At 35.7% G+C, this 70,918-nt stretch overlaps 6 protein-coding genes across 9 annotated transcripts in view; 5 read left to right on the top strand and 1 right to left on the bottom strand.

Annotated features, from left to right (window-relative positions):
- Positions 1-2,491, bottom strand: part of COP1 (Transducin/WD40 repeat-like superfamily protein) — a 12,712-nt gene extending 10,221 nt beyond the window's left edge. The window contains exons 1-4 of the mRNA XM_059594620.2: positions 2,127-2,491; positions 1,567-1,644; positions 939-1,094; positions 239-595 (exon numbers count right to left, since the gene is read on the bottom strand). Of these exons, the coding sequence (XP_059450603.2) occupies positions 239-595; positions 939-1,094; positions 1,567-1,644; positions 2,127-2,423 (888 nt within the window). The 5' untranslated portion in view covers positions 2,424-2,491. The remainder of the gene's footprint in view (positions 1-238; positions 596-938; positions 1,095-1,566; positions 1,645-2,126) is intronic.
- A 10,138-nt stretch (positions 2,492-12,629) lies between these two features.
- Positions 12,630-21,625, top strand: AGO6 (Argonaute family protein). 3 transcript variants are annotated; one of them, XM_059596479.2, is made up of 23 exons: positions 12,630-12,750; positions 15,043-15,283; positions 15,369-15,574; positions 15,648-15,869; positions 15,989-16,125; positions 16,211-16,308; positions 16,396-16,493; positions 16,593-16,761; positions 16,877-16,993; positions 17,074-17,181; positions 17,331-17,393; positions 17,549-17,662; positions 17,738-17,903; positions 17,994-18,106; positions 18,204-18,341; positions 18,437-18,567; positions 19,061-19,126; positions 19,816-19,879; positions 20,268-20,379; positions 20,481-20,554; positions 20,859-20,953; positions 21,055-21,086; positions 21,184-21,625. In XM_059596479.2, exons 2-23 carry the CDS (start codon positions 15,062-15,064, stop codon positions 21,351-21,353), a joined length of 2,715 nt encoding a protein of 904 aa, XP_059452462.2. In that variant the 5' UTR covers positions 12,630-12,750; positions 15,043-15,061; the 3' UTR covers positions 21,354-21,625. The 3 variants fall into 3 exon arrangements, with proteins under 3 accessions (XP_059452462.2, XP_059452464.2, XP_059452465.2); XM_059596481.2 differs by having other exon boundaries at positions 15,034-15,283; XM_059596482.2 differs by having other exon boundaries at positions 12,630-12,787.
- A 5,376-nt stretch (positions 21,626-27,001) lies between these two features.
- Positions 27,002-33,318, top strand: LOC132180999 (ribosome biogenesis protein BOP1 homolog). Its single transcript, XM_088517027.1, is given in 19 exon segments — positions 27,002-27,191; positions 27,846-27,902; positions 28,025-28,135; positions 28,243-28,397; positions 28,565-28,682; positions 28,799-28,900; positions 29,106-29,262; positions 29,396-29,504; positions 29,596-29,698; positions 29,847-29,997; positions 30,091-30,223; positions 30,322-30,428; positions 30,511-30,581; positions 30,715-30,801; positions 31,252-31,426; positions 31,429-31,464; positions 31,611-31,695; positions 32,022-32,200; positions 32,917-33,318. Coding segments are annotated over 18 exon segments (2,022 nt in total). The 5' UTR covers positions 27,002-27,191; the 3' UTR covers positions 33,003-33,318.
- A 3,464-nt stretch (positions 33,319-36,782) lies between these two features.
- On the top strand, positions 36,783-39,033 carry LOC132180884 (small ribosomal subunit protein mS80 (rPPR6)-like). Its single transcript, XM_059593869.2, has one exon. The coding sequence runs from the start codon at positions 36,956-36,958 to the stop codon at positions 38,681-38,683; it is 1,728 nt and encodes a 575-aa protein (XP_059449852.2). The 5' UTR covers positions 36,783-36,955; the 3' UTR covers positions 38,684-39,033.
- A 2,378-nt stretch (positions 39,034-41,411) lies between these two features.
- On the top strand, positions 41,412-42,420 carry LOC132181539 (uncharacterized). The gene is made up of 3 exons (XM_088516361.1): positions 41,412-41,553; positions 41,641-42,326; positions 42,403-42,420. Exons 1-3 carry the CDS (start codon positions 41,412-41,414, stop codon positions 42,418-42,420), a joined length of 846 nt encoding a protein of 281 aa, XP_088372487.1.
- A 13,548-nt stretch (positions 42,421-55,968) lies between these two features.
- LOC132182298 (Zinc finger C-x8-C-x5-C-x3-H type family protein) lies at positions 55,969-60,783 on the top strand. Of its 2 annotated transcripts, XM_059595500.2 has the most exons (7): positions 55,969-56,389; positions 57,096-57,262; positions 57,456-57,509; positions 58,350-58,466; positions 58,548-58,859; positions 59,591-59,863; positions 60,087-60,783. In XM_059595500.2, exons 1-7 carry the CDS (start codon positions 56,326-56,328, stop codon positions 60,441-60,443), a joined length of 1,344 nt encoding a protein of 447 aa, XP_059451483.1. In that variant the 5' UTR covers positions 55,969-56,325; the 3' UTR covers positions 60,444-60,783. The 2 variants fall into 2 exon arrangements, with proteins under 2 accessions (XP_059451483.1, XP_059451484.1); XM_059595501.2 differs by lacking the exon at positions 57,096-57,262 and having other exon boundaries at positions 55,971-56,389; positions 60,087-60,782.
- Positions 60,784-70,918: the final 10,135 nt, after the last annotated feature.

Raw genomic sequence — 70,918 nt, 5'->3', positions numbered from 1 at the left:
AGGAGAAGAAAATTCATGACATACAAGAGTAAAATCTCAGATAGCATTTACTTTGAAAACCAAAAACACTAGGTGATCTTTAGGGGGATTCTGGCATATTTTTCTCTTTTCAGCATTCACCCACTAACTAACATTGAAGTTCATAGATTACAACTAGTGATTGTCAGGCACATTAACTTTTGCAGATAAAGCAACCGGGATAGTATTTCTATAGATGAAACCATGTAAGATAACAAACCTGGGCATGGACCCGCTTTTTTCTTGCGACAGATAGACCCGATTGATTGATGCACTGCGAGTCTGATCCACGTAAAGAATCCTTTCTCTGCTGTCCAGGAGATATGACTCCATACTTTTCATTTACTTGCTTATTTTGGAGGTTCCCTGCAGCCAACCCTCTGCGGGCATTTAGAGAACTGGAGATAAGGTGACTAGTGTTCTTATCCACTGATGAAGGCCATGATTTTCTTGAACTAGAGTCATCTCCAAGCATGCGCAGTTTCACAGAGTACCTATCCCTTGCCCGATACAACTCCATTCTATGTCTCTCTACAGAAGTTATATCCTCTTTAATAAACTGGAGATCAGATTGTACCTAGCAAAGAAAAATAATTACTATGACTTAAATATCAATCAATCGAATTGTTTCAATGAAGACTGACCAAAAGCTTGTTAACCTAAAGCACAAGAACACAGAGGCAGAAAGTTAGGCATCCAAGTTGATGAGTCCACTTTATATATCTAACAGACATCATTAACCATCGGCTTATGGGAACCAACACCCCCGTTACGGCGTACCATGCAATAGGTCTCACAAGACATAATACATGTTTGAGGAAGACACCGGAGAAATAGAACAGAGACGCGTAGCAAAAGTTACTTGGCAAAATCAAAATGACTAAGCTGTAAATAGAGGGCCCAGACTGAAGGCAACAAACCTCATTCAGCTCATTAACTTTTTGGTCCCTTAAACGATTCAAGAAGGTCAGCAGTATCTGCATATTTCTTTCAGCTTCTTCTTGTTGCATTTTCCTCTTCTTCTCTGCAAGGAGTAACAAGAGGGTGTCCAGCTCCTTAATCGACACTTCACAACCCTGTCACGTTTTCAGAAAATTTTCAAACTAGGCATTGGCAAGTGCACCGACCAGCCATGAATATACAATACTATATGAATCCATTTTTAGGCCCTTACAAACCTATAAGTTTCGCAAATTTAATTTAGATATCTCATAAAGTAGCAAATAGCACTGTGAAAAAGGCCATTATCCACTGTTCTCTAGACTAAACTAAAAATCAATAATTACAATTTCTTGCCTCAAAAGGCATTTTCCGTTAGTTAAATAGAAACGAGAATGAACCATATAGGCTCAAATCAACTGAGAAATACAACCAATTTACCTAATAACATGACACACACACACACACACACACACAAAAAAAAAAGAAGATAGAAGACTTAGGATCACGACATAGAATAAAATTTTTCTGTAAGACAATCTCAACACACAAACTCGAGAAATTAATGCACATAGCAAGCATAACATAACTAGTCCCGTGAAAACTGACCTGTTGCAATGCATGACGAAATTGTTCCACGGGAGAAGCAGTTCTTGATATTTGATTAGCAGAAGCCTTCTTCAGTAGCTACAAATGTCGTACAGAGAAAGCTTCATTTCGAAGTAGATCATTTCAAGATACAAATTGTGCATTGCATTATCCTTATTACATTCAAACTTTCACATTTAATCCAAATCAAACCATGCCGTTGGCGTTAACTATAGTAAGATTACAAAAGCGACTAGACATGTGAAAATAATTTTTCATAATCTACCCAATAAAGTTCAAATTTAGCCAATGATCTAACACTCTCCTTACTATTCTAATCGATTGTTAGCCCAGACTCGATAAGAAATGGCGATTTAATTATTTTAAACAATATTCTAACCCTCTCGTTCACCTGAATCGAGACTCAATAAAAATAAAATAAATCATTGTAATCAATATTCTAATAACATGTGAAATTGTCATCACCGTAAATAAAAATGAGGTTGATACGAGACGGTGAATTTAAGCCAAGTTAATAGAAGAAAAGGAAAGCTGAATTGAAAGTTTCTGAGGAATTGAACCTTATCGAGCAAGAAGTTGGGGAAGAGGTGGTTGAGGGTGAGGTGGTGGGCGCAGCAGGGGCAGTCGCTCTTGTGGCGGAGGTGGGTGTCGATACACATATAGCAGAAGCTGTGTCCGCAAGCGGTCAGGAACGCGTCCTTTATGGTCTGCATGCATATCGGGCAAAGCAAGTCCTTGTCCAGCTCCGCCGAGACCCCCTCGGATTCTTCAGCAAGATGAGCCACGGCGGGGGGCGCCTCTCGCTTGGCCACCGCCGGGACTACAGGCCCTGTGCCCGTTGACACTTCCTCCATCATCCTCTCCGTATCTGTCTGAATTTTTTGTGTCTGAACGGCTTCTTTGTTCTTTAGAGTTGCAGAGAGACACCGAGAGAGAGTGGGACCCAGATTGTAGTTTGTGAGGGTGAGGACGGACCACGTGATCACTTGCCTTACCGGGTCTGGGTCTTGGCATGTTAGCCCAAGTGGGCCCATTTCATTCTTTGTTCTTTTGAAAAATCATTTGATTCCTCGTTAAATTAAGGTGGTAAATTCATGTTCGAATAGGCGTCAGTATAAGACCCATTTAAATAGGCAGTGACATGATTCAACTATTATAACTTATTTAATTAACAAAATTTTCAATTATTGGACATGAAAATGTAATTTAATACAAAAATATTAGTATAATAATTCCTAATTATTGAACATAAAATGGAATTACACCACCCAAGTTATATCTTTATAACTAGAGATGAGGCTGGGGTAATTTTTTTTGTGTTAGACTTTAGTGTTTTAATTTTCTAGTTGTAAAAATAATAATAAAATAAAAACATTTTAATTTATGCAGGTCATATGTGTCATTTGTGAGTTAAGTGGTTTTGACTCGAAATTGACTAGTTTACGTCTAATCGCATTAACTCAAATTGACCCAAGTTCTATTTTACTAAATCTTAATACGCTAATTTTATATTTAATTCAAGGGTCAAATAAAAAGTTGTTAGCCCTACCCTTAATTGAATCTTGACGAGTATCAAATTGTTTCTCGATTTTAAATTTTATCTGAGAAATTATTTAGCATATTTGTTAATGTGTTTTGAGGGTATTTTTTATTTTGTATTTGAAAAAAGATTTTTGTTAATGATATAAAGGTAACAACCATTTTATATTTTACAAGTATCATCTTCAACACGGGCTACTTGTGTCGAATAAAGGGGAATGCTCACGTAGTGGGGACAACAAAGTGTACTGTGGGAGCAAATTTGGCATATGAACACTCATAATGTCATGAAGGTGTTTATGTGGAGAGCATATCACAATGATCTAGCCACCAAAGCAAATATGTTTCGATGGAACATTACAGAAGATCCTTTATGCCCCATTTGTAGTTTTGAGGTAGAAACCATGGGGCATGTTTTGTGGAGTTGCCTGGTAGTGAAGGCTATATGGAACATGCGTGGCAATAAAGTCCAAAAAAGAGACATTGTTAATGAGGAGTTTGTCTTTATCTTGGAGAAGCTCCTTCAATTTCTAAGCAAGAAGGAGATAGAACTCATGGCGGTGGTTGTAAGAATGTTATGGCTTTGACGGAATGCATTCATTTATGAGAAAAAGGTTAGTCCTTTTACCAAAGAAATCGGGTGTGCCTCAGAATCTCTTGAGGCATTCCAATTAGCAAGGTCCCGAAAAGAGGATGTGTCAAAGAGGGTGAAAACAAATGATCTTCGATGGGAAGCTCCTAAGAACGGCTTTGTTAAAACAAATTGGGATGTGACGGTGGATAAAATTAGCAGGAAGATGGGTGTTGGCGTGGTAGTCCGAGATGGTATAGGAGAGGTGATGGCGACATTGTCAACACCAAAAGAATACATAGTCAAGGTCGAAATTACGAAGGCAGCTATGGCATTAAGGGCCATTAAATTGGGTCGGGAACTGAGTTTTTATAAGGTGGTTCTGAAAGGTGACACATTCCAAGTAGTGTAGACACTTAATAAAGATGGTAAAAATTGGAGCTAATATGAGCATCTTATTGAAGAGGCCCGTGATGTTTTTAATTGTTTGCATAGCTAGAAGGTTGGGTTTTTATAAGGTGGTCCTGAAAGGTGACGCCTTCCAAATAGTGCAGGCACTTAATAAAGATGGTAGAAATTGGAGCTGATATGAGCATCTTATTGAAGAAGCCCGTGATGTTTTACACTGTCTGCATAGCTGGAAGGTTAACAATGTTCAGCAACATCTTAATGGAGAAGTTTATCGTTTAGCGAATGATGTATTATCCCGTAGCATTAAATAGGTCCTTATTAAGGAAATTACCAATTGTATATTAGACATTGTCTCTGTTGAGCGTTGTGCTTAAGTTGTTTGTTATTTATAAATCGCATGATTCCTTTTTAAAAAAAAAAATTACTTGTTAATGTTTTTTAAATTCTATATTTTATATTTTCTTAACAAGAATAGTAAGGTCATGCTCCATAAAATGTTTCTGTGTGACTGTGTATAGACTACTGCCTTAATTTCACAAATTATTTTTTTATCTTATAATTATCACATAATGCTATTATGCTAATGTGAGATTTCAAAACCGATGCTTCTAACTAAATTAGCAGCATCCGTATAATCAACTACTACAATTAGATTAGCGAAGTTTGAATCTGCTTTTTGTTTTTGTTTTTATAATGCTTGTGAGTTGTGAGAATTATGGAATTATTGCTACGGAACGTCGAAAACCGCCAATATAGTTCTGTCCTTTATTCCGAAAAACAAATATATATTTAAATCGATGCGGCGATTATGGGGTGGTGCTCCTTGTTTTGGTACTCTATCAAATAATTGGAATATTATGCTTTCTTTTTTCTTTTCTTTTCTTTTCTTTTCTAATGTTAATCTAATAATTAAGTGATTAAATTTTTTTTTTTTTTTGGCTTAAGTTTTTGAGATAAGTAGTAATTTAACACGATATCAGGTCTTGACAATTCATCTAATGGTCGTACAAGAGGGGGGATAGTGATTCGAACTAGTGACTCCCGTTTCATTAAGCGTGATCCCAGCCAATTGAACTATTTTTTAAGGACAATAATGTATTTTTCTTTTTATAGTTTTAAACAAATATTTTTGATGCGATATAAACATGGTCTAACCATCCCTTAACCATTTGAAATGTGATTTTAGAAGTGGTCACCATTCACCAAACCACCTTCATCACCTTGGGGTGGTTTGGCTAAAGGATGGCTTGGTCCACCTCTTTATTTATTTATTTATTTTTGTTAAAAAAAAAAAAAAAGTTTTAGACTTTAGATTATTAAGGTTATTTTTGTCATTGACAATTTGTCACAATATAAGATTTGAAAATAATATTGTCAAATTCAATAATAATTTAAGGAAGTACGTAAATTTTTTATTAAAAATAATATATTATAGTTTATTTTATTTTATAATTGTCTTAAGTTTTATTTAAAATGAAGATATACTCGTGTCATAATTTCAACCGTTACATCCGTTTTTATAATAATAAATTAATTAGAAGTGACACAACAATAATCTCAATCTCTCTTTTACTTCTTGTTTTTTTTTACCAGATAAGATACGCCATTGACTGCTACGTAGCTCTTTCCTTTATTTGGCCGGACAACCAATTTATGCAGCTCTGGCCGTGGTATTGGTGCCGTGGTGCTCAGTGGACCGTACGATTGCATCGTTTTTCTTTTTTTCTTTTTCTACGAAGGATTGCAATATAGGGCCACTCGTTTCTTTTTTTGTCTCTTCCATTAATCTGCCTTGAAGAACAAGAAACCTACTATCTATATATATATATATATATATATATACAGGGCCGGCTCAACATATTTTGGGGCCTTAGGCAAAACTTTGAAATTAGGCCTAATTTTTTTTTTTAAAAGTAACAATTTTTTTTTTTAATTCAATTTTTTCTTTTTTAAAGTAACATATATATATATATATATATATATATATAGCAATAGATTTAGATACATCATTAACATTTTTATTATCTTCTAATTCTTTTGGATGAGTTTCTTGTTCATTTATGAGTTTTTTACCTAAATTATCCTCAATATTTTGTTTATTGCTAATAACAAATTGGACAAAGTTTTCCTCCAAACTAGGTTGGAGGAAATTCCTCCAACCTTGTCTCTAAAATTGACATGTGTCCTCAAACATGTGCTTCTCACATGTTTTTTTTAATACCCTAATTTCCACAAACTATAGTTAACTCCACCGTCAGTTTCTCTCTCTCACGTTCTCTCTCTCTCTCTCTCACGTCCTCTCTCTCTCCTTCCCCTCCCACACGAGACCAAGCTGTCTTTCCAACCCAAAAAATCTCTTCATTGAAACTTTGCCAAGAGTTTTTTTTTTTTAAAAAAAAAGAAAAGATTTTTAAGAGGGGCGATTGGGTTTTTCTTAAATTTTCAAAACCATCTATTTAACAAATAAAGATTATTCTTCAATCTGAGCATTTTTTGATGTTCCCTTCAATCTGAGCATGGTAAAAAAAATTTATGAAATTTCCAGAAAAGTTTCAATCTTTGATGATCCCTTCAATCTGAGCATTTTTTGTTATCTTTTCCGACTAAAAAAATAGAAAGTACAATTGTTATTTTTTGTTAAATTTTTAAGAAAACCCAATCAACCCTCTTAAAAATCTTTTCTTTTTAAAAAAAAACACTCTTCCGTAAAGACGGAGAGATTTTTTGGGTTGGAAAGACAGCTTGGTCTCGTGTGGGAGGGGAAGGAGAGAGAGAGAGAGAGAGAGAGAGAACGTGAGAGAGAGAGAGAAACTAACGGTGGAATTAACTATAGTTTGTGGAAATTAGGGTATTAAAAAAAACATGTGAGAAGCACATGTTTGAGGACACATGTCAATTTTAGAGACTAAGTTGGAGGAATTCCCTCCAACCTAGTTTGGAGGAAAACTTTGTCCTAACAAATTTATTTAGAGCTCATTTTTGAGATTCAATCAATTTGTCTTTTTTTTTATTATTATTATTTTAAGTTTTTCATATCCAGATGCATATTTTCTAGTAGACATGTTTAATTAAAAATATTAACAAATTAAACAAACACGATTTATCAAAAAAAAATTATGACTATAATAAAATAAATGACAAAAATAGAACAATAAAACCTGATTTGGCAAAGGAATTATGAAGCAGTTCTTGGAGATAGGACAAGAGACTTAGTCACTCGGAGTCGGAGAGGAAGAGAAAATGATGAGATAGGCAGAGAAGAAAAACTCAGAAAATAGCAAGCAAAGAGGAGAGGTAAAGTGGAAAATATAGAGACTGATATTTAAAATGCCCATGGTTGACAGCAGTTTATATTTTTGGCTCTTGACTTTCCCTAGATGGCTAAATAATAAATAGAAAATAAATGGTAATATTTTATTTCTAACGTTTATATTTTCTCATCAAAAACAAAAAATTTCTATAAAGAGGGCAAGAGGATGAATGAATGATGTAGGCGTGTATTGTAGCATCAGGAGCTTTAGGGAATTGGCGTAATGATGTATAAGGCTTTAATGCTTTGTCTTTTTTTTAATTTATTTTTTGAATTATTTTTAAAATTTATAGTGAGCTTATTAATTGGGGTCTTATTAAATTGAGGCATTAAATTTGGATAAAAAAAAATTTTAGGCCCTATTAAATAACATTTGGGCCTTCAAATTTTTTTTTTGGTCAAAAATAAATTTTTTTTAACTCAAATTTTTTTTTTAGGCCTTATTAAATTGGGGCCCTAGGCGAGGGCCTGAGCCGGCTCTGTATATATATATATGTATGTGTTTTTTTTTTTTCTTTTTTTTCATGATTAATAAGTTTCAAAAGTATTTAATTTAAAAAGGGTCTCTTAGCTAATCAAATTCAAATGCCATACTAGCGGCTCTAACAAATTAAAGGAGAATTTTTACGAAATTTTGTCGAGAGTCCTCTTTAAGCCTAGAGAGTGTCGGCTTATACAATAAACCAATGTGAGCTCCAAAGGTATGCAATTTAGCCTTTAGCCTAATTTTGTCCAATTGTCTTTTTACCTTATCTTTACCCTTCCTAACCTAAGTGTCAAAATAGTTTCACCAAAATCACTTATCAATGAACCCTTTTAACCGTCTCCATTTTCAATGGCTTTTAGATGAGATCTGAGGTCACCGTCGTTTTATGATTGCCGACATCAACAAGCACCGAGAGTTTGAGATTTTGTCGATTTTGGGTTTTTCTACCCATAGCGCACCAGAGGGGAAGAGAGAACAAAGTTGAAAAAGAGAAGAGAGAGAGAGGACTTTTGAATGGGAGAGTTAAAGGGCATCCCTTCCGTCAATTTTTTTTTTTAAAAAAAAATGCCTTTCCTACTGCCGCTTTGGGGTTAAAATCCCCTTGGAAGATCTCAGCCTTTCAACCCAAATTACCGCAGATTGCAGTACTTCTAAAGTACCGCATGTAAGCTTCGCCCTTCTTGAAAGACGGTCCTAAGGGCACCAAGTTACCAACAAAGAGAATTTAGAGCATTCAAAAATATTAAGAATAGAATTTATAGAGATTAATTAACAAGAGATATGATTTGTATTTCTGCCAAGCAAAAATTTTCTGTCAATATATTAATGAAGAGAGTTAAAAAATAAAAAAAAATAATTATACACTTTTCTTCAAATAATAGTAGGGTTTGTAATTGTAACGGCGAGTTTTTTGCCATTTTAAATTCAGGCTTCCACGCACTTTGGCAGCTGGTATGAAGGAGCTCACGGTAGTTTTTTTGAAGCTTGTCACAGGGAATAATTTTCATTTCCAGCTCATCATCCCTTACACGATCTGTTATCGGATCAGTCCACCAACAGCATACCCCGTTGGGTGATGCTCGAACAGAAATTTTTGAAAGCGACAGAAGGCTTCGGATTTTTTTATGACCAATACGGCCCTATGTTTTTCACATAATCACGAAAAAGCCGTATGACCAATACTGTTGTGTTTTTTATGGCGATAATGGCGTCGTCCTCCTTTATGTAGCTCTGAGCCTCTAACAATGGTGGCCACTAGCCTGGTATGTCCAACTTTGTCGTTCTTAGTGGTATTGTCTAATGGGCATAGGGCGATTCGATGATTTCAAGCCGACTAAATATAATACAAATGTATAATATTAAGAAGAGTTGTGGATTGAGTTTTTATTTTATTTTATAATGATTTTATTAAGAGATTATTCTCAAATCTCTCCCGCTCTACCCTAAATTCCTCCCAAGCACAATAACAATATATTATGTCATGTTCAAAGAACTTGGTGCACGATTGCCAAATTTCCTTACCAGCAAAAATAAAATTATTGAGTGTCTAAATCACCAAGAATATTATGAATGAATTTATATTTTTCTTTTCAAATTGCATTGTTTGTTTACCTTTAATATGATAGATACCTGGTGTTTTTATCACTTGAAAATCATAAAATAAAATAAATAATCACTTGGAGAGACAACTACCAAATGATTTAAGCAATTATATATATGTTTTTTTTTTTTTTTTTTTTTTTTAATGTATGAATTGGCCTTACAAAACTTATATAAAAAAGAGTGGTAACTTATTATGGAAATGAAATATTAATATATTCATGACCTACTCGCGTTTAAGGCCCAAACCCATTAGGCTAGACACATTCAAATCTCATAGTTACCCGGGTGCGAAGGTGAGAAACATCTACTCCACATGCGCGATTGTAAGAAAAGGGAATAGGATTCTCTTTAGTCCAAAACAGATCGGAGAATATTTAATTGATGGTTATGATTTCTAACTTGTCCAACTAACAAAAAATAATAATAAAATATTATTTAAAATTAAATAAAAATAATAAATTAATAAAAAAAAAATAAGGGGTGACTGGCCATAGGGGGTGGTCGGACCACCCCATTTTAGTTGGGAGTGGCTTGAGAGCCATCTCCAATGGCCAGCCACCCACAAGGGCCAAATAATATTTTTTTAAAAAAAAACTTAAATAGTATTTTATTATTATTTTTTATTAGTGGGACACGTGTCTCATTTGTGATTTTAAAATTTAAAAAAAAAAATTATAGTCATAAACTGAATATTCTTTAGTCCATTTTAGATTGAAAAAAATCATATTCATAAGAAAAGACGTATTCTCTCAATCAAGCATCAAAATGACCTCTCATCGGCACACCCAACAATGTCAATATTTCCTTAATCAGTAGGTTGGACGCGATGAACTGCATCACAATTACAAATGAAAATAACATGAGAATATTATGTTAATATTAAGAATAATATCTTTAAAAATATAATTATAAAATATAAAGTAAATATGAATTATTATGAAACATTTGTCGGTTATTTGTTACGACCATTTTAAGGATTCGTTTGGTTTTATAATTTTAAAAGGTATAATTTAAAAATGTTGATTTTAAAACGTACACAATTAAACATTTAATAAAATTATAATTTAATTTTTACAATCTTGCGATTTTAAAATTGTCCTTAAAAATCAAATCCTTGTAAGGTTGATATAACATAACATTTACATGTTTAGGTACGGCTATAAAAACAGACTGAATCCACTAACTTTGAGAAAGAGTTTTGCCAAGGGAGGAAATTACCTTCCTGGCCTCCTCACAATTTGGCCAGCTCATCATCCCTTGCACCAATCCGTCTGTTATCAGCCCCACCAACAGACTCCATAGGGTGACGCACTGACACTGCAAGAGATGGTTGAAAGCGACAAACGGCTGCAGTAAATTTTTTTAATGACCAATACAGCCCTATATTTTTCTCATAATAACAAAAAAGGTCCTACTCCGCGATGGGGTCGCCTCGTCGCACGAGCAGTTCAGTTTCAGGCGAGAAATGGGATCACAAAGCGTCATGGATGAGTTAGAATATCATACGCCGCGGACCATTGTTGCACAGACACCACTACAAATCTTGACCGTTCACATAAAATAGCATAGATTGGATAATAGCCATGCAAAAATTATTGTATGGCCCACTTATAATTATGTTATTTGTAGATCTCTTAATATACATTTTATTCAAGCCTTATTTTAAATTAAGTTAACAACCGAATAGTATCTTTTCATATAAATAATTTCATAAAAAATATTTACAAGAACATTTGCATATAACATATAAAATTTCAAAGAAAAAAATAGTTTTCTTATGATAAGGAATTTGAATTATTCCCATCGGTTAGAAATTTAAATTTGAATGGACAAAACTAAAAAAATTATCTTTTAGAGAGTAAAAAATTAATTTTATAAGATAAACATTAGAAAAATTTAAAATTGTTAGGAAAATTTCAAAACTTTGGGCAGCTAATGCCCCCACTAATACCAAGTTCCACGAGTAAAACTATAAGTCACTCTTATGTCCCTCAAAAAATAATGTGACTCTTAAAATCGCCATTGAGCTTGTGAATGATCATTATTGGATTTTGATCAAACGGTAATTTTAATAGCCACATCATTCTTGGAGGGACACAATAGAGACTTTTAGAATTGCTTAAAGTTCTACCCCTGATCCTAGGGTCTCCCAAAAAAAAAAAAAAGTTAGCATAAATAAAATTTTGAACTCCTAATCTAGTTCAGGGTGCATTTGGCATTGCAATTTTATAGACAAAAAATGCGATTTTAAACCAAATTGTAAAAAATAAATAGTTTGGAATTGCGATTTTGAAAAATTGCGATTTGAAAAACGTTGAAATCTATGTTTTCAAATCCCAGGTAAGTAGATGTTTTATGAGAAATTATTAGTGTCAATATTTGATTCATATTCCCTATATCATCTTACAAATCAATCATTATATTTATAGACTTATGTAGATTTCATATAATTCAATGGTAAACCTCACAAATTTAATGACTGATTTGTTGAATTTATAGAAGAAGACAAGAAAAATATAACCAAATTATTGGCACAAATCATTTCTCCTATTTTTATTTTTGAAAACGAACAATTTTAAAGGATAAACTGAAATTTAAAGGTCAAACTAAGATTTTGCGAAACGCTTAATTGCGTTTTTAAAAACTACATTTTCAAATCGTACATTTTAAAATTGCCAACTCAAAGGGACCTTATCCTTGGAATTGAACTATTTTTTAGGATTTTAAGGGATCAAAGTTCTTTAAAATTTGTAGGACATATTATCGTATTTATGATGAATAAATTTGTTATTTAAACTCAATTTATTAAATTAATATTGATTAGTTTAAATTACTAATTTAACGATACATGTTAGTTTATATTAAAAGTTATAACATAGATATTTATCAAAAAAGAAAAAAAGAAGAAGTGATAAATACATTAAATTTCCACAATTTAATTTTAAAGAAATATTAATACCTTTAGAATTGTATACGATCAGATCATTTTGTGGATACATCGACGGCCGTGACTGGTGATTCACAAATCAACGGCACCGATTCAATAGAGAAATTAATGCCCATTGATGTAGCGTAGAAAATTAACTCTATTGCCTATATATTTCCGAGACAAGTGGCACTTTCCCTCCACGGTATCTCCTCTTTCTCAATTCAGTCTCTCTTTGGAGCCCAAAGAAGGAAAGAAGTGTAGCGACTCTCGGTCTCCTCTCGCTTCAACGCCTCTCTCAAAACCCTAGAAAAAACACTCCAAAAGCCGCTTCACCGGTACGATTTCTGCTCATATATTCCGATTTCGATTCCGGTCAGTGCTCGTATTTTTTTTTTTTTTTTTTGTCGTTGTTGTTCGGAGCTTTTGGCTTGCTTCTCAAGGGTTCGTTTTGGCTTTTTTGGGTCTTGAAAGAGTGTAAGAATGTGGTTTCTTCTGTGGAATCTCTGTTTTATGCTGCATTGTTCTGTATGGCCCGGCTTTGAATTTCGCACTCTTGTTTGTCAACGCTGATTATCTGAAATCGCTTTCTTTTTTTTTTTTTTTTTTTTTTTTTGAAAAAAAAAATTCTGTAGTGTATTGTTCATGTTTTGTTTGTTTCTGGGCTTTTTTGTTTTGCTTTTTCCTTTATTCTTCTTCTTCATCTTCTTTGTTGGGCCATTATGGTTTCATGTGTGGAATTTAAGTGTATTCCAAAAGCCGCTTTCAGGGTACGATTTCTGCTTATGTATTCGATTTCGAGTCTGTTCGAGTTCTCTCGGTGCTTGTATTTTTTTTTTTTATCAGAGCCTTTGGCTTGCTTCTCAGGGTTCATTTTGGTTTTTTTGGGTCTTGAAAGAGTGTTAGAATGTGGCTTCTTTCGTGGAATCTCTGTTTTATGCTGCATTGTTCTGTAAGGCTCGGCTTCGAATTTCGCACTGATTATTTGAAATCGTTTTCGTTTTTTTTTTTTTCGTACTATGTTGTTCGTCTTTTGTTTGTTTTTGGGCTTTCTTCGGTTTTTCGTCTCTTATTCTTTTTATTTTTTTGTTGTGTTTTGAATGAGTGTTAGATTATGGATTCTTGTGTATTCCAAAAACCGCTTTCACGGTATGATTTCTGCTCATATATTCAGACTTTGATTCCGTTCGAGTTCAAGTTCGCTTTCCTTTTTTTTTTAAAGAAAAAATTCCGTAGTATATTTTGTTTGTTTTTGCGCTTTTTGTTTGGGGTTTTTTCATTTATTATTCTTGTACTTTTTCTTTTTTGTTGGTTCTTGAATGAGTGTTAGATTATGGCTTCTTGTGTATTATGCTGCATTGTTCTGCCTGGCTCGGCTTCGGATTTCGTAGTTTCTTGTATAAAAGGACGCGTTTTTTCTTTTGTCAACGCTGATTATCTGAAATCGCTTTCGTTTTTATTTTATGTATTATATTGTTCATGTTTTGTTTGTTTTTGCGCTTTTTTTGGTTTTTCATTTATTCTTCTTCTTCTTCTTCTTCATAGTTGTTGATGTTATTTGAACCAGTATTTCTTGTCTTTCTGTTTTGTTTTCAAGTTTTTGGGTCTGAACCGCTATGATGTGCGTCTTAGTTTAAAAATATTTGGCTTTCTTTATTACCTTAATCTCTGTGTGTCACCGACTTTCTAGAATATACTTTTATTTTATTTTATTTTATTTTTATTTTGTTTATTATGACTTTGAAAATATGCGTGGTTGTACTAGATATAAGATTCTGTTATTATCTCTCAGAGTTTTTTATGCTTGAGAAAAGTATAGATCCTAACCATCCTATTTAGGAACTTATGTGTATTGGTTTTTTTTTGTGTTCTACAATACCATCAGGTAAATGGGTCTATTGTGAATCATGTATTGCATGCCAATGGACTTTGGGGGCTCGAAACTAGACGTGATTTGTGTGCTGTTGGTTTGTTGCTATACGTTCAAACTGCTTTGAAAAGGAAGAGATATGCTTATTGTTAAGAAGCGTTGTGAAATAAGATTGCAGAAATTTGTTGTCAGGAGAATTTTTGCTGTTTTTTTTTTTTTTTTTTAAAAAAAAATTCCATGGTCTTTGTTCTCCTGGTTATTGTAAGGGCGTTTGTTTGATAGAGAACATGAACTTCCCTAGTTTTGCTGATACTGATGTTTTGATTTTTTTGGTTGATTTTCTCCAATGGGTTGACCTTAATTTTTATATTAAGTTCGTAGCATGACCAACTCTGGTGCTGTTTGGTTTGGATTTCAGAAAGTATTTTCTTGTTTATGAGAGCCGAAAGTGAATTTGGCTTGTTAGCAAGGCAAGAAAAGTACTTGTAAAATCCTAACCAAGTGGTACTTCAATTAACAGCAAACGTCTTTCTTAATTATTCTTCTGAGTAAGTGTAATTTTCTCATTTGCTTTTGTGCTCTACTTTCGAACTGGGGTGGCCGCTTTTGGTGTATATAATTAAGGGTATTGTGATCATTTAACCAATTTCTTAGTATTTGCACAACTTATACTAATGAGTTTCTTTTATGTTTTGAATGAAACTGAGAATTACTTTATCCATTTAATTGATTATTATTGTTTTTCATTAAGTACTTGCAGGTTATTGGTCTAGTGGAAGATGGAGAAAGTAGGTGTTTCTCAGGAAGCTGGTGGCACCCTACCTTTGCCCCCACCACCTCCAACTCTACCACCCAATCTAAAGCCAGAACAACTGGTCACTCCCAAGTATTCAATTACCAGCAGGAGTGGGGTTGGGAGTACTGGACGGAAAATATCTTTGCTAACGAACCACTTTAAAGTTTCTGTCAATTCTCCAGATGCTGTATTTTACCAGTACACTGTATGTTTTCCCTTGTGTGTCTTTTCAGTTTACTTGGAATTCATTACATTTCAGTGTTAAATGTTGCATGCCATACTGTTTGTAGGTTTCTATTACTTCAGAAGATAATAGAGCTGTTGAAGGCAAGGGAATAGGGAGAAAACTAGTTGATAGGCTTCACCAAACTTACTCTTCTGAGCTTTCCGGAAAAATGTTTGCATATGACGGGGAGAAAAGTCTCTACACTGTTGGTCCTCTGCCACAAAACAAGTCTGAGTTCCAAGTGGTGCTTGAGGAGTCATTTGGAAAACGGTATACCTTTTTCCATAATTTCGTCCAATTTTCATTTTGGTGTAAAATTTACATGGCATTTCTTGTTGTGCAGTAGCGAAACTGTGATTCCTGATGACTGTCAGAGCCCCAGTGGGACTGGTAAAAAGTCAAAGCGTTCTTTTCGGTCAAATACCTTTAAGGTGGAGCTTGGTTATGCTGCCAAAATACCCTTGAGGTCCATTGCTCTTGCCCTCAAAGGAGCAGATGCAGATAATAATTCTCAGGATGCTTTGAGAGTCCTCGATATTATACTTAGGCAGCAAGCAGCGAACAGGTACATCTGTTTCTTTGTTGTATTTCTCTTTTACTTGTTATTTTTAATACACCATCTGGAAGCATATTCATACTACTTTTAGAAGTAACTTTCTTGAACTATTGCTGTTGAATGTACAGGGGTTGCCTTTTGGTAAGACAATCGTTTTTTCACGACGACTCAAGGAACTTAACTGATGTTGGAGGAGGAGTAAATGGGCTTCGGGGGTTCCATTCCAGCTTTCGTCCGACTCAAGGGGGTTTGTCTCTTAATATGGGTATGATTCTTTTTTCTTGGTTTTTATAACATTCTTCTGTCAGTTGTCAATACTACTGATGCTTTAATTTTTTTTTTTTGTGCAGATGTGTCAACAACAATGATAATAAAACCTGGTCCTGTGATTGACTTCCTTTTAGCTAACCAAAATGTGCGTGATCCTCGCTATGTGGATTGGTTAAAGGTAAAAAGCTGCTAAAAAACATTGTGTTCAAGATTCAAACTCTCGTGTTAGATTTTCTCTGAATATCCATCTTGTGGTCATTTACAGGCTAAGAGAATGCTTAAAAATCTTAGGGTTAAGGCGAGACACCGAAACATGGAATTTAAAATCATTGGCCTGAGTGAGAAGCCCTGCAATCAGCAATAGTATGTTCTTTCTTCAGGAAATTCTCTTCCACCCCCTCTTATTTCCTTGTTCTTTTACACTTCAATAACTTCCTAACTTTGGTCTTACTTTGGGCCAAGCTTTTCAATGAAAGTGAGAAATGGTGATGGTGGAGATGAAGGGCAAACTAGGGACATTACTGTGTATGATTATTTCACTAGATTCTGTGGCATAGAACTCGAGTATTCTTCATACCTGCCATGCCTTGATGTTGGCAAGCCCAAGCGGCCCAACTATCTACCTCTGGAGGTCTGGAAATCTTTTGCTTGATATGATGTTGGCATTAGCTTATTTTGGTTTTAATCTAATATATTTTTTTCCCTTTTTTATTTATTTATTTATTTTTAATTTGTGGGTGATTTAGCTCTGCTCGCTAATTTCGCTTCAACGGTACACAAAATCATTATCCTCGATGCAGAGGGCATCTTTAGTTGAAAAATCTAGACAGAAGCCTCAGGAAAGAATACGTACTCTGACTGATGTAAGTTTGCCTTGAAACCTCACAGAAATTTTTTTGTTTGTTTTGGATGATGCAATATTTTTGCTCACTTATTCTGGCAGGCTGTGAAAAACTACCGGTATGATGATGACCCTGTGCTTACTGAGTGTCGTATTTCTATTGAGAAACAATTGACACAGGTTGATGGCCGTGTTCTAGAGGCTCCAAAGGTATGAATTTGTTTCTGTGTGTGTGCATGCATGAGAGAGAGAGAGAGAGAGAGAGAGAGAGAGAGAGAGGTGGGAGGGGGAGGGGGGAGAGTCAAGGAGGATATTAGTACCAGTGCACTTTCTGATGGGTTTGTCTTTATGATTCACAGTTGAAGGTTGGCAACAATGAAGATTGCATCCCTCGAAATGGGCGCTGGAATTTCAATAACAAGGTATGGCTTTGTTGTCCTTGACATTTGATATCAATAATAATCAATTCTCTGAGATAGAAATTCTATTTGTTCCTTATCTATATATTTTTTTAAATCGGGTTAGCTGATTTAAGTTATTTAACGAATTACAAGCCTTTTCTTTCACCGCGTTGCAGAAACTTTGGAAACCCACAAAGATTGAACGTTGGGTTCTTGTAAACTTCTCTGCTCGCTGTGATACCAGTTATATTTCACGGGAGCTTATCACCTGTGGAAGGAACAAGGGCATTGTAGGTTACACCACATTAATATTTTTGACTGATTATCACCCTTTCCTTCATTAACTCTCTCTAATCTCTGTGCAGCATATTGAACGCCCTTTTACATTAATTGAAGAAGATGCCCAATCTAGAAATGCAAGCCCTGTTGTAAGGGTAGAAAAGATGTTCGAGCTTATTAAAGCAAAACTTCCTGGTCCACCGGAATTCATCCTTTGTGTTTTGCCAGAGAGGAAAAACTCCGAAATTTATGGTATTTCTTTGTTCTCTTCCCCTCATTCCCTTTGGCAGGATTCAACTTCTGTGATCATATAATCAGTCTGTGTTCTTTTACTATGTCAAGGGCCCTGGAAGAAGAAAAGTCTAAGTGACTTTGGCATAGTCACACAATGCATTTCCCCGGCTAAGGTTAATGATCAGTACCTCACTAATGTGCTTCTTAAAATCAACACCAAGGTAAATGTGGAAATGTGAAAGCTTATATCTGCATATTTTGCGTACACATTATTAATGCACTTTTAACTGGTTTTTTTTTTTCCTTTTTCTTTTGTAGCTTGGCGGAATAAATTCTTTGTTGGCCATAGAGAACTCCTCACGTATTCCTCTGATAACTGATACTCCTACAATGATTTTGGGAATGGATGTTTCACATGGGTCTCCTGGTCGATCAGATATCCCATCTATTGCTGCGGTAATTTCCCATGTATTGTCTTTTAAATATATTTGAGCAATCTGTTTGACCTTTTCTTATCATGTTGCTTTTCTTCAATATGTTGGAACCTTTAGGTTGTTGGCTCTCGATGTTGGCCACTCATTTCAAGGTATAGGGCATCTGTAAGAGCGCAATCGCCTAAAGTGGAGATGGTTGATGCTTTATACAAGCCTTTGGCTGATGGATCTGATGATGGCATCATAAGGTACATCAAGTTACTGATAGAGTTATCTCCTAAGTCTTTGATATCATTGACAAAGTAATTGATATCATCATGATCAATATCAAAATAGTTTCCTTTTCCTGTTATTAGTTGTCTTAGTCTCTTTCATGCAGTCAACAGTAATTTCTTTGATAAATAAACCTCAAGACATTTTCTGTAAATTAGTGTTGCCATTGCACTATTATGTATTGTTGGGTCATATATATTTTCTTTGTTGCATAATGATACTAGATTAATTTTCTACTTATAAATTACTCTGTCCGCCAAACATGAGATACCTACTTTTATGCATTGCATTTTATATACTTTGAATCTTCTAGACGTTCATTTGTCTCTTTTGAAAAGACTGAAACTTACTCTCAAATCTCATGTGTGTTGATGTTATAAAAGATAGTCAACGAACACTGACCCTTAAATATTTGGATATATTAATTCCACTATGCTGCTTCAAACAGAAATTTTCCTTGCTTTGCAGGGAACTGCTTGTGGACTTCTTTCAAACGAGCGGTAAACGCAAACCTAGTCAGATTATTCTATTCAGGTATTACAGCATTTGTTTGTAGATTTCAGTGAGTTTGGTTTGTTAATTATTTGGAAACATTTTGATTGTTTTAAATTAAATCATTAGTACCTAGAAATCATATTACTGGATAGTATTAAAAAATATCAGACATATAGCATATTTGAAAACATATAAGGTCAAGTTCAATGTATTGGAATAAATTTATTTTTTAATTGTAGTGCTCTCCATCTCCCTGGTTGTTTTGTCTAAGCTTGATTAAATTGAACTTCATGGTTTGACGTGGAGGAATTCATCGTAGTCATGTTTTGGTTTGAGGCAAAATTATATCCTTTTTAATGCAAGGAATTCTTTTGGCCAGAATGTAGGAACACAAGGATGTAATTGGCCCTGATTTAGTTCAGTTTGAGAAGAAAATATCTGTGCATCTATGATTTATGTTGTTGTGAATGTTGGGTGTACATAAGTTCTATAGTAAAGATGAAAAATTCTCATTACTTAGCTTTCTAGTATTTGCACCTGATGCAATACAAGTTTAAATTGATTAGGTTCTGGTAAATTGTTGTAATTTTGTTTTGTTGGCATCATTGCATCAAACATTAAGTTGATGCTATTTAAAGAAATATGGATTGGCATTGGGTTTCATTTTTCTTTTCTTATTTGGCACTGCTGAGGATTTCCCTTTTTGCTTTCTTGACAATTCTTGTTAGGGATGGAGTGAGCGAATCACAGTTTAACCAGGTTTTGAACATCGAGCTGGATCAAATCATTAAGGTTCTTCAACAACTGGGAATTTTTATTTGAGTTTTCGTATTTCATATTTCCTAGTGAATATAGCTTTAGTCCTTGTGGATTTTTATTAAGATTACTAGTTTATAGCCCCCCATTCTATACCACATTGCCCTGTGGATTGTTGCAATTTTACTGTAGTGTAATTGATGATGAGCTAATCATTTAATAACAATCCCCTTAAAAAGGGCTCTAAATGATGTTAAGCTGTTGATAAATAATGTTTTTGAAGTTCCTAAGAGCTTGAATGACTTGTGCCTCATTCCTGGATGTGTCCATGAAGTGTAAGATAACCTTAATTTCCTGCCGAAGATGGTGTGCAAGCTTTTGTTTGTAATGATAACATTAAGATTGTTATCTTCTGTAATTACAGGCATACCAGCATCTTGGGGAAGTTGACATTCCCAAGTTCACAGTGATTGTAGCTCAGAAGAATCACCACACAAAGCTTTTTCAAGCTGGTGCCCCCGAAAATGTTCCACCTGGTCTGCCACTTCCAGATATTTTATGTACTTATGACCTGCTTGGATCCATTCTTGACATGCTATTTCTCTCTCTCTCTCTCTCTCCTCCTCTCTTTCTCCAGGGACTGTTGTGGACACAAAAATTGTGCACCCAAGGAACTATGATTTCTACATGTGTGCTCAAGCAGGGATGATTGTAAGTAATTCTTTTCTTTGATTGGAGTTAATTAGTGCATCCCAATTCTGTAAACAAGAATCATAAAAAGTATCATTCAGATCATTATATATTTTTGTGCGTTACCTATACATTCATCAGGATCTTCTTGTTCGCTGATAAATATTTGTAATTTACCAATAAAAAGAGAAACAAAGAGGTGGTTTTATGGAATCCTTACTGTTTTGGGGTTTGAAAGTTCGGATGTTCTCCTTTCTATGTCAGTTGTATAATTCTCATTCAAGCTTCCTATCATTCTTTGTTACCATTTCTTTTATGATACTAGGGAACTTCTAGGCCAGCACACTATCATGTCTTGGTTGATGAGATTGGTTTCTCTCCTGATGAGTTGCAAAATCTGATCCATTCACTATCATATGTGTAAGCTTTCAATTTCAAGCCCCAATGGCTTTTCATTTGAGTTTATTGCAACAACCTTTCAATTGAAGTTATTGTACACTTTTTTTGACTTCTTATTTCAGGTACCAAAGGAGTACTACTGCAATTTCAATTGGTAATTTCATCATCACATTTATGCTTCTCGAATTATTTACTTCAGTGTCTGATTTGCTGTTATTTCTCTCCATCTCACTGTCATTTTCATTCTCCAGTGGCACCGGTGTGTTATGCCCACCTTGCTGCATATCAAATGGGACAGTTTATGAAGTTTGAAGACCTCTCAGAAACCTCTTCAGGAAATGTCACTTCTGTGGGTGGTGCCCCCATTCCAGAGCTCCCTAGGTTGCACGAGAAAGTCCGGAGTTCGATGTTCTTCTGTTGAGTTAGTGCTGACAGATTTTGGTAAATACCGCTAATTTTATACGATTTTTTGTCATCGTAGAAAGGCATAGGTTTATACGCGTAGACAGGCAACCCCAGTTATCTTCAGACGGGGTGGAGATAGGTACACTGATGCAGAAGCAACCTTTTGGTTTAGTTATCGACAAGTTCAGCTATTTAGAACAATGGATTCAATATTTGTAATTAACTAGTTTTTGCGTATTTTGAAGGCATTATCCGGACCATCTTAATTTATGAAAAATATGTTTGTTATTGCTTTGGTTTGCATTTTTTTTTTCCAGTTTTCAAAGGCAAATACATTGACAATTCAAAATATAAAACAATCCTCAAAACACATCACTTAGTTCATGGTCCTCCTTCAGGCTTCTGAATCCTTATAATTGACTCTTTCCTCATCTTTGATGGGTTATGGACTTGTTTCTTATTGCCTTAAGCTTCTATTCAAAAAAATTCACCCTCTTTTTTTTCTTTTAAATTTTTGTAAGATTTTTGCTGTAGTACCTTTTTTTTTTGAAACATACCAACCTTCATATAAACAAAGAGGTTACAGAGAAAACAAGATAGAAAAGAAAAACAAATACAAGCTTACTAGAAAACCCAATCGGACGGATCTCAAAAACAGGAATGAGATCATAAAGGGAAAGGAGAGATGCGAATGCAGCCTGAGAAGACTCTTGTCGTGCCGCATGCTAGTGATGGATACATCCATTAGAGGGACGAATACCTCAAACGAACATCTAAATAGGCTTCTTTAAAAGCCATGGGGATTTAGATGACAGGTAACTGTGGAAAAAAGGTTTCCTAAAAGAAATCAAAAAGAAAAGGAAAAAAGATCGACTCCACAAACAAAGAGTTTGAAGACCGACCGGATCGGGTTAATGAATAAGCAACACAACAACAAAACGTAGCAAAAAGTTACATAAAATAACATAATAAACTCAAAAAACAGTGGCTGCACTGGAGGAAGTCGTCGGTGGTGAGTTGTACGGCGTATGGGATCCACGCGCCGGCTAGTAAGATCCACTCGTTGGCGCGTGGAAGTCTAATTGAGGCACGGAAGATAGTGCCAGGTAGCTGGAGCGTCGGTGATGCTGGAGGGGGGGCGCGTTTCGGCCAAGAGTTGATAGAGAGGAGGAGATTGAGCTTTGAAAAAGTCGATCTTCAAGACTCCATAGATCTGGCTGGTGAAGCGTTGTAGACGATCCACGACGGGGGAGAAGCGGCCGGAAAGGGGTGGAAGATGCATTGTTGTTTTGTGAGGGTCGAGGATAGATCTAGAGCAAGCTTTAGAGAGATAGATGTTCTCTCCTGAAGAGAGAAACACAGTAAAAGGAAAAACATAAAGCTGTAGAAAAGGAGGGGAGGCGGAGGGGAGGGATTCCCCTCCACCTCTAGCACAGGCAGCAGGTTTGTTCTTTCAAGGAGAGAGAACGGAGCTTTTTTCTTTCACTTTTTTGCTTTTTCACTCTTGTTGCTATAGTACTTTAAATGATAGTAAGTATTTGTTTTATGCTCTATAATTTTGAAAATGAAGTATAATTGATGAACAAAATAATCCTAATATTGTGACATGTCAAGCTTACTAAATAATAAGACTGCTTCTCAGCAAAAGAAAAGAATGCTTGTTCAAAATGATTCCTGTGGGGTGTTTTTTGGGTCCTAAATTGAGAGATTTGAGAGATTTGAGAGGAGCTCGGCTTTAAGGGATAGTAATGAATCTACTACAATAGTTTGGCTTTCCTTTTTGGTAAACTTAAGTTGATATTTCATGAATATGGACAGTCAAGATGTCTCCAAATGTTATTTGAGATTGTGATATTAATCTTGACCGTCCATAACGCATCTCATCTTATTTTTAAGAGGAGAAAAGCCTTTAAGAAAATATTAATTAAGATTATTAATATGAGAATATGTAGTCTGGCAAACCGTAAGAATATAACAATCAGAACATAACAAAGAACAACGTTTCTATCCCTTGTGGAGAGTTGATTCCAGCTCAACAGAACAGGCTAATCATTTAGCTTACATTCCTGCATCAAAGCCAAAATTGCCAGGAATAGTTTTCTTTTTCTTTTTTCCTACACAACATTGCCAGGTATAGATGTTGAACCATTGTCAGGATTTTAAAAATTCACATTAGATAATTTTTGTGAAGGATTTGAGCACCAACTTTAATCCATACTTCTTTAATTAATAGGCCATGAAGAGAAGTTCGTCCTAAGTTTATACCTAAAAGGTACAATGTGACACAATTTAATTAATTTCCATTGTAATCATTGTCTATTTGGTTAGGTATACATCTTTGAGAAGTATCCCAGCATATGATAATGTCGTTAAGGACATTTTTGAACGTTGTTTGGATCTATACTTGTGCCCTTGAGTTCGGAAAAAACGTGTAAGTTGTAGACCACAATGTGGAGAAAATATTTATTGGTGCTATACAGTTTGCTTTTGATAGTTTTCTTTGTAAGACCTTAGTTTTGTATGTTCTAATCATATGACGGTGATCAAGTTAATCAAAATTGATCATTTAGATTGAGACTTTATAGAATCCTTTGGATTGAGACTTCGAGAATCATTGCTTTTATCATTCTCCGCCTTGTTATTCGTCTCCACCCTCATTCATTCTTCGTAGAATCCTTTGGATGACCAGTGGTTTAGGGTTTTAGGACTTAGAGGTAGGGGAATGGTGATAAGTGTTGTGGGCTTGGGTCAGGCTAATCCGGCCCGATATTGATCATTAAAACAAGTACAACGGGGCCAATGGGCTAAATTACACATTATTTATTAAATTAAACAAATCATAAAAATATTTTTTTTCATTAAACTTCATAGAAATCTATATATATAGCGGGTTTGATCCCGCAACAAACATATTTCTATAGATATCTAGAAATCTAACGGAGGGGGTCTAAAGTGATAGAAATTGAAAGTATAAGAGTCTAAAGTGGAAGGTTTTAAAGTTTGAGGAGGGCATGTCAAAATAGGTGGTAGTTCATAGGTCCAAAATAAAGTTTCCCCTATAGTATATGTTTTTTCATCTTTTTGGAGTTAGTTGAGTTATGCCAGAAAAGATAAGTGATTGCTTGGAGAGTTGGAGGGGACAGCTGGGCAATAGGCTTGCCTTGCACATGTGGAGGCTAATTCCATTGTCTATGGTGAGAACGGAATGCACTCAACTTTGAGGATCGTGAGAGCAGCATGCTTGAGTTGAGTCCTTAAGCCACTTGTCTTCCTTCTCTTCCTTCTACACCTTCTCTTCCGTAGGTGTAGAGATCGACACAGGCAAAGACAGGGAAGGAATGGGGGCGGAGACGAATAACAAGGGGGAGAATGATAAAAGGAAGGATTCTACGAAGTCTCAATCCAAAGAAGAGCCTTCAGTTAGTGAAAAACCTCAACACAGCAAGTAGCATCTGATTCTATGTATGATTCTGATTACAAGGTACGCGCTCTCTGGAAAAATTTTACTTTCTCGAGAAATTGAAAGAAAATTATGAATATTGAGCAAGGAGTTGGTCTCCTGTCTGTCCTTTACGTGTGAAGTTGAGCTTTGTTTTCTTTATTATCTCATTGGAATATCGCCCGAGAGCTTCCAGAGCTTAGGTTTTGTAAGCTATTATGAGGTTATATAAGAGAAACTGAGATCTCTGACTAATTGAGCTTAGTACAACTATTGAAGGTTGGCTGTGTTTTGACTTGTATAAGTCGGATATGTTTGCCTTGGTTTTCTCTAGAACCAAACGGAGTTCAGCGAGCAGTTGTTCTTAGTTGTTTCTCTGCATCATTTTCTTTAAAAGTGCTATAAAGATAATTCAATTGTGCACCCGCTTTGTTTTCTTCTGGAGATGAGGTACACGGTAATTGCATTCGCTTTGTTTTTCCTTTTGTGCCTAATTGCTGGAGAAGATAAGAAAAACGATTATCACATTCAGTGAATGAAAAGAAAACAACATCTGAATATTGTTGTATCTGTTCTGCATGAACCTGATTTTTCTTATATATCAATCTAATTACTTAATCTTTATTCTTTTTCTACCTTTCCTTCACAATTATAGAAAAAGAAATATATTTTCTCTTCTTCTCTTGATTGATGTCCGAAATGTCATGCTCCTTTGGAGCCTGGAAATATCTTGATTATGTGGCCAACTATTTTCAATATTGTCCACTGTAACTGTGCTAGGGTGTTGTCAACTCAGATGATGGCTCGGACAACGATCACGCGCAAGAAGGTCAAAGTGATAGCTCTGAACTCCATCAAGGAGTTGAAGAGAGTGATTCATCTGAAGACGAGGTTGATTGATTTGTTCTTGCTTTTTTTTTTTTATGGCATCCTCTGATTATCACATACCAGTTTTTTTGGTATGTATATATATTGTAAATAATTTTTTTTTTTCATCCCCCTCTCTCTGTTTCTCGATCTCTCTCGCTGTTTCTGTACCAGTTTTTTTTTTTTAATGGCATCCTCTGATAATCACATACCCCTATGTATATATATTGTAAACAAAATTCATAACAATTGTTGTTGTATATTATATTGTTAGAAGAAAAAAAAAAACTCATGAATGAAATTTGACTCCAGTGTGTGTTCTTTGTGTTCTTATACTTATACCTTATAATATAGACGTACGTATATTGTTTGTTTACAATTATGGCAACAAGGAACATGATAAAGTTCCTTTTTTTATGGTTAAGATATTTGATGATATATTTTTTAATTAAGAATGATTGTTATACCATTTTAATTGAATTCTTACAAAATGATATCAATGATATCATGATGATTGATGTGTTTTTTTATTGTAGTTTTTTTTTAAAAATGGTGACATGATGATTATGTGATTTTTTTATATAAATAATTTTGTAGCATAATTGCAAAAAAAAAAAAAATAAATAAAAGGCAACATAAATGACATAATTTAAAAAAAAAAAAAATTATAGTATAGTTGTTTATGTTTCAAAAAATAAAGAAAGAAAGTCTTTAATAATATAAATTGTATTTATATTATAAATGTATTTTCAGAAGTTTGATTACAATATGATTTCATTTATCAACATATTGCATTGTACCAAACGAAGAAATACATAATCAGTGTTCTATTCTAATGTTACAACCAAATGAAGGAATACATAATCAACAAAGGAATAGGAATAGCTAGTCTATTTAACACTCTTCTATTTTCGGTAATAGTTTCCAATGGACTAGACATTCCGTGGGACGTGTGAATGAGATAATGATTTGTTTATAATTTAATAAAGTATTGAGTATCTACAGTGTTTCTCAATGCATTGAGAAACACCATAAATATCCTTTGGTGTAGGTTAAATATAGGGCTTTTGATATGGGTGTGTTTTTGTGGTTTTTTTGAAATTTTTCTTAAACATAGAGAAAGATTTGAAAAATACTGTAGATACCGGTGTAGGTTAAATATAGGACTTTTAATATGGATATATTTTTGTGATTTTTTTTAATTTTTTCATAAACATTGGGAAGTAACGGCATAAGCGATATCCGTATCACGGCCGTCACTCACTCTGCCTTTCCCCCTCTCTTCTTCTCAAATCCACGGTTCACTGTCTTTCTAATTTTTTTTTTTTGTTTTTTTTTTTTTGTTATGAATAAGCAACTTCATTAACAAAACTGCCTTTCTCAATTTCTCCCTCTTCTTCACACACCACGCCACCACGGCCCACACCTACGCAGTGTCTCTCTGCCTTTCTCCGGTTCTCCCTCTCTTCTTCAGCGCCGCACGATGCTACGCAACTCTCTCTCTCCGCCTCTCTCTCTCTCTCTCGGCTACGGCACTCTCTGTCTCTGGTATATCTCTCTGACTCTCTCGCTCTCTCTCTTGCTCTGATTTTGTTTTCAATTTTCATAGTATTTTTTTCATTTGGGGGCCATTAGTTTATGAGATGTTCAGGCACTATTTCAGTATTTTGCTGTGTTTGGCTGCTGATTTCAGTATTTTGCTGTGTTTGGAATTGGATGTGCTATTGGTGTGTTTGGCTTCTCTCTCGCTCTCTCTCTCTCTTGCTCTGATTTTGTTTTAAATTTTCTGTATTATTATTATTTTTTTTCATTTAGGGGCCATTAGTTTATCATATTTTCAGGCACTATTTCAGTATTTTGCTGTGTTTGGCTGCTGATTTATTGAATGGTTTGCTGTGTTTGGAATTGGCTGTGCTCTTGATGTGTTTGGAAGTAGCCCCCAAAACTTATTGTGTTGCTGCCTTTGTGAGTTATAATACTGAAATAGTGCCTAATCCGAAATAACTACAAGGAAGTTATTGCCTAATCGAAATATAACTCACAAAGGCAGCAACACAATAAGTTACTGCATTTGTGTGTTTTATTTTATACTGAAATAGTGCCTAATCGAACTAAGTTACTGCATTTGTGTGTTTTGTTGTGAATGTTACACCCACTTTGAGGATATCTCTATTATCTAATTTATCTCTATTATGTTTGTAGATGAGTAACGAAGTTCTCGGTAAAGATTCGATTGAAGTTGAATTCAACGACAATGTGGTTGATAATTACTTAATCTTTTTCTACCTTTGATGTGCGAAATGTCACGCTCCTTTGGAGCCTGGAAATATCTTGATTATGTGGCCAGCTGTTTTTAATATTGTCCACTGTAACCGTGCCAGGGTGTTGTCAACTCAGATGATGGCTCAGAGAGTGATCACGCGCAAGAATGTCAAAGTGATAGCTCTGAACTCCATCAAGGAGTTGAAGAGAGTGATTCATCTGAAGACGAGGTTGATTGATTTGTTTATTAGTTTAGCTATGTTTTAGTTTTGTAATGAATGAAATTTTAGTTATCAAGTATAGCCAGTTCAACTATATTTGTTCTTGCTTTTGACAGGTGACTCCTCGAAATACAATTGGAGATGTTCCCTTGAAGTGGTATCAGGATGAGGCACATATTGGCTATGATCTTGCTGGGAAGAAGATAAAGAAGAAAGAAAGACAAGATAAATTAGATTCGTTTCTTGCAACTGCTGATGACTCTAAAAATTGGTGAGTTTATTCCTCATAATTATTTATTATCTAATTTATGCAGTCATTACTTTGATAGAAATAGTGGTGTACCTTATTACCTTGGAGATACTAGTGAAGAGTTTTCAGCAAAGGTCTTTCTGGAGAACATGTATGTTTGATTATGGTGTACTTTTGTTACTTTTCAGGCTCAAGGTCTATGATGATTATAATGATGAGGAAGTAGAGGTAACACGACAAGAGCTCAAACTTGTTTGTAGATTGCTCAAAGGAAAGGCACCACATGCTGACTTTGATCCTTATGCGGTCTGTAGTTTCCATTCATGTCATGCTCCTTCATATATGGATATCAATTTTGAATTCTTACAAATGATATACATCATTTTATGCTTGAAGTTCAATTCTTTTTATTCCAAATGCAGCCTTATGTTGATTGGTTTAAATGGGATGATGCCAAGCATCCACTCTCAAATGCACCAGAGCCGAAGAGGCGGTTCATTCCTTCAAAATGGGAAAGTAAGAAGGTAAGGAATCCTTGAGAGGGTGTGTTGATTCTTTGTAACGTTGGAATGTAGCGAGTGGGCAAAGGTTGGCTGCTTTATTTCTTTTTTAACCTTAGATTTTCTTTCTTTTGATGGTCAATGATCTAAAATAAACAAATGTTTGGGCCTCCTTTCTGGCAAAATAAAGAAATCCATATTTCATGATTTGCACTTCCTCTTATGACAGGTTGTTAAGCTTGTTAGAGCAATACGCATGGGTTTAATAAAGTTTGACAAGCCAAAAGAAGAACAACGTTTCTATCCCTTGTGGAGAGATGATTCCAGCTCAACAGAAAAGGCTAATCATTTAGCTTACATTCCTGCACCAAAGGCAAAATTGCCAGGTATAGTTTTCTTTTTTCCTGCACAAAATTGCCTGGTATAGATGTTGAACTATCGTCTGGATTTTAAAAATTCACATCAGATAATTTCTGTGAAGGATTTGAGCACCAACTTTAATCCATATTTACTTAATAGGCCATGAAGAATCGTACAACCCTTCTTTAGAATACATCCCAACACAAGAAGAGATCAATTCTTATCAGTTGATGTATGAGGAAGATCGTCCTAAGTTTATACCTAAAAGGTACAATGTGACATTGTTTAATTAATTTACATTTGCTTCTCTTGTATAATATTTGAACATCAGACATCTTAATCACTGTCTATTTGGTTAGGTATACATCTTTGAAAAGCATCCCAGCATATGATAATGTCGTTAAGGACATTTTTGAACGTTGTTTGGATCTATATTTGTGCCCTCGAGTTCAGAAAAAACGTGTAAGTTGCAGACCACAACGTGGAGAAAATATTTATTGGTGCTATACAGTTTGATTTTGATGGTTTTCTTTGTAAGACCTTAGTTTTGTATGTTCTAATCATATGACGTTGATCGAGTTAATCAAAATTGATCATTTTCATGTTCCAGATTAATGTTGATCCTGAATCTTTGAAGCCCAAGTTACCTAGTCGAAGGGATCTTAAGCCTTACCCTGCCACATGCTATCTTGAGTACAAAGGTCACAAGGGTGCTGTTATGTCAATTTCTATTGAAGCTTCAGGGCAGTGGATTGCTTCAGGTGTGGATGCTATTCTTTGTTTGTAATTTCATTCGGATACAATAAAAGAGTATAGTTGGATATGAGTCTTATAATCTGTCTTGGTCCACAAAGGTTCACTTGATGGCACTGTGTGTATCTGGGAGGTTGAAACTGGTAGATGTCTTAGAGTCTGGGTTGTTGGTGAAGCAGTTCAGTGTGTAGCATGGAATCCTTTGCGTGAGCTTCCTATCTTAGCTGTCTCTGCGTAAGGTTCATTACATTAATTTTTTTTTTGGTTTCCTCCTATCTTACCTGGGGATTGTGTTGATTGTGAGTTTAATTCAACTGGCGAGAATTTTGCAGGGGACAAGATGTACTTCTTTTGGACACTGGTCTTGGAGATGGTGAAGAACAGAAAATGATCAAGGACCTTCTCCATGTTGGGACAGCTAAAGCACCGGATGATTCAGGTTAGTAAAATATCTATTACTTCCAATATCCTGTATTAAACAAATTGTTTTTGACCCTTGCGCAATATTTTCATGTGCTTAGGCAACAAAGTGTCAACTGTAAGTTGGCTCCAAGATGATAAGCATGAAGGAATCAGGTTAAGGCATTTTAAGGTACTTCAGCTTTAAAACCAACTCCGCTGCTTTATTATCCTAATATAGAATTTTCTTGTGGTGTTAGGCTGAAGTGAAGTTTAAAGGGAATGAAAAATATAATATAATTGCTTGCTTTGTTTGGCTGTTGCAGACTGTGTCTTTGGTAGAATGGCATCGTAAAGGAGACTACCTTTCAACAGTAATGCCAGCTGATATCCTTTTTCCGGTGCTTTTGAATATATCTTTTCATTTATTATTTGACATGCATGAATGACTCCCATTTGTCAATGACAGTCTTCTCATTTGTTCTACCACCTGTGTGTAATAAGCTTTTGAAGAAACCTTATTTTACTCAAGGTAGAACTTCAGTTTACTTAGCAAAGAAAAGAAAAAAATAATCAAAACAATATAATGCGGTCAAGTCCGTGTGAACTGAGATTTGGTGATAATATGATATTAGACCTACCGATATGTGTATGCGACCCACTCTTCCACACATACTGACACCCCCTGGTTGCATACTTGGGTCCATGTAATAAAGAATTGTTTGCTTTAAATTTGACAGATCATCATCTGAGCGTCAGAGTTTGTCTCATTTCCTGCTTTGAGGTGAGTGTGGACTGATATATGGATTTATCATTGAACATCTTACTGGGTTTTCTTGACTTGTTAATCACGTGAATCAAGAGTTGTTCTTATACACCAGCTCTCCAAGAAGCATACCCAAAGAATTCCTTTCAAGTTGCACGGACTTCCAGTTTCAGCAGTGTTCCATCCTACTCGTTCTATATTTTTCATCTCAACAAAGAAAACTGTTCGTGTTTATGATCTGCGGGAGCAGAAACTCATCAAAAAGCTCGAGACTTGCGTGAAGTCTCTTCCATTGCTGTTCATCCTGGGGGTATGTTTTCCATTTTTATTCCTTGATTATATTGCATATTTTATTGTGGGGATGAATGTTAATGTTATTAGATTATTTTTTAGAATACAAACAATTGTTAGTGTCAGTCATCTTCGCAATATATCTGAGGTGTGCTTTCCGTGCAGGTGATAATGTAATTGTGGGGAGCAGAGAGGGAAAATTGTGTTGGTTTGACATGGACCTTTCATCTCAACCTTACAGAATTCTGAAGTACGTCCCAGTACCCTAGCAAAATTATGACGAATAGAAATATATGGATAAAATATCTCTCAATGTGGAAAATGTTGTGCCTTGTCTCAATTGAAAAAACTTTTTTTTTCTTTTTTCTGAAATGATTATGCTAAATATCCTGTTTTTGATTGACTTGATGGTTTAATAAGCAATGATAATCTGATTACAAAAATTTATAAACAAAAAAATATGTAATCTACAACAAATTTACGGATTCCACAAATGGGAGAGGTGAGAGCTTTGAGTATATATATATATTTGTTAGTATGGTGATACATTTTTCTGACATGTTCGGAATTTCTCAGGTGTCATCCAAAAGACATTACCAACGTGGCTTTCCATCGCACATATCCACTATTTGCTTCATGCTCTGATGATTGCACTGCATATGTTTTTCATGGCACGGTTTATTCGGATCTTAACCAGAATCCTTTGGTTGTCCCACTTGATATTCTCCGAGGACATGCAAGCTCAAATGGGAGAGGTGAGAGCTTTGAGTATTTGTTATTGTTATCTGTTGTATTGTTGGGAGGAGATGAGGATTGCAAAGATTAATAGCAATGGTTGGACTGTCTAAAGAAAATATATTATTTTTACCATACAGAACATGATTAAATGAATACAGCCAGTTTTCATAAAAAAAAAAAAATAATAATAATAATAATGAATGCAGCCAGTATTTACCTTTACACAGGCAGACGACGCACACACACATGGTTGTGCTTGTATGTATTTCTGTATTAAAATCTTGGTTGGAAATCGAGTAGGCAGAACTTGACCTTGCACAACAGTATTATGTTTCTCCTGGTTCTGGATTTTGGCAGGCTCTGCGGATGACAGTATTAAGTCAAAGTTAATTAAATGCTTCATTGTATTAGATGTCATAATTCTATTCAACCAGATAACACTTAATTTGTTTAGAAGGCCTGAAAAGGCATATATTGAGATCAATTAGTATTGGAGGGTGGCAGATGCAACTGTCAAGTGCTAAAAGGCAAACGGGGTTGCATGCCAAATTCCTTGTCAAATAAGTATTCAGTCAAGTCGCAATTATGTTGGCATTTGATATCATTTTTATGTTATAGTATTATTTAGCATTGCTTGTATACAGGGGCCTTTGACTAAAACAAACATACATATGATGTGTATCATGTTGATTAGAAACTGATACCATTGCTATTGATTATGGCTGTATTGCAGGAGTAATGGATTGTAAGTTCCATCCCAAGCAACCCTGGTTATTCACCGCTGGTGCTGATTCAGTGATCAAACTTTACTGTCATTAAGAAGGTAAAGCAGGTAAAGCAGACATCTTCTAAAGATACTGCCAAAAAAAAAATGAGCCAAGGAGATGCGTAGCCGGGGAGGGATCGGAAATTTTTGTTGGCGAATATACTATTTTATAGGTGGGGAGAGGAACTAAGTGATGCCCAAATAGTTGGTTTCTAGGTCCAGTTTTGTGTCATATATGTTTTTTGTTGAACTAGGGTCAATTATATATAATCTTGAGAGAGCAGGTAGCTTATTATTCAGGGCTTCTTTTTTGTTTTTGCGTTAAATACTATTCTAGTACATGTGGTTTGCACCAAAATCAAATAGCTACCGAGGTTTTCAAAAATATCGCAAATGGTACCTGTGGTAAGCCAATAAACTCACTTGGTACCTCCGTTAAGATTTTGTTAAGTTTTTTAATGAAACGCCATGTCACCCTTACACATAAGTGACATGTGGTGTGGTACTTGAATTTTTGGATGCCAAGTCTTTTTTTTTTAATTAAAAAAAAAAAAAAAACGAAAATTAAAAAAACCTGCGTACTGCCTAAAGAAAAATACAAAAGAAAAACCAATGTTCTCTCCATTATCCTCTCCCCCAACCCCCTAGGTTTTTGCAGGACCCAAATACCATCTTCGCCATCCCTCCCTCAACGCCGTTGCCGTTGCCGTTGCCATCTCAACGCTGTTGGTCTTCCTTAGTAGCCAGTCTTCCTCAAAGAAAAGATTTTCCCCCATTACCCTTCGTAATTTTCATTTATCATCAATCCTTAGCCTATGTAGCGAATCAGACATTTCATTTCCATTCCCAAACTTGTGAAACTCGGATTCTATAGTTTTTAGCGATTTTCGTTCCTTCTGCAGCAGGTTTAGGCACATCCACATGACAAGAACCCTGTTTTATGGGTTCATCAGGTTCACGCATCAAGGCTTGCTGGGTAACGGGGGAAAATTTTTTCTCTGAGGAAGACCGGCGGCTAAGGAAAACCAACGGTGTTGAGGGATGGCGACGGTGTTGAGAGGGACGGCGACGGCAATGGCAACGGCGTTGAGGAAGGGATGGCAAAGATGGTATTTGGGTCCTGCAAAAACCTAGGGGGTTGGGGGAGAGGAGAATGGAGAGAACACTAGTTTTTCTATTGTTTTTTTCTTTAGGCAGTACGCAGGTTTTTTTTATTTTCGGTTTTTTTTTTTAATTAAAAAAAATGACGTGGCACCCAAAAATTCAGGTACCACACCACGTGGTGCCCACGTGTAAGAGTGACATGGTGTTCTGTTAAAAAACTTAACCGAATTTTAATGAAGGTATCAAGTGGGTTTATTGGCTTACCATAGGTACCATTTACGATATTTTTGAAAACTTAGGTAGCCATTAGATTTTGGTGCAAACCACAAGTACTGGAATAGTATACCCTTTTGTTTTTTAATTTGTTTTGGGAAGAATGTCTCAATCTCTGTTTTTTAACCCTAGATTGACCTTGCAGAGGAAAGAATCACTTTTTTTCTGTGGTAGGAGTCAGCCATTTTGTTTTGGTTGATAATATGACCTATCAAATTATGATCAGTAAGCCCTACATTGTTTCTTGATGTAGTTTTTTAATGGCAAACAAAAATTAATCCATTCGTAATTGCTTCCACCGAGTAGTAGCTGGTTTAAAAGCATGCTTAGACATTCTTATACTTGTAATGATCAAGGATTTTTTTTATGGAAGCCATTTGATCATGTTACACTCTTCATCTACAACCTTTAAAGAAAAGGAACTAATTTGAGCTTTGGCCTTCTACTGTATTTTACATGTTCAAATATGTTTGGATGCAGGGAAATTTTGCTCATTCAAGCACTAATGCAATTTTTTTATGGTGCACTGAATTACTTTAACAATTTTTGCTTGACCGTATTAATAATATATTTTGGTTCTATTTTCTGTTAGAAACCCTAGATTTTTATTTCTTTAATAAATTATAAACCGTATTAGTTCTGATTCTATTTTCCTAATATGCTATTCCATTGAAGTCTAAGCGCCATATTTTCGTATCTAAATTACTCCTGCTTCATTGTATAAATCTAGTGTAGATGCCGTACGTATGGCAATTGAGCGAAGAAAAAACATAATTTTGCTTAAGGTAATTGGAGATTGATTCCATCGAAGCAATCAATTAGAGGTTCGATTCCAACGATGCAATTGATTTATCCCTTTAGTTAATATACTAAGTAGATCTAAGCTCATTAGCTTAAAATTTGGTCTAAAAGTGGCGTAGTATGTTCATCATTTACCCCTCTTTCTTCTCTCTAGCTAGAGAGAATTTTTGATCTCCTTGGTGAGATCTTTTCCATCTCCCTGTGAGACTTTCCCGCCTCCCTAGTGAGCGTTGAAGAGGAGGCATGGAGTCGTTCTCCATCCTCCTCCCCTTCCCCCTTTCTTCCTCCATCTCTCTTTTCCGTTTCTTCCCTTTCGTTTTTATAGTTCTCACATATGAAAGCATTTTAAATTTAGAGCTATCATAATTTTAAGAAGTTTTTGAAAAAGAGAAGTTTCACCATAAAAGTATTTCATAATTTCTTAAGAAATATAAAGATTACGATATTTATTTATTTTTATGTAACTACTTACTGAGTTTCTCCAAATGATACTAATTAGAGTGTACAAAAGTAAGCTGTCAGCGCCAAATTCCTCTTTTTTACATGTATTTTTGGAATTATGATCCCCTACAATTTTTTTAAAATTGTAAAATTTTGAATTATATAATTTAGATTGTTTTTTTTTTGCATCAAAATACTTAAAAAATGTTACCTATTAAAAATGTAACATGTTATCGAGATAATAATAATAAAATAAAAAATCATCTCAAAAGGCTTGATCTTCACTTTTGTAAAAACGTTTTTTTCATCAAATCAAAAAAAAAAAAAAAAAAAAAATTGGCTCAGTTTTTTTACAATATAAAAAAAGGGCTTGCTTTTTGAAGCTCTACCGTTCTTCTGTCTTGTTCTTTATGTTGTAAAAAAGCTTTGAATAAAAAAAATAAAAAAATTCTTTTGATTTGATGAAAATTAGGCACAAAAGGAAAATCCACTTTTTTTCCGGCTTCTGATTCACTCAACGATTTTAAGAGGAGCTCGGCTACAATAGTTTGGCTTTCCTCTTGGTAAAAATAAGAGGATATTTCGTGAATATGGACGGTCAAGATGTCTCCAAATGTTATTTGAAAGGGTTAAATATCTCAAACCCCCCTAGGGTTTAGCAACTTTATTTTTTCTTCCCTGGGGTTTCACTTTTATCACAGGACCCCCTGGAGTTTTCATAAAGACTAATTTAGTCCATCCGTTAGTTGACCGTTAAGACTGACACGTGGACCAATCAGATGTTGACACGTGGCACCTATTTAATTTTTTTTTTAATTAACAAAAAAAAAGTATTTAAAAAAAAAAAAAAGGAAAAAGAAAAGGAAAAAACTGGGGGTGGCCGAGCCACCCCCTTTGGCCATGGCGAGCCACCCCCAGTTTTTTCCTTTTCTTCTTTTTTTTTTTTTTTTTTTTTTTTAAATACATTTTTTTTGTTAATTTTAAAAAAATTAAATAGGTGCCACGTGTTAACATCTAATTGGTCCACGTGTCAGTCTTAACGGTCAACTAACGGATGAACTAAATTGGTCCTTTATCAAAACCTCAGGCGGGTCCTGTGATAAAAGTGAAACCCCAGGGGAGAAAAAATAAAGTTGTTAAACCCTAAGGAGGTCTGAGGTATTTAACCCTATTTAAAATTGTAATATTAATCTTGACCGTCCATAATGCATACCGTAAGAACATAACAATCAAACCACGTGTTCCATCCGCTGTTCCTTCTCCTCCGTAACCCTTAGCCACCATTTTATTTCTTCAAATTCCTTTGTATCATTTCTTCTGTAAATCCAGCTTCTCTACTGTTTCTCTACCCCTTCTTCCTCCTTTAGCTCGTGACAGCGAGGAGAGGATGTGGAGGTCAGTGGTGGCAAGAGCTGCTCTCTCAAGACAGGCAGCAGCACGGAGCTTCTGTGCAACCCAAAACCCCAAGGTACTTTCTTCCTCTAAAACCCTTACACAAGCTGATTTTGACTCACATCTCACTGAAGCGGGGCAGTCTTCGGTGGGTTTTGGCGAAAATGGTGATACCCAGCTGGAGATTTTTTCCGATGGAGTTGAGATTCCTGGGGTTTTAGATAGGGATGCCCAGTTGGATAGTTCTGCCTCTGGGGATGACGTTTTTGGGGACTCAGAGCAATCTGTTCATGCTCAGTGGGATAGTTTTGCCACTGAGGGTGAAAATAGTGATGATCAGATTGAAACTGTTGCCTCTGGGGATGGAGTGGGGGAGGTTTTCGAGATTGATATGGAGCAGTTGGAGAGTTTGTTGTCTCTACTACAAAGTAGTGTTGATGGGTCTTTGGAGTCAAGTCTTGATGTCATGGGTTTGACTCTACATGAGGAGTTTGTGGTGAAAGTGCTTGAAACCCCAGTTGTTTTGGGGGAGAATTTGATTAGATTTTTCAAGTGGGGTATGAAGGAGAAACCCGAGTTTAAGGTAACTACCCGTGTCGTGTATGCCCTTGCTCACGCTGTATGTAGTAATCTTAAGAGGAAAGATGCATATGCTTTGTGGGATTTGATTAAGGAGATAGGTGAGAAGGAGAATGGTTTATTGAATGTGGAGATTCTCAATGAGTTGATAGCTTTGCTTTCGAAGTTGGGTAAAGGGAAGGCAGCATTAGAGGTGTTTAACAAGTTCGGGGATTTTGGGTGTGTCCCAAATGTTGATACATATTATTTCACGATTGAAGCACTGTGTAGACGATCAATTTTTGATTGGGCTTGGTCTGTTTGTGAGAAGATGCTCGGTGCAGGAAGCTTGCCTGAGAATGAGAAAGTTGGTAAGATCATATCTTGGTTTTGTAAGGGGAGAGATGCTAAGGATGCCCATTCGGTTTATTTGTTGGCGAAGGAAAAGAACCAGTACCCTCCTCGCTCTTCTGTTAATTTTTTGATCAGTTCGCTCTGTAGGAAGGATGAAACTGTGAAATTAGCTTTGGAAATTTTGGATGACTTTTCCGGAGAAGCACGGAAATATGCGATTAAGCCATTTTCCACTGTGATTCATGGTTTGTGCAGGATGAGAGATGTCGATGGGGCAAAACAGTTGCTTTCTAAGATGATTGCAGAGGGCCCGCCCCCGGGAAATGCAGTTTTCAATTTGGTTATCAATGGCTATTCCAAGGCTGGAGATTTGGGAGAGGCTATAGAGATTAAGAAGCTGATGGAGAGTAGGGGATTAAAACCAGATGTGTACACTTATACTGTTATATTGAGTGGTTACGCAAATGGTGGTCAGATGGAGGAGGCCTGTGAAGTCCTTTTAGAGGCAAAAAAGAATCATTCTAAGCTGAGCCCTGTGACATACCATACTCTCATTCGTGGGTATTGTAAACTTGAAGAGTTTGACAAGGCTTTGAAGTTGTTGGGTGAGATGAATGATTTCGGGGTTCAACCTAATGTTGATGAATACAATAAGTTGATCCAATCTCTTTGCCTTAAGGCTTTAGATTGGGAAACAGCAGAGAAGCTGCTAGAGGAAATGAAAGAAAAGGGTTTGTATCTCAATGGGATCACAAGGGGTCTTGTAAGAGCAGTCAAGGAGATGGAAGAGGAGGAGCTGGTGCTGGGTTAACAAGTGTAGAGGCCGAAAGTGTTAGCTGGTTGTTGGAACATGATATGAAGATCCTGATAGGCCAGTTTTGTAGGGTTTTTCTTTTTTCACCCTTCTTTTTCCATGACATAAAAGAGTGGAGCTTTGTGCCGACTTCTTTGAAGGCATATATTCTTTTTCATCAATCAAATTGACAAAGAAGCTTCATTTATTTTTCTTTCTCTTTTGTTGAGTCAGTTTTTGTGTCTTTTTGCTTACATTCTCATGGGAAGCCTTCCTATGTACGTGAGGGATATCCCTTCTACAAGTTATAGAAGCAATGGCTGTGGTTGCATTGCACTAATGCAAATTTCAAACTTTTGTTTAATTTATTTCTCTTCATTACAAATAAAGCTGTCTATAATTCCTGTAATCTTGTTTTCTATTACTAGAATTGAAAAATGGATCGAGACCCAGAGGGCACACATGTTGAGCCAATTATTCACACAAATTTAGTCCACTGTGAGAGGTCCACTAAGACGAAAATTAAAGCAAGTGAATGAAACAGTAAAGTAACATCTTAGGCATGTTTGATAAGAGATTTCTAGGGATGCTCCCGAGACAGTAATTTTAGGACACCTAGAATGACAATATCCTCCTCTGGGTTATATATACATGACTTGCTCGTACGTATATTTTATCAGTCCCATGCTTTGTTTCTCATGAATGAACAATCTTAACAAACTCCTTGTATTTTCATCTATTGGAAATATATGCAGCTTCTCATTCTACAAAGATAATCATTTGCTTATACTTCAGAAGTAATGAGGCCGTAATGTACATGTGAATTTTATTGGATTTTCTTGGTTGGCATATATTGTAATCTAAAATCCTTGCCAAATCTATTGTCTTGGATAGCATTTGGTCCCTAACTTAATTCAGAGGGGAGAGATTGACGTGGGTCTAGAGAGGTTTGATTTTTTAATAAAAAATCTGGAGGAAAGGAGTGGGTACACAAGGTCTGGCGGGGCGTGCGTGTGCGGTATGGCAGGAGGGGGCTCTCTCAAGCAAGGGGAGGCCCAGCCCAAGAAGATTAACTTGGAGGTTAGGGAGTTGGAGGGGGTGGATGGGTCTAAGGGGAAAGAACAATGGCCCAAGAGAAAGTTTAAGGGAAAGAAGAAGGTGGTGGCTGTGTATAGGCGTAGGAAGATGGGCCTGGGTCTTGGTCAGTCCAGCCCAAGCACGTCTGGTCCAGAAGGGGCTAGACCTAAGGGAGCGCCGGAGGTGTTTAACACGATCAGCTTGCAGGAGGGATGCCGAAGGTCTCCGGCAGGTGACCCAGGTGCATCGTCGTCGGCGGCAGGAGGGATGCAGTCAGAGGTGAGTCCGCCGGCTACAGTGAACTTTTCTGGTGATGGTCCCGGTGAGCTTCCTGGTGGCAGAGAAGCGGCAAGTCTGGCCGGAATTAGCTGCTGCACGCCGGCGAGAGTTTTTCCGTGCCAGACAATGCCGGAGATGCCGTCGGAGGTTGTCGCCGGCGAGTCAGAGATGGCCGGCGAGTGTCTCAGTGCTCCGACGATCGTGATTTCGGACGAGGGGGAGTTTCGGTCGAGCCAGACAAGGCCGGAGGGGCCATTTTTGGTAGCTGCCGGTGAGGAAATTGAGTGGGCCGAGTCTGGGGAGACATCTGGAGCTGTTGGAGTACCGGGGATGGTGGTTTTGGGCGGTGGGGATACTGTTTGGCACCAGAAGTTGCCGGTGATGATTGGTACAGTAGGTGAGGGCAGTGAGGTGGTTCCTTGGTGTGGCGGTGAAGTGCTCCAGGTTGTCGGTCAAGCTAGTGGGGGAATGGGTCAAGAGCAAGAACTAAGGATTTCTGGTGGGCTACATATTTGGGATGATGATCCTTCAATTATTGGATTCCGGTGTTCAGGCTTGGTTGAGTCTAGAGAGGCTGGGCAGGAGGTGGTAGCTAAGAGTTGTGGGGGTGAAGTCACTGATGATGATAGGAGTAAGGAAGACGGGAGGGCAGAGGAGTGTGGAACAGAGGGGCCTTCGCCGTTGAACAGCTATGGTCCTAATTCAGGGGATGCAGCAGGCTTTTCCGATTGGGTTATTCAGTGTGCCAATGAGATATATCCGATCGTGGGGATTTCGTTTGCCGGTCATAAGCTGCAGTTGTTAGCATTGTTAAATTCTCTAGAAGAGGAGCGCCGAAATAATGGGATGGTATCTACTTCTAGTAGCGGCACTAAGGGTAAAAGGGAGATAAGAAATTTGGAGTGTTCGGTGAATTATGATGCCAGAAGTGGGAGCTCGATTCGGGGAAGCAGGAAAGGGAGGGGGAATGTAGTTGTGTTATGAAGATAAACATTATCTCTTGGAATGTGAGAGGGTTGAATAAGAGGGATAAGCGCTTAAGGGTGAGTAATTTACTTAGGGATTGGAATGCAGATGTTGTGTGTCTTCAAGAAACCAAGATTCAGGGTATGTCTAGAAGCATTGTTCGCAGTTTATGGCGGCGAAATCATGTGGATTGGTGCTGTTTGGATTCTAATGGGGCCTCGGGAGGTATTTTAATCATGTGGGATACTAGGGTGGTGGAGAAGATTGACGTCTGTATAGGGGATTTTACCTTGGCTTTGTCTTTCAGGAACGTGGCAGATCTCTCTGTGTGGGCGTTTGCAGGGATGTATGGTCCGAATATTGATAGGGATAGAAGGCTCCTTTGGGATGAGTTGGCTGGCGTGCTTAGTTGGTAGAACTTGCCATGGTGTATTGGGGAGATTTCAATGTTACTCGATTCCCTAGTGAAAGATCGGGTGGAGCTCGTCTGGATTCTGCTATGATGGGTTTCTCAGATTTTATTTCTGAACAAGGGCTTATGGACCTTCCCCTTGTAGGGGGTGTTTGTACTTGGTCGGTCTCTCAAGACCCTCCGCTATGGTCTAGGATTGATCGGTTTCTTGTTTCTCCATAGTTGGAAGCCTGGTTTCCAGGGGTGAGGCAGAAAAGGCTTCCACGTCTTTGCTCGGATCATTTCCCAATTATGCTTGAGTTGGGGGAGATTTCCCAGGGGAAAAGGCCTTTCAGGTTTGAGAATATGTGGCTTAAAGAGGAAGGGTTTGTTGCCTTAGTGAAACAATGGTGGGATTCTTATGAGTTCCAAGGTACGTCGAGCTTTGTTCTTGTTCGCAAACTCAAGGCCTTGAAGCTGAATTTGAAGACTTGGAATGAGGAGGTGTTTGGTAACATTGAGAGGAATAAGAGGACTCTTCTTGAAGATCTTCGGGTGTTTGATGAGCACGAAGAAAGTAGGGCGTTGAATGTGGAGGAATTAGCGAGGAAGGCCGAGGTTGTTCAAGAATTAGAGAAGTGTACTCTTATGGAGGAGATAAGTTGGAGACAGAAATCGAGGGTGTCTTGGTTAAAGGAAGGGGACAAGTGCACTAAATTCTTTCATTCCATAGCCAACTCTAATAGAAGGTATAATTCGATAGAGAATCTTATGATTGGGGATAATCTTTCTTCAAATCAGGATGAGATTAGAGAGCACATTGTGGATTTCTACCAAAAGCTCTTTGCTGAACAACGCAGTTGGAGGCCTTTGGTAGATGGTATCTCCTTGGATTCCATCTCGGAGGGAGAGGCCAGCTGGTTGGAGAGAGAGTTTGAAGAGGAAGAGGTTAGAAAGGTCGTGTTTAAGATGAATGGCAACAAGGTTTCGGGCCCCGATGGTTTTTCTATGGCATTCTTCCAAGCTTGTTGGGATGTGGTGAGGGAGGACATTATGAGGGTCTTCAGTGCTTTCCATGCTGGCGGGATGTTTGTTAAGAGCCTCAACGCTTCGTTCATTTCGCTTATTCCGAAGATTCCAGGTGCCATCAACCTTAAAGATTTTCGCCCGATTAGCCTTGTAGGAGGTATGTACAAAATTATTGCCAAGGTTTTAGCAAATAGATTGAAGGTTGTGTTGGACAAGATTATCTCCAAGTCGCAAAATGCTTTCATCAAAGGTAGACAGATTCTAGATCCTATCTTGATTGCTAATGAATGCCTTGGTAGTAGGTTGAGATCTGGGGAGCCAGGGGTCATTTGCAAAATGGATTTGGAAAAAGCCTACGATCATGTGAATTGGGGCTTCTTGATGTATTTGCTAAGAAGGTGTGGTTTTGGAGGGGTTTGGTGTTCTTGGATTCAACATTGCATTTCCTCGGTGCGGTTCTCGATTATGGTAAATGGGTCTCCTAAAGGTTTTTTTAGTAGCTCCAGGGGGTTGAGACAAGGGGATCCACTCTCTCCTTTGCTTTTCGTGTTTGTGATGAAGGTTCTGAGTAGGATGATTTCGGCGGCGGTTCATGGGGGGTTGTTAGAAGGCTTCAAAATCGGCAACACTACAGTCTCTCATCTTTTATTTGCCGACGACACCTTGATGTTCTGCAATGCTAGGCCTGCCCAGCTACGCTACTTGCGGAGTTTGTTCTTGTTGTTTGAAGCTGCTTCTGGGTTGAAGGTTAATTTGGCTAAATCGATGATTATTCCGGTGGGGAATGTGGAGCAAGTGGCTTCGTTAGCCGGTATTTTAGGGTGTGAGGCAGCTCCTTTGCCAGTGAAGTACCTTGGTCTCCCGTTGGGAGGCTCTTATAAGTCCAAGCATATTTGGGATGGAGTGATTGAGAAGATTGAACATCGGTTGGCCAGCTGGAAAATGTTGTATTTGTCGAAAGGGGGTAGGGTCACCCTTATTAAGAGCACTCTTGCTAACCTGCCCACCTATTATTTGTCTCTTTTTCCTATTCCGGTGAGTGTTGCTAAGCGTATTGAGAAGCTTCAACGCAATTTTCTTTGGGGAGGGATAGGCGAAGAGTTCAAATACCACTTGGTGAAGTGGTCGCAGGTTTGCACTCCGATCAAGGAAGGAGGGTTGGGGATCAGGAACTTATTGGTCTTCAACCGCGCTCTTTTGGGGAAATGGTTGTGGCGCTATGGGGTGGAAAGAGAAGCTTGGTGGAGAGTTGTGATAGATGCGAAGTTTGGAAGCTTGTGGGGCGGGTGGTGTTCGGTTGAGCCTGGAGGAGCTTCTCGGGTAGGGTTATGGAAGAATATTAGGAAAGGGTGGGAAACTTTCAAAGGCTTTACGAGATATGCAGTGGGGGATGGGTCTAGGATTAGCTTTTGGCATGATTGGTGGTGTGGAGATTCAGCTCTCAAGATAGCTTTCCCGATCCTTTATAGTATTGCTTGTGCGAAGGAAGCCTCAGTTGCGGATAATGTGGAGATGCTAGGGGGGTCCAACCAGTGGAACGTGAGCTTCTCGAGGGAGGCTCATGATTGGGAGGTGGAGGCCTTTGCCTCCTTTTTCCAGGTTTTACATTCTACAGGAGTGAGAAGAGGGTCGGAAGATAGATTATGGTGGACCCCTTCCAAAAGAGGTTCGTTCAAGGTCAAATCTCTCTTTCTCTCCTTAGCATGCTCGGAAGGGAGGAGGTTCCCCTGGAAGAGTGTGTGGCGGACTCAGGCTCCTCCAAGGGCAGATTTTTTTGCGTGGTCGGCGGCTTGGGGGAAAATTTTGACCCTAGATAACCTCAGAAAGAGAAATGTGATTGTGGTAAACAGATGTTGGATGTGTAAGAAGAGTGAGGAGACAGTTGATCATCTTCTTATCCATTGTGAGGTGGCGTCTGCTTTGTGGAGTGCCTTTTTTGGCCGCTTTGGGTTATCTTGGGTGATGCCTGGTCGGGTTTTTGAGTTGCTAGCCTGTTGGTGGTCTGCAGGTAGAGGGGAGAGTGCTGCAGTTTGGAAGATGGTGCCTATTTGCTTTTTTTGGTGTCTTTGGAGAGAGAGAAATAATAGGTGCTTCGAGGATGTGGAGAGGTCTTTCGAGGACTTTTTATCCTATTGTTTCCATACTCTGTATCTTTGGACTGTAGCGTTTGTTTTCCCGATTTCGGTTAGCTTTGATGATTTCCTTGTATGTTTTTCCCTTTCTAGTTAGGTGTTCCTCCTTGTATACTTCCAGTGTACTTAGGGGCGCCGTTCGCTTTTAATAAAACCAGCTACTTACTTATCAAAAAAAAAAAAAACTTAATTCAGTTGTTACCTGACTGGATTCAAAGTGGACTTCCTGGTTGGAGCTAATGTCCTGTTGTGTTTGCATGGTTTATTTGCCATCACTTATGATCTATGAGCATATGTTGGTCTTCTATGTTATTGTTATGTGGAGTGTCTTTTTAATTTAAATACAGTCTATACCCCCTCTTTGCTCTGGTTTGAAGCTGTTTTGCCATTATTATACCTGCTCACCATATAGGTCTAATAATACTGGTGAACACAGATGAAGGTTAAAAAGTCATGAATCAAGACTTTTTTGGTGTATGCAATTTACCAATAAAAAGAAAAACAAAAAGGTAGTTTTATGGAATCTTGACTATTTAGGACAAGAAAACTACAATAAATTATAGAAGCCAAATACATAACAGATCAATAAAGAACTCTATCCTCAACAGCAAACCAAAGAATGTCCTTTTCACAAGCCCGGGGGAATTTCTTGCTGATGGAGGAAGCTAGCGGGAAAGCTGGTAGTAAAGCTAGTTGTAGCGGCCCATGGTGGATGTTGTGGGTGCAGCTAAAGGCACCCATATTGATCTTAGTTTCTGACCTACTTCTAAAGGAGTTGGGAGACTAAGAGATAACATAACTAGCAGTAGAGGAGTCCGCTTCAAAGACTATATGGCAAATAACATGAAGGGCAAAGTTTTTTGTGTCTCAGATCTAGATATGGAATTTTCTATGAGCCAAAAGAGCTCCACAAAAAGAAAGTCGGAAGGGCTGGGATAGAGGAGATCAGCTGCAAGAGACCGAAAGAATGTCGGTGCGTGTAGCCCACACGCGCCACAACAGCACCTGGGGTGCACACGTCGGATTAGGGATCAGCAAAGGGTGGAGGAGAGGTGCGTAAATGGTGGAGATGGAGGGAGCGCAGTAGATTTGACATCCAATACCCATACAAAAGAGTAGGAAAACTAAATGAGGAGAAAAGGAAAAAACAAAAAAGAGAAGCTCTTCCCTCTTCCCTAACTGAGATTTGGAGGCGCGTTGTCTGTTTTTCTCCTTCCCATATGATATCAGTCAAATTATTCTTTTTTACCATTTACCTCATAAAAGTAAGGAACTTCTAGGCCAGTGCCCTACCATGTCTTGTTCCATGAGATTGGTTTCTCTCCTGATGACTTGCAAAATTTGATCCACTCACTATCATATGTGTAAGCTTTCAAACTTTAGGGACAAAGTTTTCCTCTAATTTAGGTTCGAGAAAATTCTTCCAACTTTAAAAATGCATATGAGAATCACGAGGTATATGTCAATTAATAGATTCTTCCAACCCAATTTAGAAAAAAAAATCCTTATCCAAACTCTAATGAGGTCATGTGACATGGTTCCAATAACCTTTCAATTAAAGTTATTGTACATTTTTGACTTATTTCAGGTACCAAAGGAAAATTGCAATTTCAATTGGTAATTTCATTACATTTATGCTTGTTGAATAATGTATCTTTCACCAAGGATAATACAGAATTTACTTTACTAGTTGCTTGCTTTTATTTCTCCACCTCACTATCATTTTCATTCTCCAGTGGCACTGATACATTATGCCCACCTTGCTGCATATCAGATAGGCCAGTTTATGAAGTTCAAAGATCCATCAGAAACCTCCTCGGGATGTGTCACTTCTGTAGGGAGTACACCATTTTCAGAGCTCTCCCTAGGTTGCATGAGAATGTTCGGAGTTCCATGTTCTTCTATGAGGTAGTGCTGACAAATTTTCACAAATATTGCTCTTTTTATAAGATTTACCTAAAAGATAGGCATAGGTGTATACTCGCAGATAAGCAACCCAATTATCTTCAGGCGTGGTGGAGATAGGTACACATATGCACAAGCAACGTTTTGGTTTAGTTATGGACAAGTTTAGATGCCTTACATATGAAATGTGTACTATTTTGCCAGGTTCGAGATTCTTTACAATTATCCGTCGCAATCACCAGTCCAATCAAGCAAAAAGTTAAGAGCATTTTGTTCAAGTAGGTATAGGGCTGGAAAAACGGGTAATCGGGTAGACCCGATTAGGACCCGTTAAGACTCGCGACCCGATTACCCGAAACACGAACACGACCCGTTTAGCTAAACGGGTTAGCGGGTCTGGCACGATTATAACACGAAATATCCGGGTAACCCGACACGACCCGCTTAACCCGTTTAGCATAACCGGGTCATATCGGGTAGACACGACACGACCCAACCTGACCCGTTTTTTTAAAAAAAAAACCTTAATCAAAATTGAAAAAAAATAATTTAATAAAGGGATCTCTTAGGCCAAAGAACTAGTCAAATTTATCATAACCATCCAAGAAGAATAAAAATTTTTAAAAGAGAATGTTTTAATATATAAATAATGATTTAAAAGATAATGTTTTAATATATAGACCCACATAGAAAAAGTAACGGAAAAACAAGGAATAGGCCAGTGAAGTGAAAACTGTGAAGTCGTGAAGTGAAGAGTGAAATGAAGCCGTGAGTGAGTCAATAAGTGTTAGAGTTAACTTAGTTAAAACTTAGACATAAGTTTTTTTATTAAAAATAATAATAATAATAATAAATAATAATAATAATAAATTAAATGGCGGGTCAATCGGGTGACCCGCCAGACCCGATTGACCCGCCAGACCTGGTTGACCCGATTGACCCGCCAGACCCATTTATTAAACGTGTCTGGCGGGTCGACCCGCGGACTCAACAGGTCAACCCGCCAGACACGAATTTAATCGTGTCTTAATCGGGTTGACCCGATTAAGACCCGAACCCAATAAGCCTAAACTCAATACCTGTTAACTTCGTGTCGTGTTCATGTCGGGTTCGCGGGTCGTGTCAAAATTGTTAGCCCTAAGTAGGTAAGCCTTATCGAGACTTCTTACAATTGCAATCAGGCAGGCTACAATTCAAACAGAAAATTATAGTTGATCTCATTCTTTCTTGCCAAGAAGTTAGGAAATACTCGATTCAAACTGTGTAATTCTCTAATTCTGCATATCTTTAGTGCTTTATCTTCATTGCATTATCGTTTAATTTAAAGTTTTTTCATGGTTATGCAAGAGGTATGGACCTTTGCTAATATGGTTTTTGCTCTACCTGGTCTAACCGACTAAATCAGGACCATGTAAATTTATGAAAAAACATATAATTATTGAGATATGTTATAGTGTAATAAAAAAATTATCTTTGGCCCATAAAAGTCTTAGGTAGCAAGAGGTCATAAGTCCATCAGTAAGTTGGGGCTACAATAATTATGGATGGAGCCTATGACATCTTGCCACATAAAACTTTTATGGATCAAAAATAATTTTTTTATTTGCACTATATCATTTCTCATAATTATAATAAAAGAAAAAATTTTGAAAACAAATAAATAAATAAATAAAATACAAACCCCCATATCTACGCCTGCTTTATTTGACCCTATGGGCTCCAATAATTGATGTTGCTTTAACTTCCTTGACCAACTGCCAACTGCTTCCTATTAGTCCTAATTATTCTTTTCTTTGTCATGGTCCTCCGTATGGTTTCCTTCCCTTTCCTTCTTTACTTTTTGAAACTTTCCTTCTAATGTCTTGAAACTTTCCTTCTAATACCCAAAAGACTCATTAAATTATCAATCATCCCAAAAATTTTAGTTAACATAACTTAAATTTAGAGCTTAACTTTAAAAAATAATATTAAAATATTAATTAAATGATTAAATTCTTTCAAAATGATTATTACATTTTTCTTGAAAATTAAATTAGTTATATAGTCCATATGGATTATTTTGTTTTAATTAATTAATTAATTAATGGGTGAAGGTTGAAAATGCTAAAGTGAATAACTTGCTTGCTTGTAAAGTCTGTAAAAGTTTCACTATAAATTTCATGGTGGTGGATAGGAAAAGGTCCAAAAGGACCCTCCTATGCATCAACGTAACTTTCAAAAAATACAAACTAAAAATTAAAAAATTAAAAAATTAAAAAAAAAAATTAAAAGGAAAAAAAAAATTAACCACCGACGGAGTGTTAGATATCTGCCACGTGTCCCATAATTGTGCTAGGAATATGATAGAAGCATGGTTAATATCTTCCTTTAGTAATAAAACATGTTCATTGATAGGGAAAGGATTGTCCCATTACATCATCCACCCTTAGAAAAATACATTTTGAATATAAAAGCATAAAGAAAGAATTTAAGTGACAAATTCACCACCACTATCATTGTTTTAAGATATTTTTGAACTTTTTGGCTCTTTCAAACACCAACTCAGTTTTCAGGCTTCTATTGGAGCATATATTTTTGCCCTTAAAATTTAGTTAAATGGGTTGTTTTTATCATAGTTTATGGTACATTTTCTTATTGTAGTATATATATATATATTGTTAGATTTTTCCTTTAGTGATGGAAGGAGTAATTCTAGAAGTTATTCTTGTATTACTTTTGTGTCCTTAAAAAAATGATACGGCTTTTAAAATTATCATTTGATCAACAATTCAATAATGATCAATCACAAGTCCAATTGTGTGATTTTAAGAGCCACATTATTCTTGGAGGGACATAAGAAAAACTTCTAGTATTACTCTGGTAGTAAAAAGGATCTGTATCTCAAAACTAGCAAATCAATGTGGTGGAAAGAAAGGTTAAAATAACAACCAAAGTAGTGGATTTGCTTCGCATTTGAGACAATTGCCAATTTCACACAAATTTTTTGCTATATACTAATATTCAGTTTGTATTTTAATTAGTTTTGATTTTTTTTTTCCTCTATTATTTTTCTTTTAAAAATCAAAATATTAACAAACACTCAAAAATTATTATCAAGTTTATATCATATAGAACACTTTAAAAAACAAAAACAACAAAAGACCTCTAAACAAAAGGAGGAGTGTAGTCTCTCATTCTCATCCAATCTCTTTGTGTTTTTTTACTTGTATTTCAACGTTTTTGCTCCCAACTAAGGATTTTTTATTCCTACTAATATCATTAATTAATTAATTAATTAAGAATACATGTTTGTTGTTAGGGGGGCATTATCCGATCCCATTACATCATCCAAGCTTCCAAACAAAAAAAAGGTCAAAAGCAATAAATATTAAATAATTGAAAAGAAAAAAGCAGTCAAATTAGCCACCGACCGCAGTCAAAACTAGTAGCAGTAAAAAGAAAATATTAAAATAACAGCAAAAATAGTGCATTTGTTTCTCAAACGTGACAAATTGCCAAGTCTACAAAAATTTTGCTGTAGACTGTAGTTCAATAAAAAGACCATTTGTTACTCATAAAAGTCTTAAATGACAAGAGGTTATAGGATTATTAGTGGGTGGAGCTACAACAATTATGAATGGAGTCTATGACCTCTTGCCACGTAGGATTTGTATGAGCAAAAAATGATCTTTTTATTGTATTAGTGAATTAGTTTTGGGTCTGAAATATATAATATGTCATCTGTGACGCTTGTAACCCCGTAACTTTGGTTATAGTTGCTTGTAAGAGCTTTATGCTCATAATTTCTATGAATGAGACTTATATAGATTCCGTTTAATAAAAAAAAAAAAAAAACATTTCTCATTTTAGTTTTTATTTATTCATACTCAATCTTTTTTATTTTTAACTTTATTTTCAATACCCCTTTGCTCCCAACTGACGACTTTTGATGCATTCTAGTTTCTAATATCATTGAGTTGAGACATCTTTATGTTCTTATAATAATAACCCATCGGAAGATCGGTAGTTTAGTCATTCATCAAGCGAGGTCACAAAATTTTACACTAAATTGGGTTGATTTATTTTTTTCTTTTTTCTTTTTTTTTTTTTAATTTTTAAAAATGAAAATCATTTTATTAAACTAATATTAATATTTAAAATATGTGATTCACACATATATTTTTAACAAGACTGACACAGTGTGTGGCATGTGTTCTTAGATATAATTCTCGCTTATATACAACGTCAAAATAATGGACAAATGTGTAGTATATAACATGTGTAATACCCCTGCTCAAAGTGGTATGATATTGTTCGTTTTAGGCCAAGTTTACACGATTTTATTATTGGATTTACTCCCAAAATGCCTCATACTATTTAGAGAGAGTATATTTCATATAAACACATCATCTTTTTCATGCCCAGGTAATGTGAGAGTTACAACATGAGTTTACACATCAACAAAAACAAAAAAAATGCACAAACTCAAGAAAAAACACAATACATTGGATTTTTTCTTTCCTCTTCTCTCTTCTTTTGGTTCATCGAAAATTTTCTTTCCTCCTTTTTCTCTCCCACTTTCTCTTCTCTTTCTCTCCCACCGTGGGTCACCTCTCTCCGACGCTGATTTCCGGTCTTTAGGGTGATAAAATCTCTAAAGGTTTAACCTTTTACTTCTTGGTTTAATTTTGAATCTAAAATCGAATTTTGAGGCATTACAAACGAATTTTGAGGCATTAAAAATAGATTTTGGGCATTAGAAACGGGTTTTGAGGCAGATTTTGGGCAGATTTGAGGCGGGTCACGTCTCAAGCGTCGTGGCGTGGGTCTTCTTGGGTTTGCCGGGTATTTCTCATTTTGATTTGTTGTGGGTATTTCTCATTCAATTTTTGCATGTTTGTTAAATGAATGATGTGGCAAATGGTGATTGGATGCTGTAAAATAGGTGGTTTGCATAGCTACCAGACCATAGGGGCTCTCATATAACGTTATTATTTTAAAAATAAGTAATATGATGTCATTAAAAAAATGGTTTTATAAAAGATATTTTCGTTATTAGTGGGATATCGACGCCGTGTGCGATGAATCACGTCTCAAAAATATATTGTCGTAATTAAATAATAGTTGTACTCCCACTGACACGGCGTCGCTTGAGCCTGTGTAGAAAACCCGAAAGCAAAGGCAAAGTGGAGAGTGGGCAGTCAAATGGTCAGAGTTTAGAACACAAGAAAAAACGTTGACGTATTTGGCGGTGTGTCATTGTGTGCTCAACACGTCCAATTTCCTAGAAAATCACGTGTTTGTGGGACAGACAACTCCTTAGTCCTTACCCATATGTTGTCTCAACCTTCCTTCGGTTGCGTCATGAAGACGCTATTGATTGCCATTGCCATACGTGGCTGACTCTTATTGGGTGTACACCACCTACTTTTGTGACTCTTAATGCAGCAAGTTCCTCCCCCTCCTCCCCTTGTGAAAATGAAGACTGAAGAGCGTCGGGCGGAGGGTTAAAAAAGTATTTGCCTCCTTCTTTGTACCGATTGGCTGACACTTTATTAATTGCTTTTTTAGGGACCCACTTTAGTTTTTGACGGACTCAACAGAAGTGAGAAGACCTTTCTTGTGGCATAATTAAGGTTATTGGACTAGAGTACCCTTCTGATTATTCATAATAAATTGAGATAGACGAAATTTATTAAATTTAGTCTATTAAATTGATATTTGTAATTATAATATGTAATTTTTATGTGTATTGTTTTAAAAAGAAAAATCACTCCAATTACATGGTCGATAATAAGGTTTTAGGTACAATAGAATTAGAGTAATGCTATACATACCACGTTACTATCTCCTAATATTTTATTATGTTGACGTGACATTATTAATTAACATTTAAGTCGATCATTGTTAAAATAGAATAAAAAAGTCAATGATAGATTGACAATTTCAAGTAAGCATAGTTGAATTATTGTGCGATATATAGCATTACTCATTGAATTAATAAGTGTAATACTACTATTCGTACCCATTTATGATTTATCACACCAATTTCATATTAATTGATTTTGCGTGTTTTAAGTGCATTTTCTTTTGTTTTGTTTTAATTTGCTGACATGAGAAGTCACTTAAAACACATCACATCAATCGGTGTGAAATGGATATGAAGAGTAGCATTACTTAATTAATAATAATTTTATATTTTATATAAAATAAAATAAAATAGCAATGAATGAAATATCGAGAACGTCAATTTTTTAAGAATATCATTTCATGAAAAATATCGAATTAATATCAAAATTCACATTCACTATCTAATTAAAGATCCTTTTTTTTTTTTCTCTCTCTCTCTCTCTCTCTAAGCAATAATGGGACAATGGTTACATGGAAATAAACAAATAAAATGGGATAGGTTCCCCAACAACAAGACCAAAATAAAAATGGCAATACAGGGAAAACCACATAAACACACAGTAACAGTAGACAATAGTTCCAAAAAGGTTCTTGGCATCTCTAAGAGCCGCACAAAGCGGTATCCAGATGCAAAAGAATTCGGTAAAGAGCCTCAAGCAATACGGGCAACAACCATGGTCAAGAAGTTGTTGCAGGGAGAGTATTGCCGAAAACCAAACAGGGACAGTTGGTGAAAAATAAACGTCAGCTACAAAAGTCTCAACTAAAACAAATAACCACAATTGAACAGGGAGACGGTAACCCACAAAATACAACAACAATAACAAAACACCAAAAAGGCTAAGAAAACACCATAAATAAAAAAAAGAAAAAAAAAAGAAAAAAAGAAAAAACAATAAAAGACCAAAATACAACAGCAGTGACTGAGGATGGTGGTGGAGCTGTGAGTTCGAGAGGCTAGGTGCTGGGAAGGGGACTCCACGCGTCAGCGTGTGGAGGCCAGATGGAGACGCGGAAGAGAACCGCAGTGAGCGGGGATGTCCAGGAGCACGAAGGGGGGAAGCGTCTGTGGGCAGGGCGGACGGAGGCTTACAAATCTAGCCTTGGAAAAACTAGATCTCCAAACCTCTACAGACCCGAGAAAACGCCGGCAAGGGGAAGCAAAGAAGGGCCGGAGAACAGTGTAACGGTTGAAAGTACTACTTGTGTTAATTTGAAATTAAATGTTTGATTTTAGTAGTAATTAAATGATTAATGTAGAGCTTAAAGTCTTCAGGTTGTGCTCACATCCAAAGTGCAAAAAATTGCAAAGCAAACAATATTACTCCGTTTTGGATGGCCTCTTTCTTTGACTGTGTCACAAAATTAGGTCGAACCATTTATTTGACCTATTTCATACATTGTTAGGTTTTATCTTTTAGTACGATGTTTATATTATATTTTTTTATTAGAGTGCTTTACTGTCCACCCCTCCTTTGTATTATCTTTTTATTTTTTATTTTTTATTAATACAATCTCACTTATATATATATCACCTCAAAAAATATCACTTATATATATATACACTTTTTAAGATATTTTTTATTTTTTTTATAAAATATATATATAAATTTATTAACAAACAATACAAAACAATTATCACCATTTTATGTTTTATCGCAACAATAAAACAAAAAAAAAAAAAAAATACACTATAAAAAGCATTACCAAACCAACCCTCATGAGCCCATTTTGCATTGAGAATTTGTTTGCATTTGGAAATGTCAAAAAGCTGAGGAGATTTGCTCACAACGGGGTCGTTTGGATCTCCCAAAGAGAATCTGACACGTCCTTTATGGTGGGCCCCCATCTCCTAAGTAGCGAATCGGAGACAAAATTCCTTTTTTTTTTTTTTTTTTGGGGGGGGGGTCGATGTGGGTCCCATACTGCTGAGAAAAATTCACATCCAACGGTCCAGCTGTCACCACCTCCCTCCCCTTCACATGCCCAAAAATCTCTTTCGCGCGCTTTGACGGCGACGATTTTTCGCATTTCTCCAAATGCTAAAACACACCAACGAATTAAAAACCAAAAAAAGAAAAGAATTTCGAGATGACACAAATGCCCTTCACACAACAAAAAAGAATCGTGTAGTCGATCTCACTGAACTTCACGTGGGTCCCGCAATAAATTCAAATCCAAGGGCCCAAATTTTACCACCGCCCTTCACCTTGACTCACTTTGACGATCAGGAAAGAGTGATTTCCACGCCATAACTTTATATTGCGTTGAGTGTATGACGAAAACATCACTAAAAAAAGAGTACTTGTAGAAGCATCCTATTAATATATTAAAATAAAATCAATCGTTTAAAATTCTCTATGAAAGTCCAATATTTCACTTAAAATTCTCTATGTTTTATATTTTTCTAAGTAACTCTATAATGAAAACTAGAGGCAAAATCAGGGACGGAGATAGAGATTGGTATGGGTATTGATCATACCCATAAGATAATCATAACATATTAACCACTAATTTTAATTTATTTATGATAATCAAATTTGATTCATTTAATTTTAAAATAATAATTAGGATTTTATGAGTGGCATGCTAAAGTTGCTTTAAATAATTTAGTCATATGTGCCACTTTAACCACATATTTTGCCATTTTGGTAGCATTACCACTTGTATTTTTCTAAGATCTACCCATTTAAAGCATAAAAGATAACCTTTGTTGTTGTTTTTGTATCTTCTACTTTTTCTTTTTTCATTTTTTTTTAAGAAAAAAAAATTAGAACATCATGTAAGAAAATTTTTTTAAAAAAAAATGTTAGAAAACATATTTTTATGCTACAACTATTTTATAATGTAAATACAAAAAAAAAAAAAAAAAAAAAAAAAAACAGTAATACTGAAATCATAATTTTCTCTCTCAAATATACTACAATGCTGACCTGACAGTTACAACTAACTTTTTAATTAGACTTCTTACATCAATACAGTTACAACTAACTTTTTAATTAGACTTATTACATCAATATTATAGAATAAAAATGTGATTTATAACGTTACTCATATAAAAATAAATATAAAATATACAAATTAGTTAAAATTGCAACATTAGTATTGTAAGATAATGATGAAGTAAAAATATGTTTTCTTAGCCTCATTAAGAAAAGAGAAATGCTATAAGGTCAATAAGTTTTTCATATTTAGCTCATATTCTTCTACAAATTCAATAGATTACCCATTAAATTTGTGAGGTTTATCAAATTCAATAGATCAACTATTAGATTTGTGGGATCCATCATTGACTTACGTAGGGTTTATATAGGTTCAGAAATCTAATAATTGATTTGTAAGATGAGATGAGCCAAATATAGAAAAAATATTGACGCTTAACATTTTTATTAAAAAAATAATAAAAATGATTAAGGCACATTGACTTTTGCGTGCAACATTCCTCTTTGCGAGTAAGTTATTCAGAATCAATTAACGACAAAACATTTTACGATAAACGATCACAACCTAGTTGATGTGGGCAAAACAGTAATTTCACCACACTCACAAAATTTACAATCCGTACACGAGTGCAAATAAATAGTTATTTTATTATTTTTCGGGGTTTCACATTCAAAGATCCAAGAAATTTCCAAACCGAGGAAAAGAGGAAAAGGGGAAAAAGAAAAGAAAAGAAAGAAAAAAAAAAACACACAGAATTGGAATATATTTCTTAGATTTCACACATTGATTCTTCAAAACGTGGTTCTCTTCGTGCTTTTTTTTTTCTACTTTCATATATAATTTTCAACAACTTTTTTTGTTTTTGTTTTTCTGTTCGTTTCAATTTCACAGCCTTTGATCACCAATATCCTCTCAAAGCCACACCCTTTCTGTGATTTCTGAGGGACTCGTGGGTGTGATTTGCGTGAAAGATTCGAGATTTTTTCTGGGTTTGATTGGAGGAATTGAGAAAAAAGTTGGAAGGGGTTCACACAATCTCTGTGCTACAGATGCCAGATAACCGGCAAGTCCAGAGGAATGCTACGCATAATCAATCCGCTAATAACATTGAAGGTAGTACTGGATTTTGGTGCACCCTTTGGGGAGTATGGAGAGATCTGATTATGGGTTTTGTGAAATATGTTTGATGTTTTGGTTTTGATCAAGGTGTTGTTACTGTTGTTGTTCTCACTGTTATCAAAGTTGCAGTGTGTGTTAATGGTTTGAGTTGGAAATTGTTTGAATTTTGTGTTTCTTACTCTGTTTTATGTGTTTGTTGCTATGTGGCTTTTTATTTTTGGTGAAATTTGATCCACGTTACAATGCATATTGAGGTTTGGAAGATTCTGGCTTTTCCTGTGCTTATATGATGTATGAGTAGAAATTTTTGGAATTGTTAGGATTAAGTGGTTTTTTGCCTTGTTTATTTTGTTTGATGGCATGTGGGTTTTGAGTTTGAAGAGCATTGATGGTTGATGCAATGGATGTTGAGGCTTTGAAAGAGTCAAACTTGTTGTTTGTTGTTTCAACAGTGGAATTTGTGCCTTTAAGTTAAATGTGATTTCAGACTTTTGAATGAATCTAGTTTTGTTGTTATTATTGTAGTTATAAGGTGAAAATTTTTTAACCTCTTGAAATTTGGTTGGGTGGCCCCATTTTTTTTAATGTTTGTTGACATTTGGGTTATTGTTTTTGGGGGAAGTTTAGTGATTGATGCCATGCAGATTCGGTCTTTGGAAGATTCAATCTCGATCATATGGTTATTTGTTTATTATTTTAGATACACTATGGCGGTTGAAAATCAATGATAATCAGGAGGGTGGTGGTGCTCAGTTGGCTCCCTATCCGGATCGACCTGGTGAACCTGACTGTCTATATTATTTGAGGACTGGGTTGTGTGGTTATGGAATTAATTGTCGTTATAACCACCCGGCTTATGTTTCACAGGTAATAAAGCATTTAGATTTGCATTTTAGATGCAGTGAGCTTAGTTTTATTTGAATTTTGTAGAACATAAATGATTCTGTTTGCCGCTTTCACACAAGGATCATCTTTGTTTTTCTGCTGCTTCTTAGTTGTCCAGGGTGCTCTTATTGGTAATGTCACTGACTTAGCCTTTCTATTACATTATTATGTGCAGGGTGCTCCATACAGTGGAGAACTCCCAGAAAGAGTTGGACAGCCTGACTGTGGGGTATGATTTCCATCTAGTTGGCATTGCTCTTATAAAAGGAGGAGCAAGAAAATTCGCATTTATGCTTTATTGGTGTCGCTAATTTTGCAGTTTGGTGTGATCTATGGGTGTGGAAGTACTAAAAACAAGAACATAATCTGGTTTTTTTTTTTGGATAGATATTTATTCGATTTGATATAAAATAGAATTGCGTATGTAGAATAGAAGTGCAGACAGTTTTGGAGAAACATGAATTTGGTGTGAGAATCTCTACTGAACATAAAGGAAAGCAACATGTTTTATGAGATGAGGTTATTCTACAGAAATTCTGATTATTACCATGTGTTCTCACATAATATATCTATTACAGACACCAAAAGTTGCAAGTGCTTTTGTTTTTATAAGTTTTATCACGAGTTGTAGACTTGGTTCCTTGTTTCAATAATTTCAGCATGAAACACGCATTCTATTATTGAAATTTCCTTTCACTTACTTTATTATCTCTATAGTGTGGAATGTTTATCTATGTATGATCACATGCGTCCTCTTTGGTGGACATTTTCTGTATGATGTCCAAAGTTCTCTGCGTTACCAAGTAACACTAATATGGAAACGAAGATGACATGGTTTTGACTATTAAAGATAATGCTTGATCGTCTTGAAGTTCTTCATATTTGTTTGAAATCTTCTTTAAGATATGAAGAATGTAGTCTACCTCTGAAGTCTATCATTTGCAATTTGTAAATATGATAGGAATTGGCCATCATTGATAATGCTAACTATTGGGAATTTGTGGTGGAAATCTTGCTTTATGGCAACATTCATAGTTTATGATTGTTCACTTCCGCACATGCATTGCAGTATTTTCTGAAGACAGGGACCTGTAAATATGGGTCAACATGTAAATATCATCATCCAAGGGACAGGCATGGTGCTGGACCAGTCTCATTCAACATTTTAGGTCTCCCCATGCGTCAGGTTCTTACTTGCATCTGTCATTTCAGTGCTATGTACTGATTTGTTTGCATTGAATAAAAATCGCTTTTGATCCTTCCTTAGGAAGAAAAATCTTGTCCTTATTACATGCGAACTGGATCATGTAAGTTTGGAGTTGCATGCAAGTTCCATCATCCACAGCCTGCACCAGTTGGAACTGTTCTACCAGTAGCTGGAAATGGAGCTTTTGGATCTATGGGCTCAACAGTTGTGCCGTCATCTGGTGTACCTTATGTAGGTGGAGTTCCAGCGTGGTCGTTACCAAAAATGTCATATGTATCTGGTCCGCGCATGCCAGGTCTGCAACCTTACATGTCTGTTGTTCTTCCTCCTTCTCAATGTGTTGTACCTGCACCAGGCTGGAACACTTACATGGTCAGTACATGATCGCTTAAATTGAACAAACTGTTGTTTGAATTTCTTTTGTTCTTATAATAACCTTGCATTAGCAGGTATCTTATATTGTTTATTATGCAATCTGGGATCCTGTTTCCAACCTCTGCATATAGTTCATATAGTGGTTTTGGAACAAAAATGCCATGATTTTAGCTTCATGTGGTCTTTTTGGAGCTATGCTGCAAGAATGGTTTCAAATTCGTCACCAAGCATAGTTGACAACCGTGCAATGTTTATTTCACATTCTTTTTTAAGATACATTGGCTAGTCTTTTGTCACAAGAATGTGGAAACTGGTCCTATGGTTTCTCTGTTATTGTGGCCGTAGTTACAGTGTTAGCCATTGCCTGTTCATTGGGTGAGCTGGATGGCCTTGTTGATTGAAACCAAAACTGTTGTTTTTGGGATTGAGGTGTAAAGAACAAATGCTTGTTATGATTTTTGGTTGCAGAGGTTATTATGAGATAGCCAAACAATTTATCATCCTACATCAGGGAGCCATAGCCAGGAAAAAAAAAATGTTGCCTAATTATCATTTGCCTATACACATACAAACAAATAAACTCCTTAAGTTGAATATTTTTATATCTTAAGATGGCCTTATCTCATATTGTCTCTTTTGGGAGAAATAACGCTGGAGAAGGTTTGTTAAGTTGAGTTGAAATTTTCTTTTTGTTTTAATATTTGATCATGTTTTCAATCTTCACACAGGGAAACATGAGCCCTCTGTCTCCTAACGGTTCTACCACTGTTCTGAATTCCAACTATATATACAACTCCAAGAATTTAGGTGACTCAGGTTCTAGTGGGCAGATGCATTTGCTATCTACAACTACAAATCTTCCTGAGAGGCCCGATCAACCTGAGTGCCGGTATTTTATGAACACTGGGACCTGCAAATATGGATCTGATTGCAAGTTCCATCACCCGAAAGAAAGGTTTGCACAATCAGTGGTAAACCAGCCTGGCCTTCCCTCGAGACCTGTAAGTTTTTCGTCTATTTAGTACAATGACATGGACGTTGGTTTGTGTAAGAATTCATTATTGCTTGGAACTTTGGATTAATTGGGAATATATAATGAATTGTTCTTTTGAAAGAATTTCACATTTTCCTATTTAATAAATTGGTGATTGTTGTTGCTATTAATTCTTTTCTTTTTCTATTGTTACACTATCAGTGGCTGACTCCTGGCTCTCCTATGTACAGGGGCAAGCTGTATGTTCATACTACAGTATGTATGGACTCTGCAAGTATGGCCCAACTTGCAAATTTGATCACCCAGTTGTAGCTCAGCCTTATAACTATACTTTGAGCCTCCCTAATCTATCTATGCTTGATTCATCTCTCTTCAATTATCCAAGAAGCTTGTCAGCAGCCCACTCATCTGAGACTTCCCCTTCTAAATCATCAAAGTTTCCTGATTGGGTCCAGAAACATGATGCTGCAAGAAACAAACATGATAAATCAGATACGAGGATTTCAGAGGATTCACCTGAACAGTCTGGTTCTTCACCACACTCTACTCCAACTTCAACAGAACCTTTACATGATCAATCTGGTTGACATCACTCCTCTCTAGCTCATTTGTCACATCCTTTTTTATGCTTACATCCAGGAGATATTTATTACGTGTACCTCCTGCCCCCCCTTTTCACCTGCGGTTCTGCGGATTGGGATAGGATTTTTATGATGACTGAAAGCTTGGGGGGCATGGAAGGCATTTTTTGTGGTGAATAAAGTGCAGGTGAAAGTTTGTAAGAAATCCAAACCCCATCCCCCCACCCACCCAAATTGTTGTTGTTTTTTTTTTTTTTTTTTTTTCGGATGATATTCATTTGGGTTGATGAGAGTTTGCACTTTGCAGAATGCTTGATTTTGATTGTTGTGTGAAATTTTAGCAATTCTTGAGCCCTACAACCTCTTGCTTTTCATTAGAAGAGGGAACAGCAATTGTTTGCTGACGACTGATGTGAATGAAATGATATAAAATACACCAGGAGCTGTTAGACACTAGGTATATAAATATATATGAACTGATGAAGTATGCATGTTGGGTTGCTTTGACAAACCCATGTATGAATACACAGGTTGCAGTGCAATCATCCAAAGTAAGTTAGGTTTTGGAATTGCGGTGCAGTCATCCAATGAGTACACAGGATGCAGTGCAGTTGCCTCAATACACATAGGACACTTCAGATTGAGGTGGTCGTACCACACTTTGGCCACCCCCAAATGGCCGGTTTGGGGTGGCCGAATGACCTTTTTGTGGGCGATTGCCCCACTAAAACCACCTCAAGCCTCTTTTTAGTTCATGCTTTGTTGGCATGATCTGGACGGTCCAAAGTAAACCAGTTGCACCCAATACATGTGATTTTAGGTGGTTTAGCCGTCTCCACTAAAACAACCACGAAACTCTTTTCATTTTTTTTTTTGCCGCCGGGCACGATCGGGGCCATTCATTTTTAAAATGAACGGTCCATGAAAAGCCTGTTATACAGCCACGCATGGGGATCTAAATCTATACACAAATTACCTTTTTATCTTCTTGAAAGAGAATTTACCGTCTACCATGCCAAGTTAGGGTAAAGTTGTGTCATTAATAAGGAAAGTTCCTAGGGGGTTAAACTTTGTTGCTTAGTTGATTTTGGATGAGTCCTCATGTCAATGGTTGGTTTTGTGAATGCAGGTACAGCGGATTTAGTAAGTGAAAGAACCTGTCATGGCTATTAGTAGCCTATTACCTCAGTAAATTTTGTGGGTATAAATGTGCCACGTGTATCATGTATTATAACGTTTTATGTAATTCTCATGTGTAATTTTACAAATGCATGTAAGAATTACATGCTCTGCTATAAATGCACGTGAAAATTAAAAATATATATGAGTCACATGTATTTTGAACACGTATCAATTCAATAAACTGGGTCAAAAAAATTTGTAAGAAAAAACGTTGTTCGTGTGCCATAACAATTATAGGTAGATAATTGAGCTTTTAAAACCTAAATGTTGTGCTAATATAAGGCTAATGTGGGGGAGCACCAAGCTATTGAATAGGTAATGGGCCATAAGAGAACAAATTCTCCATTGTTGTAATTGCGTCGATTTTAGTTTTGTTATGTTTGCTTATTCCCTGTCCGTCTAATATGTTTTCATTATTTGCTTTAAATAAAGCATAAGAGTGATTAAAAAAAAAAAGGGTTTTGATGCTGAAATTTTGATTTTCCCTTTAATAAATAAAACATAGAATTTAGAATTTAGAATTTTGTTTTCCCTCCCACTATTGCGTTTAAGATTTAGGGTGAATATTTATTGCCTATGAACAAATAACTCATTCTTAGTCTTTTAAATTATCGTTTGTGATACATGACATTTTCCAACTACCATTAATAGGCAAAGAGCTCCCTCCAAAAGTTGAGGGCGATAAATTCGACAAAATTGAGCATCTCTCCATAAGTTGAGGGCGTTAAATTCGACAAAATTAAGCATCTCTCCATAAGTTGAGGGCGTTAAATTCGACAAAAATGAGCATGTGACTTGTATGTGCTCTCTATATATATAATGACTAAATGTCCTCCAAACAAATAAAAAATGCGAAAAAAAAGGTTGAATTGATAACTCATTCACACGTAGTCTTTCAAACTATCATTTATAATATCTAACCTCCTCTGGCTACCATTTATAGGCAAAGAGCCCCCCATTCGTAAGTTGAGGGCGTTAAATTCGAATGAAAAATCAACATGCACCATGCATGTGCTCTTTATATATATATATATATATAATGACTAACATACGCCCCAAATAAAAAACATGAAAAAAAAAATTGAAAAAAAATAATGGTTGAATTACCCGCCTCCCCAAAGTGTTCAAGGGTGGTTTAGCCACCATTGAATCATCGAGAGAGTGGCAACCCACTTCACCCCGATGATTCGGCCACCTTTAAATCAATTGAGAGTGGTAGAGCCACTCTTCTGATTTATTTGGGGTGAGCAGTATCTCAAGTGCTTTAAGGATTGTCGAGCCATTGACAATCACACCGAGGTTAGTAACTACACGGCTCTACTTTTTTTTTTTTTTATAAAAAAAATTGTAAGATATTTAAGTAAATTTATTATGTAAACTTTTAGAGTATTTTCATCATTTCAATTTAAAAATATATACTAGCTTGTCATATGCTCGATTTCGTCTGATTTATCGTCATCAATATCACAAATGATAATTTAGAAAAATAAGTGTGAATACTTAAAAAAATAATAATAATAAAAGGAAAATAAATGTGAATGAGATCAGTTGTATTTTCCCCAAAATATTACGCAAAGTGAATTTGAAGGAGCGTGCGTTTTCCTTCTCACATCCTGAGATCTGATCCTCGGGACCCCACGCACTGTCGTGCACTTAATCATCCCCACTGCTATCAAAAACCTGTGGACCCCTCTTCTCTCTCTCTTAATCTCAGCCGCTGGATCCTCCTGATTTCACAAGGCGCGAACAACCTTTACCATCCGGCACATCTTTTTGGGCAAAATAAAAAAAGCTCTAACCAACGCACCGTCACCAACTACCCACTTTCCCGCGTAAATTTTAACCAACAAAATAAATAAATAAAGGTTTGTCTTAATTTGTTAATGCTAACTTGCGCTTCTCGCAAAGCCTAAAAAGGCTTACGATCATCGGCTTAGCTTAGGTGATGCGTACTACGCTACCAAAGGCTTATGTTAGAAGCAACGGTGCGTGGTTGGATGGGGTGTTGATTACGCTATTGTCCCTCTCAGGTGTGCCAGGTGGACCAGGTGGTCCCACGTTGTCCCTATTGCAGTGGGGCCATATGGAACTTGGGCAATGTTCGGATTGCGATCACTATAATTTTTGCCCAAAGTTCTAAATAACGTGAGAGATTTATATAGGGGTATAACCAGGATTTTGAGTGTGGGGAGACGAAATTTTTTTTTTTTTTTTTTTTTTTTTTTTTCTAATCAAGAGGGTAAGCCAGAGATATCAATTGTGATTATCTTACTTGGGCGTGAAAATAGTAGCACATACCGAACTTATATAATTTCATAGTAAATCACAAGTCATTTTTATTATAATTTTTATTACCACTAACAAGTGAAAGAATGACAAATAAATTAATGAATTAAAACTCATCAAATTAACCAACAATGAAAGCTAAATACAAAACTTGTATAATATCAAAATACAGTAAATACTTATTCAAAATCTTACTCTTATGGCATTACAGACACACATTAGCATAAAGTATTAGCAATATAAACTAAGCACAATCTATATGATTCAATAAAAATTATACCTTCAAGCATGAATTGTTTCTCCTAACAAAATGCCATGAGGCTCCCAACTACAATAATACTGAGCATGAGAGTATGAGACAAACCAAAGCAATGCTACAACCAGCAATAATTAAGATAACCCAAATTTTAATCCTATGAAATCTCAAATTAGATAAGTCAAAATGTCAATTTTAATCTTTCACAACTAAGCCGTGAAAATTATTCATAAAAAAAAAAAAATTAAAAAAATAAAGCCGTGAAAATTATCTAGAAGAAAAAAGAAAATATGAGAGTTTGAGCCAAGCCAAATCCACTCCGACAAGGGCTCTCTCTCTCCATGCGTGAATCGGGAAATACCCAAATCCAGCAAATACCCTAAACAAATACCCAGTAATTGCCATTTCTTCGTATTTCCCCACCATGTGACTTAGCAAGCTGCTGTCTCTCTCTCTTTATTCCCATTCTTCCTCTTCTTTCTTTATGATTTCTAAGCCTATTTTTCTTTTGAGTAATCTTGGACTTGGCAGGGACTTTGCCAGTGAAGCAAATCTGAGTCTTCTCTCTCTCTCTTGCTCATGTTCAAGTGCAGGCTTCAAAAACCAGATACCCAGATCAAGTTGATGCGCTGTGAAGCTGATTTTGAAACATTTGGGTGATGGGTGCTTGACTTCACCTTCAGTGATTTGAGGTAGACTTTCCTTCTTGTTTTTGGTGAAAATGGGGATTCAGCCAAAGCGAATCAATAGGAATAAAAAATTATTTTGGGGACAATTTAAGAATTTTCCGGTGAGAGAGAGAGTGCTGAAGATAAAAAGAATAAAAAAAATTTGATGGGACAATTTGTTGAAGAATTGTTTGGTGAGAGAGTTTTGGGGGGACATCTTCAGTAATTTGGGGGGACAAATCATCAACGTACGACCGCCCCTGGATTTATATGAAGGAGAAACTTTATTGAAGACTCTCGAATTTTCACTTATTTTGAAATATTCTTTTTAAACTTTAAAATTTTTCAATTTAGTTCCCTGAACTTTTAATTGCTCTCAATTTGGACCCCTCCGTCAAATTTTAAACGTTACATGACGTTTATACCCCTAACTTTTATATAAAATTCCAAATTCCAAAATGTTTTTTTATTTTAAAAAAAAAACAAACAAAAATGAAGGATATTTTGGTCTTTTTTGTATTTTTAACGGTTAAAATTGACGGAATGATTCAAATTGAGAGCAATTGAAAGTTTATGAAATTAAATTGAGAGATTTTGAAATTTAAGGAGGTATTTCAAAATGGGTGAAAGTTTAGGGGTCTTTAGTGAAATTTCCCTTTATATTAATTACCCACATGAAATCTCTCAAATTTTATTTAACAATTTGAATAAGTAATCATTGTAAATCTTAATTGTTCCTCGGAAAATACCAACTAGGCATAACAAAAAGAATAATTAAAAAAAAAAAAAAACACAATAATTTTTTTGTATTTTCATAATAAAATTTACAAGCGGATTTAGTTCAAAAATTCAATTAAGCCCACCTAAAAAAAAAAGCTCATAAAAATATTTATAAAAAACAACACGCCCATAGTTGAAACAAAAAGGCCCAAAATGCAAAGCAAAATTAAATCTCTCGTGTGGACACGTGGCATTGGTCCATTGGGCCACAGCTGGTCTGGTCGAGGGTGTCTACAGCAGACGGGTATGGACCCAAAAATACGAATCCAAGTCAAGTCAGAGTCAGAGAAGGCCGCCTCACGTGTTTTTTATTAATAAAAAGAAATTATATTTATTTTGCTTTTTGGTAAGAGCCGGTGGCCGGTGGGTTGCTTTTACCTGGAAACCCGATGGTCCCGTTTGACTTATTGGGCTTTGGTCAGTGTGATTATGGGTCATGATTAGGAGGAAAAAAAGTATATAATCACCATTTACCAATAATAATAATAAATAAATAAATAAATAAAAAGTATATAATTACTGTTTACCAAAACGCTAAATTGTCTTTGTCTAGCGGTTGGATTACACTAAACTTTTTTTTTTTCCACTTCTTAAGAGTAATCACTTTGTTAATGTGATATTTTTTGTAATTAACTCTTAAGAAACAATGATTGACCCAAAAACCTAATTAACAGGCTAGGTCAAAGTTCTAAACATTTTGCTTTCTTAAATATCATTTCTAGATTCAATTCTTATATTGTATTGTGTAAGGTGTAAATTCTTGGGTTTTTTTTTTTTTTTTTTTAAGATAATTTTTACTAAAGTGAATCGTTTTGATCATAAATGAAAAGATTGTTGCGCTTATTATTAACGGCACTCTTTTTATTTTTATATATAAAGAGAGATATAAGAAGAAGAGATAATATTAAATCACTATTTTAACAAATATTTAGGGCATATTTAGGTGTGCGTTAAAAGAAAACCCGGCAAACTCTTTTTACAAGAGAAGTGTTAGAGAGCAAAAGAGTAGGAGCCAAAATTCTTGCCAAACTGATGTGGCAAGAATTCTACACACCCCCGACTGTTTAGAATTTTTTTCATTTTAAAATTTTTGTCACATTAGTTTAAAAAGAATTTTAACTTCTACTTTTTAGCTCTCTAATGCTTCTAGTTGTGTGATATTTGAGGAGAGATTGACCAATTGACAATTATATTGGGGAGGGGGGACTTCAAAGTAAAGTAAAGTACAACAACAACACATTCGAGGAAAGTAGTCATGGGGGCATCGTTTGATAAACAATTTTGCCTGTTTTTGGCTCTACACTATTCATCACACTTTTTTTATTTTTTAATATTCTCTTACTTTTTATATCATATCAATCATTTTTTTATTATTATTCAAATAAAAAAAGCACTACAAAACAAAAAATTTTCATTTTTCCATACCAAACATTCTTACTTTTTCTCACATCAATCACTTCCTGCTACATTATCGAACCAAAATCAAAACAAAATCGTTTATGAAACGAAGCCGGGATGTTTTTGGCCAACAATTCTCTATCTCCATTGCAAGCCAATTTTAATCGCCAATTTTTGATTGGCAGGCAGGTGTCATTAGATAACAAGGGGGCCAAACCCTATAGACCTATAGCCTACTAAACTCTTTGCTTTATTGGGCAGGGTAAACTTTCTTTTTTCAACGAGTCAAAGGTCAACATATCCGTCTAGAAGAACGCATTATTTATCTAACGACCCTCTCATTTTCATCAGCACTTTATTGGGTTGATCTAATGCGCATGTACTTTTATTAAAAGAAAATTGAGTAATTCTAAATACTGAACTCATCCCATGCCATCTCCGCCTCCACTACCATCCCATTAGGTTATTTAGCATCATCAATTGGCCTTTGATTTTTTTTTATTTTTTATTTTTTCATTTTTTAATAAAAGGCTAATTCAATGACAGAAGAGCATTGCCACATTTGCTCAACGGAATGAGGTTTGGTTGAGAGTTGAGTATGTAGTATTACTAAAATTAAAAAATAAAGGATTGAATGGCATTGCCACATCAGCCTAATGAAATAGAAGTATAGTTTTTAGCATTTTTTGATGACCATATATTTATTATGTGATAACGTATATACAGTAGATATGTTAAATCTAATCTAAACCATAAATTTAATTTTAAAACATAGTATCATGTGGCGGTCTCTAATTAATGTCGCCTTGTTGTTGCAATAGCAAGCAAGCTATCTCGTGATTTGCACCTACAACCGTCTCCCAGGGCGGACCTTTGCTTGGGTTTCTAGCCAATTACCATTGAACCGGGTCATTCTATGACACAATTTCATATATTTGTTTGTTTTTTATTCCAACATTTCATTCTCTATTTGGACCTTCTTGATTAGGGAACCATTCTTTTTATATTCTCAATATTGAATAGAAAAAGACACAAAAATAAAAAATAAAAAAATAAAAAAAGGAAAAGAAAAGAAAAGGGTCAAAGACCTAACAAATTGAATAAGGCTATATAAAGGAAACGTTTCCTAAAATCAATATTAGAGGCCGTGGGTGATGCAAATTATTGTGCATGAAAACTCGATTGGGCACACCTTGCGCTCACCTGTGGAGGTGTTGGATTGCACGTACCCCCATGATCACGGCATCGCCCAATCGCCCTCTGCACCGTGGGATGAGTCAGTGGTGGTGCATCGCTGAGGAAGGAACACGGAAGAAAGCAATAGCCGTGGGTGATGCAATTAGCGTTGTGGCGTGTCAGTGGGCTGGTCTCGAGAATGGCTAACGTGATGGCCCCTCTGGGACCCATGTCGATTACGGTGTTTGAGCCTCTCGAATTACTTTTTTGTCCTTCTGAGCTTTTGTTTCAGCAATCAGTTCGCTGAAGTATTTTATTTCTTAAAGGTGTTTTTTAGGTATGAAAATTATTTTCTAATTTCTATTTAAAAAATATTTTAATGTAATATGAATTATTTTGCTAGGTAGTATTTATCTATTTATTGGGAAATATTGATATAATATTTCAAGCCATCGTTTTAACTCAATTGGTATAATGTGTGTGTGTGTGTTTTTTTTTTTTTTTGCTCTATTTAACTCATGTGGAAATTAATAATTCATATATATTACTTCAACTCAATGAAGAAGGCATTCTTTACATTTAAACATATGTGTATTTCAATGTAGTTAAAGTGTTTTTACTTTTTGACCTTACAATTCTACGTGTTTTTAAACATAATTACAAAAAATATATTATTTCAAAAGTGCATTTGAAATATATATATATATATATATAGTCGTTTAAAGGCCATGAACTATGAGTAATTTTGCATAATTATATTAAGAGCATGTATGGAACTCCGTTAGAAAATAGAGTTTTTAAAGTCAAAAAGCTTCAATTTTAAACTTTTCTCGAAAGCATGTTTTAACTGTTTTAGAGTTAAAAAGTCAAATAAACACTTTTAGAATTTTTTACATATGCATGTCACATTTTTTGTTTGGCATAACTTTCTATGTATTAAATGTGTTTCTTGTTTACTTTCCCTAACGCAATTTCAAACACGCTAATGGTTAATTTGGGCTCAAATTAGCTTGTAAAAGTGATTTGTCTACCACTTTTAAGGGTTTGCTTGAGATTACGTTGGAGGGGCCTAAAATTATTTTGAATACTCAAAAAGTCCGTTTCAAGGAAAAAAATACTCGTTTGGTAAAAGAATTAAAAGCCCTTTTAAGGGTCAAAAAGTCAAAAAATGACCAAAATATACTTTTGGCAAAAGCTTAAAATTGAAGCTTTTGCCCAAAAGAACTTTTTGACTTAAAAGCTCTATTTTTCAAACACAATTCCAACAAGTTCTAAAGCCTTTAGGCATTAATCCGATTGTTAGATATTCTTGATCTCCGGGGCGGTCTCACGTTCAAATTGTTATTTCAAAATCAACTTATTGCATGCTTGATAATGTTAAAGTATTAATTAAATAATTAAATAATTAAATTTATTAATTTAAGTTTTTGGTATAAGTGGCGACTTGCCAACTTAGCATGTTATTAGAACATAAATTCTGAATTCATATTTAAATTCCACAGTTTTATATTTTTCATTTCAGTTAAATATTTTATGTATTAGGCTTATTTGATTAAAAAAAATATTAATTTTTATTTTTTATTTTTTATCAACTTAATTTTTGTTAGAAAAATAATGATTTAATAGGGATAAATGTGTATTAAAAGTTGTACCATTTTAAGCATTGGGTTGAATGATAATTTGATGCTGTCCTTTGGCAAGAAGTAGACAATGAAGATATCCGGTTAGACAAAAAAGAAAAAAGATTATGGACATATCCATTGAATTTAAAAGCAGCGAATCAAAATATCCAAAGTGGTCAACATTATTGCTGTACTGTTTATAATTCTCATGCTAAAGATGTCTACGTACAAGGATAGGACATTCTTCCTTTTGCTTCTTTACCTATTTTCCCTCTTGCTTAATGAAATAATATAAATACTTAACTTTCATAACATTTATAATTATCTTCATAAAATTAAAAAAAAAAAAAAAAACTCTCAATTTAAAGTATTAATCTTTCAATTTTTCTTTTTTCAATTTCATCCATTGGTTAGGATGTCAAAATTACAAAAACACTCCTAACTTTTTTTAGGAAAAACATTGCAAGGATTTAGGCGTTTGTTAGGATTTATCAAAATTTACAAAAATTTTAACGCTTGAATCTTTGAACAAACATATATATATATATATATATATATATATATATATATATATATATATATATAAGCGTATTTTGGAAATTTTGACAATATTTAACGGAAAATCTTAACGGATAGGTAAAATTATTATTATTTTAAAGATCGATACACTAAATTAAGAGTTTTTTTTTAGTTTAATTGACAATTCAGGAAATTAAATAAAGTTTTTATTTTATATATAAAAAAATAGTTGATAAAATCCTCAAGCCAGTATACTCGATAATATATGCAAAAATTTCATTATTATTGCAATTATATTTCTTTCTGCTATTTTTTTTTTCTTTACAAAAATAAAAAATATAATATATTTTAATTTTTGGATTGAAAAAGTATTTTGACATAACATAAACGTAAGACGTGTTTTTTAATGGAGTAATGTTATGAACTATCTTTTTATCCTCCTCAAGTTGATGTGGCTCTCAAAATCACCATTGAATCAAAATCTAAATATGATTAATCTAAAATTTAATGGTGATTTTAAAAACTACATTAACTTTAAGAGGATAAAAAGAGGAACATGATTTACTTTAGTCCATTTTAGACTGAAAAATAGCC

Source organism: Corylus avellana, chromosome 5, assembly GCF_965113065.1.
Source record: "Corylus avellana chromosome 5, dhCorAvel1.hap1.2, whole genome shotgun sequence".
Taxonomy (NCBI): domain Eukaryota; kingdom Viridiplantae; phylum Streptophyta; class Magnoliopsida; order Fagales; family Betulaceae; genus Corylus; species Corylus avellana.
This window is presented reverse-complemented; position numbering and strand designations above follow the sequence as displayed.

Coding starts and splice junctions, on each gene's coding strand:
- LOC132182298 (XM_059595500.2), top strand. CDS start 56,326: ATGCCAGATAACCGGCAAGTCCAGAGGAATGCTACGCATAATCAATCC. Junction 57,263..57,455: donor ACCCGGCTTATGTTTCACAG/GTAATAAAGCAT, acceptor TATTATGTGCAG/GGTGCTCCATACAGTGGAGA. Junction 58,860..59,590: donor CAGGCTGGAACACTTACATG/GTCAGTACATGA, acceptor ATCTTCACACAG/GGAAACATGAGCCCTCTGTC.
- LOC132181539 (XM_088516361.1), top strand. CDS start 41,412: ATGGTGTATTGGGGAGATTTCAATGTTACTCGATTCCCTAGTGAAAGA. Junction 41,554..41,640: donor TCCCCTTGTAGGGGGTGTTT/GTACTTGGTCGG, acceptor CCTGGTTTCCAG/GGGTGAGGCAGAAAAGGCTT.
- LOC132180884 (XM_059593869.2), top strand. CDS start 36,956: ATGTGGAGGTCAGTGGTGGCAAGAGCTGCTCTCTCAAGACAGGCAGCA.
- AGO6 (XM_059596479.2), top strand. CDS start 15,062: ATGGAGAAAGTAGGTGTTTCTCAGGAAGCTGGTGGCACCCTACCTTTG. Junction 15,284..15,368: donor CTGTATTTTACCAGTACACT/GTATGTTTTCCC, acceptor TACTGTTTGTAG/GTTTCTATTACTTCAGAAGA. Junction 17,904..17,993: donor GAAAAACTCCGAAATTTATG/GTATTTCTTTGT, acceptor TACTATGTCAAG/GGCCCTGGAAGAAGAAAAGT.